Consider the following 72,089-nt stretch of genomic DNA (forward strand, 5'->3'; position numbering starts at 1 on the left):
GGTGGCGAGCTCGGGAGCTTGCGGAAACGGTGACTAGAGGACGTGCAAGGCCGGGGCGAGAGAGGGGTTTCGTTCGTGAGCTCACCACAGTTCGAGTGGAGTCGAAGAAGAGGCCGGGGAAGCGCTGTGGCCGACGAATCGACGACGGCGGGGACGAAGCAGAGGCGGTGATGGGGACGATGGGGGCGACGTTCTGCTGCTCCCTACCTTGCGTGCGTCGACGAGAGAGGGTAGCGCAAGACGGTGGAGCTCTGGGAAGGGCGATGGCGCTTGGGGACGACGGCGGCCATGCGAGCGAAGCACGGCGGCGACGCGTTCAGTGAGGTGGGGAACGGCGCTGGAGAGAGCAGGGGGAGAGTGAGAGAGGTCGGGCGGATTGGGACGACACCGGGGCATTCATCCACGCGTCCAGGGGCTCGGCGGCAAGCAGGAGGTGGCGAGGCGTGTGCTCACGCGCGGCGGCCACACGCGCTGTCCTCCTGGCGGGAGGTAAGTGATGACTTGCAGAGGCCAGTGGGCTGGGCCTCTGCTGGGCCGCCAGGTAAGTGCCCAGTTCTTTCTCTCCCTCTCTTTTATTTTCTGTTTTCTAATTATTTTGATTTGTTTTGAATTAGTAGAAATACTAACTCATTTTGTAAAATCCTGAAAATAATTGTGGGCACTATTAGAATTATTTCCAACTGCCCCCAATTGCTTTCATAAGTATTGAAGCATTTAAAATATTTATAGGCATTAAATGCTTCAATTCAAATACAATATGATTTAACTAAAAATCCATAAGTGGCCAAGAAATATTCTCATCATTTTTGGCAGAGGTTTTCACCTTTATCAGAAATGATGAACATTTTCAAAGGCATTTTGGGTTCTTTGAAAAAGATTATATTTGAACCTATTTGAGTTCTTTTTGGTGCTAGTGTTTGATCAATCTCCATTTCAGCTTTAAATAAAATTTAAACATGTTGCAACAGACATGTGCTAGCCTAGTGCAGGGTAAAGCTAGGGATGTGACAACTCACCCCCACTAAACAAGAATCTCGTCCCGAGATTCAAGACGTGAGGTAAGAAGACAGAGGGGGTACAAGCTAACATGATCTTCACGATCCAAGTTGCACTTCATAAAGAACGTTGATTCGATCACCATCTTTGTCTCGATGTCTTGCTTTGAGAACTCCATCCAACAAGACAACAAGTGGAAAGGGAAAACTCTAGAAGGATCGATCTTCTTGAGGTTCGAGCAGCTTAGGATCATCTTAATGATCGCAAGATCAACTCACGGAATGAGACGTAGGAACATCTCTGGAGCTGAGAGGCAAAACATGCATCAGGAGGGGCGGAAGAAACAATTTGACGAGGGTTTCAAAGCAGCGAGGAAAATTGCCAAGATTCCATAACGGGGCACCTTGGGGAAGGTGACTCGTAGAATTATTACCTTAAGTGGCAAAAAGAATTACTTTTGATATAGAGATCATTGAAACTCTTTATACCAGCTTAAGGCAAATCACAGCAATCGTTTGGCGGAGTTCGAAGGAATGGCATACTCGGACTAGAATGGATGATGTGAACTACCTTGTTGAAGACAACGCAAGGGATGACTTTGCTTGCGCGTGCTCTCAAGAACTTGAGCATTTCTATATTCATCAAGGTTTTACCAACATCCGCGGCAAGGATCCCGGCAACACGACATACTACCATGATGACTAGTGATGGATGATGCGGATACAAAGGAAGATAACACCTTTCTCGGACTTCGGGAGCAGAAGAATCCATAAGGAATAACTACGGAAGTAGAATCCTACGAAATCCTTATGGGAAGGTGGCCAACTTCCTTAGTCAAGATACTACAATAATAGGTCTCTGGCTGGGTGTGTTGGCCACGACATCCACCCTACCGGTTATCGAGAGACCAATATTATAATTCTTGGAAAATGTTCCAACCATCATATCTGCCCGAGATTCAGATCTGGTTGGTGTCAGAATATTCCAGACTCATCAAGTCTAGAAGGAAAATTAAAGTTTGCAACACAAATCGACGAGAAGACGTTGCAAGATTCTCGGGAGATGGACTACGGTAGTAAGCTCCAAAACATGAGCTGGTTCTGCTACAAACATGTGAACACGTTGTCCCAGACAAGCATGACCACATAGTAGTCTTACAACAAAACACTACCCGAGTTCTGGTTGGGAACCATCAACGAGGATATCGAGGTTCTTTCATAAGTCCGGATTAGCTCTTATGAAGGAACTCCTTCTCCTTGAACAAATCAGTCAGTGGCTTAGTGTGCTAGAGAATTCATATGGAATGAAGATGATCAGTCTAACAGACCACGGAATACTTCGCACGTGCATAACTAACTTGGGATGATTCCAAAAGAAGCAACATTGACTTTCTCAAATCCACGACGGCAACTTGCATCTAATGCACATGAATTAGAGTAAGTCACTTCTTTCATCCAACATATGCTTCATGAACGGAACACGAAGATAATGCTTATAAAGTTTCCAATACTAGCTGGATGTTCAACACGAGTCATGGAGAAGGTAGCAGTGTTGCTGATGGGCTCAACAACAATTCATCCAGGTTTCCATGGAGATGGAATTCCATAATTATGTGAACAAGTGATAGCATTTGTCAGACCCAAAAGATATAATGGTGTATGCTCGAGGTATCAACCACGAGTATGACAACATTGTGAACATCGTTGGTTCTGATTTGATTTGATGATAGCCCATACTCAAATCAAAGTCTTGATATGACAATAGGTCCAACAACTGATCACAGGGACCAATCGATGAAGATATCATCTATCTTCAACACACGCAAATATATCCCTTGAAATGAACTAAGCTGGCAAGCTTTTATCTTCCAACTCTCCAAGTTGTTGTTTAGCTTGACCAACTAGCTCAGGGGTATCCAACACGGATTCTTGGAGAAGGGGTGGTTTATTGGAAAACCAACTTGTTCACGAACTCAACATATCGGTCAGGGACAACCAAGTGGTACTTCCAAGAAGATATTTGGAAAATCACGATCCACCGACATGTTATTAAGATCGAGAACAATCTTGCTTTTCAGGGCAAGACGATATGACCGAATAAGCAAGGACTGACACTATCCTAACTCATTGATCGAAAAGTGCACCGGGAATAAGGACTAGGTAGCACGATCAACCATAGAATGATGATTCAATAGCCAACATGCTAAGAATGAGAATATTGTCCATTTACTACCAAGCAACGGAGTTGCTAGGAGTATAAATTTCACACATCATAGTTCACTTGTCGGCATTCCGGTTGCAACAACACGGGACCAAGAAATGAATTATGATGGCGAGGAGTATCACTGTGTCAAGAATGCATAAGAGTTGGTGCAATTTTCATGACATTCCTGACATCAAGAGGGCAATACTTCAGGGTAGAACAGAATCAAAAGCTGGATTGGCATTTTGATCCGCGAGATACAACTACTTTGACCAGTCCAAGAAATGGATGAGGTACTGGAGTTTGTTTCTCCTAGTCATTCCGGATTAGAACGGCTTGACGGACCACAAGAATAATAAGCATCGATAACATGAATGCACAATTACTCCTGACTATCAATTGATAGACGAAGGCCAGGAAATAACTAAAGAGGGACAACCCAAAGGAACATAAGATTTTCTGAGTTGTGGATGCAAGGTTTAGCATGTCGAACAAGTTCAACATATTTCTTCCGGATAACCCATGCAGAAGAAGGACTGGCAGATTCACAATTTGAATGGAGAACTCGTCAAGAGCACTCTGGTTGTGATCTTTTGGTTCAAGAGAACTTCTGCCATAAGCAGTTCATGGTATTTGGAAGAAGGAGATACCACGGACCTCGAGGACTATCGCAAAGGTTACTAATATCTTAAGGGAGCTAGCAAATACTATCAACAGGAGGTGAGTGCAGTGAATCTCGGGTTCAAACCCAGGAATAGAATACCTACTAACTAAATGGCATCAAGGGATGCTTTCGAGAATAATGGCCAGAATCATCACACTGGGGATGCAAGCATTGCTAGATTACTAAGTGACTCCCTAAAACACCTAGGGTCATAATAATAGCTCCAACATATACGACGAGGTAACGAAGTACCTCAACTTGGTGATTAGTGTGGTTAATCTGGCCCAAAGGAACATCGAGAACGGACGGAAAGGATTTGCAAATGCATCAGACAATTTAGGAACCTGGGATGACTCGGACAGCATAACGGCTGTAAATGCTTAGAAAAGATTCGAGACATCCTGCAAAATGGTGGCATAACCACTCAACATCACAATATCTAGGTTCTAAGGCCAGCTATGAACATACGGAAGTAGTAGAAACTGAACTGAGACTTGAAACTATCAATTCTATAAGTTACTACGGATTAGTAACACGTGATCCTGATAGAAAGATGAGAAGCCTAGTTCTTAATCCCCGTAGAAGAGAAGAGGGTGACTCAGATCAGAAGGGCATAAGGTAAAGGAGTAAAAAGAGCCTTATGTTCCCTTCCGCAATCAATTCCCTTATATAACTAAAGAATTTCTAGACTCAACTTCGACTAGTTTGGCTTGGTAATCCTACAGGCAGTCAGGCTCTGATACCAACGCTGTCAGGACCCCGATTCTAAGTCACACCGATCTAGCCTGTAACACCTCATATCACTTTGCGGCCTCACGCACGGTATTCCCACGGGTGTCGCCTTACCATGGCCCGGGACCGTTTGCGCCTTTTCGCTCACGTATATGATAATGTCGGTAGCATCCATATGACAGAGAACCCGGGCCGACATGACTAGTCGTAAACCCAAAGTGGCACTAACTTATGGGGACAGGCATACGTGAATCAACATCGAGCATGTCGGTCAGCAGCGTGCGAATCCGGGCTGTAGCACTGGGCTAACAGGACTCCGGGAACCCGGGCAGTAGCAGGCTAGGCAGGACTCCGGATGTCAGCGCGTGACATTTCCCCGAAGGGACAGACACAGGAGCGAAGTGAAACACATGCCGGCCAGTCAAGTGTTCCGGAGCAGTAGTGCTGGGCTAGCAGGACTCCGGTGAACCAGGCTGTAGCGGACTACTAAGGCTCATGGAAGCACAAGACTACATTCCCCCATAAAAGAGGCTACCAAGGACAAACAACTAGGTTGTCGGATCCCACACATACCAAGCATTTCAATCATACACGCAATATGCTCGATATGTGTAAATACAACATGGCATCACAACATAGCTCTACGACTCAAGTACTTATTCATTAGGCTCCGAAGAGCCAGATATTACAAACATAGGTCTCATGACCCAACATTCAGAGCATACAAGTCAAACACATGCGGAAGCTTAACATGTCTGAGTACAGACATCTACAAATGAAAAAGGCAGAGAAGCCTGACTATTTACTAGATCCTGCCGAGGGCACAAGATCGTAGCTGAGGTAACAAGCTAAACGTCGAAGTCCAAGCGGTACTACTAGCGAGACTGAAGTCTCTCTGCAAAACATGAAATAGGCAAACGTGAGTACAAATGTACCCAACAAGACTTACATCAGAACTAGCTACATATGCATCGGTGTCAACAAAGGGGTGGTGGAGTTTGGCTGCAGCAAGCCAGCTTTGACTCGGTGGCTATCCTAACTACGACTGCAAGTAACTCTTTTGAGGTGGCGCACACAAGTCCACATATTCACCATATCAATACTCCACTATGGATCCGCTCCCGTCTCCCTACGAGAACGCCATCCATAGCACTCACGCTTATCTTGCGCATTTTAGAATATCCACTTTCACTTGTCTATGAACTGTTATAGGCAACCCAGAAGTCCTTTACCGCGAACACGGCTATTCGAATAGATCATATTAACCCTGCAGGGGTGTACTTCGACACACACGCTGTCACCACTTACCGCCGTTTACACGACATGTACTCGGCAACCTTCAAGCGGAAGCCCAGCGAGGCTGTCGGCCACAGCCTACCTAAACACTCAAGTCTCTAGTCCAGGTTTATCGCCTATTCAGGTTCCATCCGTAGGGAGTCCGGCCGAGGTTTCCACATACGGCCCCGAACGATGTGTGCAGGGTTCCCGAGACACCAAACGGGCGACTCGGTACACCGGGCCACGAGCCTACCGCATCACAGCCCACCCCTCGGGTCAGCATGACGTCACTATGATGTCAGCGGTCAACAGGGCCGGTCCAGGTCAAACCTGACGAGTGGGGTCCACACGTCAGTGACTAACTAACTAATCTAAGTTAATTAGTGTTAAACTACTACTAACTAAAAATGTCAGTGGAGTTAATTAAACTTAATTAAAAACTAAACTAGGATTAGCTGGGGCTGGGGCCCACTTGTCAGCGACCCAGGGGAGGTCAAACCCCTGGTCAACAAGGTCAAACAGGCCGGCGGCTTGACGCCGGCGATGTCATACGCGGCGGTGGCGCTCGGGATTCTTTCTCCGGCGACCAAAACGATGGCCGAGGCCATATGCGGGACGAGGGGACCCATCCGCATCGATTGGTGGACGAGGCCGGGCCTGAGGGGCCCGGAGGCGACGACGGCGAGCACAACGGTGGTGCCCGGAGTACGGCGCGCTCGGGAATGGCGTTGTGGTGTACGGGAGGAAGAGCTGGTGGTGGTGTTCGTCTCCTGGGAGGGTGCAAAGCTCGTTGGCGGGCCCGGACGCAGGTTGCAGCAGCTCTAGCCGCGGTGGCGCCATGGCCAGCGGTGGCGTGCTTGGGAGCTTGCGGAAACAACGACTAGAGGACGTGCGAGGCCGGGGCGAGAGAGGGGTTTCGTTCGCGAGCTCACCACACCATGATAGGTCACCGCCATGAACTTGGCCAGGGCTGGATATCCAAGGATGGCATTGTACGGAAGGCGGATGTGGGCGACGTCGAAGTCGATGAGCTCCGTGCACTAGTTGTCGCGTTGGCTGAAGGTGACAGGGAGGCGGATCTGCCCTATCGGGGTGGTGGAGCCGTCGGTCACTCCTGAGAAAGGCTTGGTGGGCTGTAGCTAATCATATGGCACTTGGAGGCGGTCGAATGTCTCGATGGAAAGAACATTGAGCCCCGCACCGCCATCGATGAGGGTCTTGGTGACAAGGACATTGCTGATGACGGGCAAGCAAAGCATTGGGAGGGCGCCGGCAGTTGCTGCGCACTTGAGCTGGTCGGACGAGCTGAAGCTGATGGTGCACTTGGACCACCTGAGCGGACGTGTGCCTCGAGCCTAGGGAGGGCCACATTCATCTCGCGAGCGAACTGCTTGAAGATGCGTTGAGAGGGTGGGGCCTGGGCGCCGCCCAAGAAGCAGGCGACAGCGTGTGGCTCCTGGAAGCCCCCAGCCCCCTCGTCCTGGTGGTGGTCGTCATTCCTTCTTGGTGGTGGTGGCAGTGGAGGGAGGCCGGTGTTGCCCTGAGGACGGTCCTCAGGAGGCTCAGGCGCCCTTCCGAGGCTGGCCCTGTCAGTGGTCCTCACGAGGCTGATCCCGCCACTCCTGGCGGGGGCCGCGGTTGTCCTAGCGTCCTCCACTTCTGCCTCCTTCACGGCCGTAGCCCTGATCGTTGTGCTCGGGGCGTCGACTGAGGCAGCCGTCACATATGGCCCTGAGCTCCTGACAGTCATTGGTGTTGTGGCTGTGTACGTTGTGGAAGACGCAGAACGAACGGCTGCCCTTGGACGACTCCGGGTGGTCACAGGCGCACTTCATCAATGGTTCAGCCGCGAGGACGGCCGCCCCCTTGCGCTTCACGTCATTGGCCTTGGCCTTCTTGTCTTCTGGGTCGGCCGCTGGGAGCTCGAGGAGGGAGAGGCGCCCTTCCTCAGCTCTCGCGCACTGGGTTGCCATGTTGAACATCTCCAGAGCCGTGCACAGGTCCTCATGGATGGCGAGCACCTCCTTCATCTTGACATCGCGGACGCCATCAGAGAACGCCGACATGATGAACTCGTCCGAAACCTTGGGGATCTTGAGGCTAACGCTGTTGAAGCACTGGATGTACTTCTGCAGGGTTTCCCCTAGCTGCTGCTTGATGCATCGCAGGTCACCCGCGGTAGGCGGGCGGTCGCGAGTGCCTTGGAAGTTGGCGACGAGACGCTCATGCATCTCGCCCCAGGAGGAGATCGATCCCACGGGAAGGTTCAGGAGCCACGACTCGCGCCATCCTTTAGAGCCATGGGAAACTAGTTCGCCATGACCTTCTCATCGCTGTTGGCCGCCTTGATGCTTAGCTCTTAGAGCTGCAGGAACTCCGCAGGGTCAGGGGTGCCGTCATAGCATGGACGCAGGTCGGGCTTGAACTTGCTCGGCCAGAAAACGCTGCGTAGCTTGGGAGTGAAGGCTCGGCAGCCCGAAGTGGTCACGGGGGCCCGTTGTGGAGGTGGAGCCTGGTCTTGGATCTCACGTGCCGCCACCACAGGCGGCGCACGGTCCTGACGCGGTGGTGCAGGGAGCGCTAGAGCACCTTCTTGCGGCCGCAAGACCTCCTGGCAGCTTTCTTTTTCGCGCGCGGGCGCCATGTGCCGCGGGTCACACCTTGGGGCCGCGCATCTTGGACCGAGGGCGACGTCCTGACGGGGAGGTGGCGGAGGTGCTCAATGGGCTACGTCCCTGTCGCCGGGGCATCGCATTCGGCGTGCTGTAGCCACAGCTCGAGCGGACCCCTCACCGGCATCTCGACAGAGAAGAACTGCGGGAAACAAATCCAAGTGCGCAGAGGCATCGCCGCCCACATCACGAGTTCGCACGAGGAGCCCTCGGCGTGGGTTCCTAGGGAGACGGCGCGCGCCACCATGGCGCGGCGACCACGGCCGCGACGTGGATGGCGCTGTTCGCCACCTCTACCTCCGGAGCCCTCGGCCTGGGCATACAAGGGCAGCGGATATCTGGGGGGAAGCTGCTCACACCAAGGCCTCGACACCTCCGGCCTCACGACTACGTACGGCGGGCCAGCCTCTTCTTCGGCGGAAGCGGTCCCGGCTCATCGCGGGGTTTTTTCCCTTCTCTGCGGTCGAGAACCTCCGTATAGGCACCATTGGTGTCGCGGCAACGCGATGGAGCAAGGAGGAATAGGAAGGAGCATGCGGCGAGAAAGAAGGAGATGAGCAACGGGGATCCGCCCCCCTCTTCATTTATAGTCAGCTGGAGGCCAACCGCCGGCCTCCATGATCACAGGTAATGATGGTTTTCTCTGCATGCATCAGGGACTCGTCAAGTCGGGCGGTTGCCGAGGCAGCGTGGGGAAGCGGAGACGCCCACGTCCCATCAATCGCCATGCGTCAACCGAGGCCGCAGGCTGTTGGGGCCCGCGGCGCTGCGCACTTGCCCCTTGGCCTCGCCTCAAAGCCAAGTCCGAGCGCGCCTTGGGCCCGGGGGCTACTATCGGTGTTCTGGGAACGGGGGTCCCCAGACTTGCGTGCCTGCGGCCCATGGCGTGGCTCCACCAGCGGCCCTATACGGCCCATCTTCACCAGCAAACACTCAAGACCCTCGCGAGGGGCCAAGCCTCACGAGGCGGATGACACAAGACCTCCTTAGGGGCAGCCTCACTTGACTGGCTCGCGAGGGGCGGAGAGATCAAGGCGAGGGGCACCTCGCGAGGTTCCTGTGACGCAAGCCATGACGACCAAGGCCAGGCAGGAGCCAGCGCGCGGTGTACTCGTTTCCTCTTTGGTGCTAAAGAGGCAAGCGCAGGCGAGGAGTCCCGAGGCATCAGGCAAAGGTTTCCATATCAGTGCAACGAGACCAAGACCGGCAGGATGGCAGGACAGAGGTCACCGTGGAGCCCAGGACGGCGTCACCACCAGAGCCTTTGGCAGGCGAAGACCACCTTTAGTCAGCATAACTTGTACTGGTTGTCTCCCTTCAAATTTGGCCGTTGTTGGATCCCTTCCCGCCTACATTTGGGAAGAGGACCAGGGCCTCTATAAATAGGACTAGCCACCACAGTAGGGGGCAACTGATTCGGGCCCAACTCATGTTGGATCGGATCCATTCCATCCTCACACACACAAGCCTTCCGAGCACAAGAACACCTCTCCTCGGGAGGCTGTTCTTCCCTTGTACTTGTTCATCCTTAGCCCAAGAGGCAATCCACCAGACCACACTAGAGTAGGGTATTACACCACATCGGTGGCCCAAACTAGTATAAACCCTGTGTCCCTTGTTCTTTGGGTTCGACGTGCTGAGTTTTGAGATCGTGGTGAGTGAGCGAGTTAGGGGGAGGGAGAGATCTTCGTGCGCAACCCAGTGTTCGAACCTTAAGGGTTTTGCCGGAACCCAAAATCCGACATCAGCGAGGGGGTGGCGGTGCGTCCATCTCGACGCACGGAGGGGTGCAGCGACGAAGCTTGTTGCTCGTGCCCTGCCGGGCCGGCGGCGGCGTTGGCGGCAGGTGATGGAGAATGACGGACAGGCCCACCGACGAGCGCCGTCTGGGCGACGCGAGCAGCGAGAGCGGCTCGACGCTCGGCACGGGCTCGACAAGCATCAGCCATGGAGGCGGCGGAGCGGCGGCGGGTCGACTGACAGAATAGAGGCTTCGACGCACCCCTACCTGGTGTGCCAAATGTCAGATTCAGGGTTCCGCAGACCCTTGAGAGGTTCGAACTCTGGGGTGCGTGCCCATTTTGAGAGAAGGCACACTCGAATAACAGCCAACAAAGGCATTTTGAAAAAATAGCTGCCAGTTTAATATCTCAAACCTTTGTATAATTCAAACCGTGGCATTCTGTTAACCATTCACATGACACCACGTGTATTGGTTTTAATGGCTATAGGAGCTGTCGTGCGGATAGCTGCTTGACCTTGACTGAATGGGAGGCATGCAAGCACAGTCCGGTGCGCTGGCTGACCAAGAGGCGTGCAAGCTGTCCTCCAATGCGTAGGCTCACTGGGAAGACTGCGAGTTGTATGCTACGTAGGCTCACTGGGAAGTGAGCCCTTTGACTTCCATGGCCGCCCGCCTTCCTCTCCATTAATGGTGCCCGAGCCGCTACTTAATACGGGTGGCCTTACAGTTCGCCTCCCATTCCCCTCCCCCCCCCCCCCCCGCAGACCTCCACCAACGCCATGGCGCAGAAGGATCATCTGCCACTAGTCTTCAAGTTTGGTGAAGTTCACAGCAAGCCAGAGGAGATGGAAAATAAGGAGGAATGGGGCCTCATGGACATGGCCCAGAACGAGCTGGCCGCAGCGGTTGCTGCCCCCGCTCCCATCCCAGCTCCCATCCCCGCGCCCGCGCCAGCGACCATCCTCGTAGCATCGATGGGCTGGTTGCCAAGCACTATCGCAGAGCTAGAAGCCGCGGGCGTTAGCGAGGTCTCCGCAGACCCGCGCGAGCTCGTGTACATGCCAGTGCCCGTGCCCGTGCCCGTGCGCCCCCGTCCACCCACCGCAACGCCGGTCCCTGTGCGTTTGGCTGCACCCCCCGCGCACGTGCCCGTGCGCGCACCCCCCTGAGCGGCATGGGACGCCGCCGTCGACCGGTACCTCTCAGCGCCGCCAGCTTCCGTCCTCCCGCGCCCGCCTGTCGATCGCGCGACGACATGATGTTTGCTTTACAAGTGAAGAACATTATGTGCTGCATTGAAGACTTCAACAACGGCATCCCGGAGGACGACAACGACAATGACGGCGCGGCACGCCGCCTCCGCCGCCGCCAGAAATAGTTTTTTTCTTGGGTTTAATACTGTATCTTGATCATATGAATATAAATTCACAGTATGACTGAATGAAAGATATGGTTTGAGAAAACTTGCATTTTTCTCTCTTAATGTACAGACTTATCAAACGATTTTCTTTTGAAAAAAAGTTAATGGTTTTTAAATATAAAACACTCATCGTGAACGTTTTAGTTAGAACACCCGTATGCAAACCAACAGCTTCCCCAGGAAGCCAGGGGAAAATGCGCCTAGCTGGATTTGTGCAGTACTTGATCGCAAACGTTTTAGATAAAACACTCGTATGCAAAGTGAGAGTAGGATTTGTGCATCTCTTCAACGCAAACGGTTCTTTTGGATGACCCGTGTGCAACCACTTACAAACAATTTGGTAAGATTTGCATCTGTCATATTGGGTATGTTGCCATTTGTCAAACTGGAAAGATTGACATTTGTTGATCTAGTAACATTGCCATTTTTCAACCTTGTAACACTGCGATTTGTAAAAATCACTAGCAGTATCTAATTTTTGCGACTAAAATTCAGTAATTAAGCATAGATTTCATCCGTAGATTAAGAAGTCGTTCTTAATTTATACAAACAATTCAAATTGACAACTGAACCGACCAAACTTTTCCCTAATTGTTGCCAGCCACGTACTGAAATAGTTAGTTCAACTATATATACTAGCTAATTTTAAGTACGTTGTACAGTTCCACCACATCTATAGTCAGATGAACTGAACAAAATAGCCCCTAAATACTACTACTACGGAGGGGCTTTGTAATACTTCCGGCTGCCTCTCCTCTATCGAGCGCACTCAGTAAGAGGCAGAGGAGGAGGAGCCTACCAACGAGCTGAGCAACTACAATACGGTGCCTGCCGCTGCTGCAGCTTCAGCGATGCTCACCTCGAACGCCCTCTGCAGCTCCAGACGACCCCTCTCGAAGCGGTGGTTCTCCTCGTAGATCTCCTGATTCGTCGCCTCTGAGGCGGCGTATGCCGCGGCCACATCGGCGGTAAGGCTCTTTGCGTGCTCGACGAGGCGCTCCTCCTCCTCACGCAGGAAATCGATGTAGCGCGCAAGGTTGCTGATGCACGTGCGGGCATCCACCTCCGCCTCCCGCCTTCGGGCGGCTAGGGCGGAGCGGGTGATGACTGTCGGTGTCAAAACCGGCGGATCTCGGGTAGGGGTTCACGAACTATGCGTCTAAGGTCGATGGTAACAGGAGACAGGTGGCACAATGTTTACCCAGGTTCGGGCCCTCTCTATGGAGGTAATACCCTACTTCCTGCTTGATTGATCTTGATGAATATGAGTATTACAAGAATTGATCTACCACGAGATCGTAATGGCTAAAACCCTAGAAGTCTAGCCTGTATGACTGTATATGTTTCCGGACTAAGCCCTCCGGTTTATATAGACACCGGAGGGGACTAGGGTTGTACAAAGTTGGTTACAGAGAAAGGAATCTTCATATTTAGTCGCCAACCTTGCCTTCCACGCCAAGGAGAGCCCCATCCGGACACGCGACAGAGTCTTCGGTCTTGTATCTTCACAGCCCATTAGTCCAGCCCATGTCCAAGAGGCCGGACGCCCGAGGACCCCTTAGTCCAGGACTCCCTCAGTAGCCCCTGAACTAGGCTTCAATGACGAGGTGTCCGGCACGCAGATTGTCTTCGGCATCGCAAGGCGGGTTCCCCTTTCCGAATACTCCAGGATAGTCTTCGGATGCAACGAACGTGTCTGGATCTGCAACAGAAGTACCACACACACAACCGTAGAGAGTATAATATCTCACGAGTCCCATCTACTGACAACTTTTCGTAACGTGATATCATGCTTGCCCGGTCATTATTTCAAACCGTTTCATGTCCTGCCGTTCCACGTTACGAGGCGCGGCTTTTATTGGCACATCTTGTCGAAGCAGAGATCGTGTCCCCTTATTGCGGGATTCTCATCAATAGAAGCGTGGGTAACCCAACCGTTCCACTGGGAAGATTCCTTAGGAATAGGCTGGTTTTTAGGCTTAGGAGGAAGCGTTCGATACCCGTTGCCTTTATAAAGGAGCCAAGGGCCATCTCTGTTTACGCCAAACCTCTCCTCAGCCTTTCCAACCTCAAGTTCTAGCACCCAAGGTTCGACTTCATTGCTTCAAGCTTCCCAATCATGTCCGGACCCAGCCCACAGGGCCGATGGGTGGCTTCCTCTGTTACAGAGGAGGACATTACGAAGCTTTGGGCGGCCAGATACCTGACCGCGAAGATCCCCCACAGGCTTCCTGCTCAAGGACAGGTTATTCCGACTCCCAGATCTGGCGAGAGGGTCGTATTCATCTCTCACTTCCTCCGAGGGCTAGGGTTCGCTCTTCACCCCTTCGTCCGGGGGCTCATTTTATTACGGACTAGATTTTCATGATCTAGCCCCAGATTCTTTCCTCCACGTCTCGGCGTTCATCATCACGTGTGAGGCCTTCCTCCGAATTCCCCCACACTTCCGCTTATGGCTCAAGACCTTTAGTGTGAGACCGAAGGTGGTCGACGGGAAACAGGCGGAGTGCGGCGGTGTTGTAGTGAGAAAACTTACCAATACTCTCTGGCCAAAAGGCTCTTTCACCGAAACTTCCAACCAATGGCAGCGAGAGTGGTTTTATGTCACGGAACCCCGTGGTACCAAGTGGGCGGCTATACCTGCATTCCGTTCTGGCCCTCCGTTACAGCTTGCATCATGGATTAATAAGGGGTTGGACTGGGGATCAGTTGATGAAGTGCAGACTCTACAGAGCCGCATCCGAACCCTCCTTGAGAAGGACATCGATCTTGTCAACGTGATTCAAGTAATGCTAGTCCATCGAGCCCTGCCATGCCAGCATGTGGGAGTTTAATCCGGAAGGACCACGGACCCTCCAACACTTCTTCGACACTACGCACAAAGGGAGGTGGAAGTTCTTTTTCGGGAAACGAAAACAGTGCCCAGACACCACCGAGGACATCTGCCTCGACTCCCGAACACTTTGTAGTTAACTATGCCATAATATGTTACTGAGCAAACTATCTTCTTCCAAGGCTGGATAAAGAAAGCGGAGCGAATTAGGTGTTCGGCCCCCCTCCCCGAAGACTCAGCGGATCCCGTACTAACAAGGATGCTGGCCCCGGCACCATACCAGATTCATGTGGAGGAGGACAAGGCGGAAAGCGGGAGGACCAAAGGCGGCCCCCATCCCGAAGGTATATCAGACATTGTGTCCGGGGGAATCAAAATTCCAGTGTCTGAAGACAAAAGTGAAGGAGAAGTCGATGTCTCTTCACCCCATGGTAAGAAAAGGGCTGCCTCCTAAGATTGTGAGGAAAGGGCTCCTAAGAGAGGCAAGATGCCCCAGTCGGGCAGCTCGAGCTTGGGGGATGGCGTCTTCGAATAGTCCCATGACGAGGACAAGCCTCTAGCCGAATCGTAAGTGAACAAGGATGTTTTTAAACATGTTCTGTTCCTTTCCTGTTACCAAGGTAACATCTAGAATATATGTTTTTGCAGCTCGGCAAATAGTCTTCTTCACCAATCCTCCTCCTCGGGAGATCTTCTTCCGGAGATGATGGAAAGCGAGACACCTCCACCGGTCTCCTCGCCCAATAAGTCGGACGACTTTGAGGTGTCGTCCCGGAGGGTCTCTCCTGATCAACAAGTGGTGCGAGGGGTGATGAAGACACTACCCGAAGGTGATACTTCGGTAGCCCAGGATCCGAGGGGCAACAATAAAGGCCTCGGACTATCTGGTTTACAGCCGGAGACGGCTCTGGGGACAGATAAACGGATCCCTTCGAAGGGAGGCCATACTCCTACAGCAGCTTCCGGAGGTCCAGAAGCACTGGATATATTGACGAACATGCTGTGACAGGCGTCCGTCTCGGAGGAACATCATACCTTGATGGGTACGGTGGTTGAAAAGGTTCTGTCCGCGAAAAGCGGATTGAATGAAGCCTGCGCGAGCCTATTAAGAGGCTTCGAGGTTTGTACTGAAAAATCTTTGAATGTGTTTTATTCACAAACTACACCTGGGTATAGGTAGTTGCCCCTGAGACTCTGATTGGCTTCCCAAGGGAGGCGATCAGAGGATCAAAAAGATATGCCCAGGGAATAATCTGATTAATTGGAACACAAGCTATTACCTCCCTAGCGACTGCCCAGACTATGGAGGTTGCAGATCTGCAGCGGAAGCTTGATGTAGCGGATGATGACATTACGCTTATCAACAGGCGGCTTGACGAGGTGCAAGGTATGTCTCGGCGGTAGTCATTACATGCATGTGCTTGTAATTGATCATGACGCTAAGAATTATATCCTGAAATATGCATGACTGCAGATGGTGCCGCCGTGGTCGAGATCCTTCGGGCTGAGCTCGCCCGGGCCAAGGAGCAGGCCGGGATTGATAATGCGGCTGCCGAGAAGGCATCTGCCGAGTTAAAGGCCGAACAGGCTGCTCGGCGCCAATGCGAGGAGAGAATATCCATGATGATGCGTGAGCTAAAGGATGCCACTAGCCGCTGTCAATTCCTCGAGAAGGATAATAAAGCCAAAACGGCTGATCTTGACAAGGCCTTACGAGAGGCGAAAGAAGCGCGGTCCGAATCTAGAGCGGCCCGGGAGGAGACCCGACAAGCTGGGGAGATCGCGGCTGGTAAGCCCTTTTTATTGCAAACTAAGTTCGGCGTTCCGAATTATGCTCCGCTTAATCAAGTGTGGAGTTCTCCAGACGCGTTATTGGACTTGCCGAAGAGTGCTTCCGATGCGGCGCAGTTTCACCAAGCGCAAGAAGGGTATGCAACAGAGAAGCTTTTCTGGTCACAGTTCGGTGCGTCAAAACGCCCATTGTTGCTGAACAAACAAATGACCCAATGGGCCGAGCTCCATAGACTATCCAGTTCTGCCATGAAGGACGCCGTGATCGGGCTGTGGCCGAACAAGCCAATTCCGGATAGTTATTTTGGTTTGGTCCGGCGACTTGCTGATGCGGTGACGCGTATCGACGTCATTAAGCGGTCAGCGTGCATTGAAGGTGCACGGATGGCCTTTGCCCGTGTCAAGACATACTGGGCGAAGATGAAGGCCACTTATGTTGCAGCGAGGGGTCCACCCAAGGGCAAGGACCATCACGCACTAGAGCATTATTTCGAGGATGTCCTGGAGGGTGCCCGCTTGATAGATGGTCAATGCTCGAAAAACATGATATTCGAGTGAGATGTATGGAAATTTGTAAAAGACAATATTATAATAAGGCTATTTTTTGTAGTTTCGCCTAAAACTTTTGTTCCTCTTGTGCGGCCGTTTTTGTATTAATCAGAAAGTTTTCCAGTCGTCGGCTTCAGCCCCCTCGTATAAAGTACGGGGGTGTTCGGAAAAGCATTTGATCACTCTTAACCCAACGTCTTGGTCCATTAAGGAGGTGTCAATGCGGTGAACTAGGCAATCAGACTATAGGGCATTAACACTTTCACTTAGCCATAGGAGTTTTATGGGGGGCTACAATATAGCCCCTGGTTTGTACACGGCTTATTCCAATACGGTGCGTTTCATGTATGACCTGAAGAAAAAGGTCCTTCGTATAATACGGAGGGAATCCCGAAAGATTTCGATAAGTCATCGAGTGGTTGACCAGCTCTCGCTGCATCATGACAGTCAGTTTTCGGCTTTCTCTACTGAGGTGCTTGACCAGGTGAATCGGAAGCACAATCGCAGTAGTTCTCCGTTTACTACCCTAGCCGATAGAGCGGAACGTAAGGTAGCAAGCACAGGAGCCGGGCAACCCAACTATTGACCCAAGACATGATTCGGAGCTGATGCATATAAGGCCAAACTCGCGACGCCGAAGTATGCTATAAAGTTGTTTGGACTTGTCGACAACTCATTTGTTCCCATACAGAGCCCCTGGAAAGTTATGCCGAGGTGTATGTGTGAAGCAACCACAGGAGCCGAATTCAGTTCTTTTAGGAAAAAGCGAATGCTGGATGCAGATTATGTTTACTGGGACCTGAGTGATATGCCAATCATTATTTTGTAGATAAAAAAGCCGCAACCCCGGCTATTTGACATGCCCGGGGTCGAAGACGGAGGAAAAAGGCACTTTATAGGCTCGAAATAAAGAGTGCAGTCTACAAAAAGTTATTTTGGACCTCCTGTCGCACGTCTGCGCCGCCTGTCCTCGGTGAGGGGACTCCTTGATGGAAATAGCCCTTAGGTGAGTGTACTAACCCGAACTCCGATGGAGTACATGAGATGACCAGCCTTTGTGTCACCTGTGGTAAATGATAATGAAAAAGAAAGAGTAGTCAGAAAAGAAACAGATGTTATGGGAGTACTTGCAGGCTCGTCCGTATTGTGCTTCCACTGATTCCCAGGGTATCTTGAGTGCATAGTTATGTATGCGCGGTACAGATTTCGCAGGTATATGAGGTGGACGGCGGAAGCCGAACTTCTAGTCCCGCTCCGGAATTGGTCGATCCTGTTGAATGGAGATCGGTGGCTTAATGGCCGACAAGGTATGCGGTTTAATAAGACCGCTTTGTACTTCGGCCGAGGTTGCTATAGTATGATCCTCAGTCCGGAGGGAGTGCTTCTCCTGCTCCCTTGTAGGGTTGTGTGTCACGTATACCATGTTCACTGTTTTTACTTCGGGGGGAAATTGCTTCTGACCCCCGGTATTTGGTTGGTGAGGCTCTTCGTCATCGCTATCACAGGGCGGCCTCCTCCCCTTGTGTTCGGCGTTGAGCTTGCCGGCCTGCTTGAAGACCCAACAGTTTCTGTTGGTATGATTAGCTGGTTTATCGGGGTGGCCATGAATCTGGCAGGGCCGATCCAATATCTTGTCTAAATTGGATGGTCCGTCTCTGTTTGCCTTGAATGGTTTTTTCCGTTGGCCGGGTTTGGGACCGCTGAATCCGGCGTTGACCGCTGTGTCGTGCGTTCTTTTGTTATCATTGCGACATTTGTGTTTGCTGCGTCGTGGCCTGCCATTGCCTTCTCGGACTTCGGAAGTGCCCGGATCGCTGGCGCTGCTGCTTCTACGAGCGAGCCAGTTGTCTTCTCCCGCGCAAAAGCGGGTCATCAGAGTGGTAAGGGCTGACATGGATTTTGGTTTTTCCTGACCAAGGTGGCGGGCGAGCCACTCGTCCCGGATGCTGTGTTTGAAGGCCGCTAGGGCTTCTGCGTCCGGACAGTCGACGATTTGGATCTTTTTAACTAAAAACCTAGTCCAGAGCTTCCTGGCTGACTCTCCGGGCTGCTGGAAAATGTGACTTAAGTCATCGGCATCTGGTGGCCGGACATATGTACCTTGGAAGTTGTCGCAGAAGGCGTCTTCCAAGTCCTCCCAGCTGCCAATAGAGTTTTTCGGCAAACTGTTTAACCAGTACCGAGCTGGTCCTTTGAGTTTTAACGGGAGGTATTTGATGGCGTGGAGGTCATCTCCGCGGGCCATATGGATATGGAGAAGAAAATCCTCGATCCACACTGCGGGATCAGTTGTTCCATCGTATGATTTGATATTCAGGGGTTTAAACCCTTCTGGGAATTCATGCTCCATTACTTCGTCAGTGAAGCAGAGTGGGTGTGCGGCGCCTCTATATTGGGCCACGTCGTGACGTAGCTCAGATGGAGTCCGTCTGCGGTCTTCGGCCCGGGCGTGACTAGACTTGTCACGTCCGAATAGGTAGCCGACGTTGCATGTCGAGGCACGTCCTCGCGATCCGTAGATCGATCTGGTATGTCCTGCTCTACTGTCCAGCTCCTCCCGAGGGTCGTATGTATAACCCCAAGCTGGTTTATCTCTGTTTTTTTATTGGGGTGAGGCGGGCTGCTGTTCGGCTTGAGCTGCCGCTTTATCCCGACCGCGTGGTGCAGGTTCAGTCGCCTTCTCATCGAACAGAGGTAGCAATCTGCGCTTCGGGTAACCCTTGGTTGGGTGCTTGAGGCCGTATTCTTCGGCTGCTAGGATATCTGTCCATCCATCATTGAGCAGGTCTTGGTCAGCTTGAAGCTGCTGCTGTTTCTTTTTCAGGCTCCTTGCAGTGGCTATTAGCCGGCGTTTAAAGCGCTCCTGCTCGAGAGGTTCCTCAGGCATGATGAAATCCTCGTTGCCGAGGCTCTCCTCGTCCTCGAAGAGCGGAAGATAATTACATTTCTCCGAGTCTTCGTGTATGGCATGTTCATCAGGGCTAACGTGCCCGTCTCCCATTCATCTTGTCCGGAGGTTGCCCCAACAGGGTCTTCATTGTAACGCCCTGAGACCGACGCTTCAGAAGACTTCCTTATTTTCGTGATCGCCGTGTGTTTCTTTTGTGCTTGCCCTTTATTTTTCATTGCATCATGTCATTAATTTTTAAGAAAAAACTCAACTAAGTAAATTGCATGGATCTTCGATCCATTTAAATCGAGGGAAATGCACATGGTGATTTCTCTTTATAACATATATCCTCCCAATATTATTAGGGAACTATATTAAAATATTCCATTCGTTGGAGTTCACCATAACACACTTGCAAATATCCCAATGCCTTTGTTATCTTAATTCTTGGTCTCCAACCTCGCATTATATTTTTTTCATCTTATTCCGGAGCTCCGCCAAAAATCCGAACATTTTTGGACCTTCCCAACCCTCACTTCCTATTCAAATCATTTGAATTAAATTCAAATGCATTTGAATTTATATCGTCCAATCAGGCCACTTCTATTTTTCCTGGATCAAGCGCATTTTTGTGAGTCCGGGAAAATAATCCCCATTTCCAACTTCTTTCCCTAACCCTCTCTTTCTTTTCTTCTCTCTAATTCTTTTCTGTTAAAGAAAGAGAGAGAGAGAGAAGAGAGAGCCCAGCCGCCAGGCCTCTGGCCACTTCCCTCTCTACTGGGCCGGCCTCTAAGGCCCATCCTTCCTCCTAGTAACCCTAGCCTCACCCCGATCCATCTCCTCCTCCTATTTCCCACGCGTGCCGCCATCCCTCTCTCGCCCACGCCTTGCCTCCTACGGCGCCCGAAGCCATGCCCCGTCGCCAATCCGGCCGGCGAGTCCAGGCCGCCCAGCTCGCCCCGCCTCGTTCCCGGAGGGAACCGATGCTCCCGCGCCTCCTCCTCACCCAGTCCCCGTCGTCCGAGCGCTCGAGGAGAGGAGCTCCTCGAGCACCTGCGTCCGCGTCCGTCGTCCTCGCGTCTCCCTTCCTCGTCCCGCACCCGAGCTCCTAGAGACCGAGCCGTCCCCGAGCTCCTCCTCCTTACTGCTTCGTCTGTCGCCGAGCAGGAGCTCCGCCGCCTCGACTACTGGTCCGGCCGCCATCGGCCGCTCCCTCCCGCTCGCCTCCTTCTTCTCTTCCTCGCGCGACCGCGACCATGGCTGCCTCGTCATCAAGCTCGCCTTCGTCTCCCTAGTGACCGACTGCGTCGACCTCCTCTGCAAGGACAAGCCACTGCTGCTGCCACCACCACCACCTTGCTCCATAGCTCGCCTCCCCCACGACCTCGCGTCGCCCCGCTGCCCGAGCCGTCCTCTCAGCCCTCCTCCTGCGCTACACACACACGCCCCGCGCCTCACCTCCATGGCCTTCTGCCCGAACCACCACGACCACGTGCGCCTCCTTCATGGTTGTCGTGCTGTCGGTTTTTCATGCCTCGTCCTGCTGCTGTGGGTGCCTCACGAGCCGCCGATGTCCTCGCGAGCTGCTCTGTCTGATAGGGCTCCCTTCCAAGACGAGCATGGCTGCCCTGTTGGCCCTGCTGCCTTTGTCGTGGCCAAGTCAACCAAGACGCCCGGAGTACATCTTTGGTTGCACACCAAGTCAGCCATGCCTTGCTGCCTCCCGTACACTGTTGGTCAACAGTTGATGCACGCCAAGTACTTCGACTACAGCCGATGCCCCGAGGACACCGAGTACGACTACTCACGGGACACGTCAAGTTCATCTACGTGCGTGTACGACTACACATCCGGGATGCGTCTAGTACCTCTACGGAAGACACGAACGTCTATGAACCGTGTACGATGAACATTGCCAAAGACCGTCGAGTGAACCACTACCGTCGCCGTGGATTCGACAAGACAATGTGTACCACTACTTCCACGACGACCGTGTACCACTACCGTCGCGAGAACGACTACTTCCACGATGACCCCATGAACAACTACTTCCTCTACATCGCACCGACTCGATCCGCCCCGAAAACGCACGCTTCGAAGGTATAACCCCGAGGCGACGCTCATGAACGAATGGATGTGTTGTATGAGTTGCTCGTGTGTGCACCGTGTCCGAGAGAGCTCTTTGCACGTTCCTCGATTGCCATGCCGCCGTACCGTGGGAACACGGTAACCGGGAGCACCCCACCATCTCTTGCGTGTTTCACACATCCACACAATTCTCTTTTGCGCCAGTATCTCCATGAGCTACCGGAACCGATATGTTGTCGTGGCATCATTTTCGTTATCATTGTCGTGGCACCCTTTTTCATTCCACCACGGTAACAAATGCTTCATAACATGCTCTTGTCCACGTTTAATAAAATTGCTTAAAAACTTGCATATGTCATTCGCATCATGATAACAACATTTAAATGTTTACAATTGATGTTTGCATTAAAGTTGCTAAATGACATGAGGATTTTCCAGAATTATTGTTTGTTGTTCCGGCCTCATTTAAATTGCCTAGATAGTTAGTTTACTTATGCTTCACCTCTTGCCATGTTAATCAACATTTAATATTGTTGGGTATATAACCGAGAGAACTAAACTTGTGGTGTTTCGTCAATATGCAACTCGTTGCATATTGAGCTCCACTTAACTGGTAGTTCCGTTTGTGCACTTTGCCATGCCATGCCTCTTTAAACCGGACATGCATCGTACTTGTTTGTGCATCATGCCATGTGTATGTGGTGGTTGTTTATTTTGTTGTTTGTTTCTTTCCGGGTTGCTTCTCTCGTTAGCTTCGGTTTCTTTCCGGAGTTGTGAGGATTCGTTCGACACCGTCTGTTTGTCCTCTTCATGGACTCGTTCTTCTTCCTAGCGGGATCTCAGGCAAGATGACCATACCCTCGAAATCACTTCTATCTTTGCAGTTGTTCGCTCTATTGCTATGCTGCCCTACCTACCACGTGCTATTTCATGCCTCCCATATTGCCATGAACATCTAACCTTTGTCACCCTTCCTAGCAAACCGTTGTTTGGCTATGTTACCGCTTTTGCTCAGCCCCTCTTATAGCGTTGCTAGTTGCAGGTGAAGATGAAGATTGCTCCATGTTGGATTATGTTTATGTTGGGATATCACCATATCTCTTATATTATTAATGCATCTATATACTTGGTAAAGGGTGGAAGGCTCGGCCTTATGCCTGGTGTTTTGTTCCACTCTTGCCGCCCTAGTTCCGTCATACCGGTGTTATGTTCCTTGATTTTGCGTTCCTAACGCGGTTGGGTGATTTATGGGACCCCCTTGACAGTTCGCTTTGAATAAAACTCTTCCAGCAAGGCCCAACCTTGGTTTTACATTTGCCTTACCTAGCCTTTTTCCCTTGGGAGTCGCGCATCCCGAGGGTCATCTTATTTTACCCCCTCGGGCCAGTGCTCCTCGGAGTGTTGGTCCAAACTAGAGCCACTTGCAGCGCCACCTCAGGGAAACTTGAGGACTGGTTTTAGTTGTACGTAGTGTTCATCCGGTGTGTCCTGAGAACGAGGTACGTGCGACTCCTATCGGGATTGTCGACACATCGGGCGGCTTTGCTGGTTTTGTTTTACCATTGTCGAAATGTCTTGTAACCGGGATTCTGAGACTGATCGGGTCTTCCTGGGAGAAGGAATATCCTTCGTTGACCGTGAGAGCTTATAATGGGCTAAGTTGGGACACCCCTGCAGGGTATTATCTTTCGAAAGCCGTGCCCGCGGTTATGTGGCAGATGGGAATTTGTTAATATCCGGTTGTAGAGAACTTGACACTTGACCCTAATTAAAACTCATCAACCGCATGTGTAGCCGTGATGGTCTCTTTCCGGCGGAGTCGTTGAAGTGAACACAGTTTCTGGGTTATGTTTGACGTAAGTAGGAGTTCAGGATCACTTCTTGATCATTACTAGTTGACGACCGTTCCGTTGCTCCTCTTCTCGCTCTTATTTGCGTATGTTAGCCACCATACATGCTAGTGCTTGCTGCAGCTCCACCTCACTACCCTTTCCTTCCTATAAGCTTAAATAGTCTTGATCTCGCGGGTGTGAGATTGTTGAGTCCTCGTGACTCACAGATACTTCCAAAACAGTTGCAGGTGCCGACGAAACCAGTGCAGGTGATGCAACCGAGCTCAAGTGGGAGTTCGATGAAGCTCTTGTTCGTTGTGTTGTTTCGTTTGCTATTGATCAGTAGTGGAGCCCAGTTGGGACGATCAGGGATCTAACATTTGGGGTTGTCTTCTTTTATTTTGGTTCCGTAGTCGGACCGATGTGTGTACTCTGATTGATGTATGATTTATTTATGTATTGTCTGAAGTGGTGATTCTAAGCCAACTCTTTATCCCATTCTTGTTCATTACATGGGATTGTGTGAAGATGACCCTTCTTGCGACAAAACCACAATGCGGTTATGCCTCTAAGTCGTGCCTCGACACGTGGGAGATATAGCCGCATCGTGGGTGTTACAAGTTGGTAATCAGAGCCATCCCCGACTTAGGAGCCCCCTGCTTGATCGAATCACTGGCGTTGTTGAGTCTAGAACAAAAATGTTTTGAGTCTTAGGATTATATATATCGGAGAGTAGGATTCTTTTTACTCCTCAGTCCCTTCCTCGCTCTGGTGAGGCCTCCTGACGTAGAAGTTTTGACTTTTCTCTCCTAAAATTTCACTAAAAAAAATTTAGGATCACGCGGGTATCTTGGAATCGTTGCGATGGTTTTGTGACGAGAACATTGTTCTTGGTGCCTCCTGACATTTAGGGGTTGTGGCAGTGTCCCGGGGAGTTGAGCTCCGAGGTGTTGTCGTCACAATTTTATCGTTGCAGTTCTGGAATACCTGAGTTTCGCCGACATCAAAAATCTCTTTTATGCAGTTGTTGGTGAGATCACCTCGACGCCACCCAGTACTGAGGCGGGAGTTCGGGAGTATTGCCATAACTCGTATAACGGATGCTTTTCGAAGGTTGAGGTAAATGATTTCCGAAGGTTTCTTGGTTATGTGTTGAAGGATGGATACAGCTGGATCTAGGTGTTGTTAGTTTGGGTGATATATTTTGTGTCCCCTGTATCCCCAACACCTGATTGCATAACCAGAAAGTTTCGGGAGTGTATAAGTGGGAATTCAAGTAGCTCCTAGGATATCTTTCCGACAGATGCATGATATGAGGTTGGGGTTCGACGTCTAGTGGTCCGCCTTTCCATCGTTGGTTTTACAGTGGTCTCGTAGTGTCTTAAAGAGTCCTTGTCTATGCCGACTCGGGGACGCTTCGTATGTCATGTGCACTGCCTTGTACATGATGGTGCAGTACAATCGAGCCCGTGTGGGCCCCACCACGAAAACTTCAGACGAAATCTCTATCATATGTTTGTTCCGGCTTATTCCGCAAGCCAAATCCTTTGTTTTGTTTTGTTTTGTGGTATTCGAGTTGCTTCGAAGTCAAATGTTGAATCCATACCTTCCCTAAACGGTGTTCTCATATTGCTATGTGAATACTAATCCTTCTTGATCATCGAGATCGTCATGTTAATTCTTTTCCAACCGGCGTGTTTCTCTTCAAGTGCATCCAGTCATTCCAACGTTTGCAAGATCAATTGTAAGCTTTTCTCAATGGTGTTCGTTTCATCCGACCCAAGTTGTCTTTGTTTTCCCACCCTTCCACCCTTTTTCTTTAAGGACTCAGATTTCTTAATCAAGTATCCTTTTCATTGATGCGAAGTCCCTTCATTCTTTTCAATCAATGTTCTTACCCGGTGGTTCTCATGAAGATGTTCTTCAAGTTTTTCATTCTTCATTCTTTTTCTTCTCCGGTGGACTAAATTCAAGCCTTCAATGTTGGTCACATTCCTTTCCCTGTTTCAAATGTTTTCTCATGCCGGTGTATCTCTTAATCATCCACCTCTTGCTATTCATGTTATTTGGAGTGCTGAAGATATCTCAGGAGACTCGCATTTCCATTCCCAATCCGTTCAAGCTATCTCGAGGTTGTTATCTCTTTTGAGCCATTTAATTCAACCGGTGCAATTTCCTTTTCAAGTAATCATTTCAACGGTGTTTCTTTTGAGTGGGCCCTAACCCACAGGTTATTTTCCCAGGATCTTACCTGACTCTACTAATTTTTCTGGAGTTATTCTCAAATTCATTTCAAAGTTTGACGTAAGAATGAGTTATCATCAGTCATATTTCTTCTCCAAGATTGCTTTCAAATTCTTTTCATCGTTGGTTCAACCTTTCTAATTTTTCATTCCCGAGTGCCTCAATAATTCTTGGTGGTGTTTCGCATCATCATTCTCAACATTTGAAGACCGAAGAAGAATTTCTCCTAAATCTTGGTCCGTTCTCTTGAAGATTCATAGTTCTAGCTTATGCCATCCTCTCATAATTGTTTTCGATTGTGAGAATTATTTTCACCCACTCGGAGCATTTCACAAGTCTCTTCAGTTTGATTCTTCGGAGCCCATCATCTCAGAATTATTCATTCAAGCTTTCAGCTCTCGTTCTCCAAATCATACCGGTGCATCACTCAAATATCCTCTAATCAGTTCATGATCTCTTCGTTCTCGTGTATCTAAATTCTGTCAAGTATCTTCATTCATTTTCTAATTCTTTCCGTTGAATCATGCCTTTGCTACTTTCATTTTCAATTCTCGCGGTGGTTTGTTCAAGATTTCTCTTCCCTCGTTATCATATCAATTTATTCGTTGTTTCAATCCTACCGGTGTTTCGATGAAGACCTTCACTAGTTTGCGCAATATCTATCTTAATCCTTTCTACGAGAATAAGTAGTATGCAAGATCCGTTGCTTGTCATCATTCTAAATTGGTGAAGGATACGCGTAATGTAATTCTTATTCTTGTTTCCTCCAAGTGATTAATTCCTTCTTCCGGAGTTCGTTCATGATATCAAATTCTCGGTTCCAAGTTGTTCACCTTTTGTTTCCGGAGTTCCAATCTCTCTCAGTTAACTCGCGCGAAGCCCCATCTAAATCATTGCAAGGATTTTTTTCATTCTTCAATTGTTCTTCAAGATTTCTCTCGGAGTCAAGATCCGTCAAGCTATACTCTAAAATAAACGTGGTGCTCAACACATGTGTTGTTTTGAGGAGTTCAAGCATTCTTCATCTTACATTCCGAAGTGCAATTCTCTCTATCAATATCTTTTGAGGTGGTGTTATGTCATTCTCGATAATTTTCCTTCGGGTTTCATGATTCACAAAGTTTTCAAGAGTGACATATTTAAATCCATCATTTTATCTTCGTTCAAGAGATCTTTTCATCCAATCAATCTTTTTGTTGGAGTTGTATTGGGTTATATTTCACCTATAGCCTTCCCTAAGGAATGTAGCTATTTGGGGAGTTTATCAATGATCAAGTTTTCTCTTTCTCCTTTTGGTGGAAGAAGTTTTCATCTCTTCGTTGATCTCAAGCAAGCAATTGTTTCCGTTAGTGGCGGGTTGTCACCTCATAATGTTGAGATGTTTCCATAAGCCCACTACAAGCTTATTCTTTTCGTTGTTGGTTTTACAACAACTCTGTTCAATCCTATTTCATATGGATGCTCCTTAAAATTCATTTATGGTAGGAGATGTTGGTTTCATTCTTCGTTCTATTCACTCCAACTATCTAACTATCATGCATTGTTTCCAGAAGCTTTTTGATGTTGCTCTCTTCGACCAATCATCTTGTTTTGTCAAGATCATGTAATTTTTCCTTTCTTATCCGTTTAGCCGGAGTGTCGTGTTTTCATTCGAGTTCTCTCATCTTATCAAGTTTTGTCTCCTTCCTCAACCGGAGTGCGGCCTGAAATCTTTCTTACCCCTTGTGCCATTCTTTCATCAGTTCCGGAGGCAGTGTGTTGTTAAATTCATCGAGTATCCTCTCATCTTGTCAAGATCATGTTCAATTCCTTCCATTTACAGTTGGAGTGCTGCCCAAATTATATCATTCTTATTCCTTCCCTATCTTGTTTTAACCGGAGTGGTTTAAATATCTATCGTGTCAATTAACCTCAAGGTTCACATGGTGTTCCTTGTTTCTCTTTTCTACCGGTGTGCTTTCATATTCCTTTTGATCCGTTAAGCTCTTGTTTCATATTCTTCAACCTACAAAGGTTCTCGCAATGTTCCTTGTTCCTCTTGCTGAACGGAGTGTTTTAAATTTTGTTCATCTCCGTTGTGTCATTTCCTCAAGCTTTGCGACCTCTCAAGGTTCTTTGGTTTCACTCATTTGTCAAAGAAGCAACTAGTTTTACCTCTTCTCTTCCCCTTCCGTTTATCTCCGGTGCCATCCTAGATCTCGGTACGAGATCCTCTTGTAGTGGTGGAGTGTTGTAACGCCCCGAGACCGACGATTCAGAAGACTTCCTTATTTTCGTGATCGCCGTGTGTTTCTTTTGTGCTTGCTCTTTATTTTTCATTGCATCATGTCATCATGCCATCATGTCATTAATTTAAAAAAAACTCAACTAAGTAAATTGCATGGATCTTCGATCCATTTAAATCGAGGGAAATGCACATGGTGATTTCTCTTTATAACATATATCCTCCCAATATTATTAGGGAACTATATAAAAATATTCCATTCGTTGGAGTTCACCATAACACACTTGCAAATATCCCAATGCCTTTGTTATCTTAATTCTTGGTCTCCAACCTCGCATTATATTTTTTCATCTTATTCCGGAGCTCCACCAAAAATCCGAACATTTTTGGACCTTCCCAACCCTCACTTCCTATTCAAATCATTTGAATTAAATTCAAATGCATTTGAATTTATATCGTCCAATCAGGCCACTTCTATTTTTCCTGGATCAAGCGCATTTTTGTAAGTCCGGGAAAATAATCCCCATGTCCAACTTCTTTCCCTAACCCTCTCTTTCTTTTCTTCTCTCTAATTCTTTTCTGTTAAAGAAAAAATGAGAGAGAGAGAGAGAGAAGAGAGAGCCCAGCCGCCAGGCCTCTGGCCACTTCCCTCTCTACTGGGCCGGCCTCTAAGGCCCATCCTTCCTCCCAGTAACCCTAGCCTCACCCCGATCCATCTCCTCCTCCTCCTCTTTCCCACGCGTGCCGCCATCCCTCTCTCGCCCACGCCTTGCCTCCTACGGCGCCCGAAGCCATGCCCCGTTGCCAATCCGGTCGGCGAGTCCAGGCCGCCCAGGTCGCCCCGCCTTGTTCCCGGAGGGAACCGATGCTCCCGCGCCTCCTCCTCACCCAGTCCCCGTCGTCCGAGCGCTCGAGGATAGGAGCTCCTCGACCACCTGCGTCCGCGTCCGTCGTCCTCGCGTCTCCCTTCCTCGTCCCGCACCCGAGCTCCTAGAGCCCGAGCCGTCCCCGAGCTCCTCCTCCTTGCTGCTTCGTCTGTCGCCGAGCAGGAGCTCCGCCGCCTTGACTACTGGTCCGGCCGCCATCGGCCGCTCCCTCCCGCTCGCCTCCTTCTTCTCTTCCTCGCGCGCCCGCGACCATGGCTGCCTCGTCATCAAGCTCGCCTTCGTCTCCCTAGTGACCGACTGCGTCGACCTCCTCTCAAGGACAAGCCACTGCTGCTGCCACCACCACCACCTTGCTCCGTCGCTCGCCTCCCCCACGACCTTGCGTCGCCCCGCTGCCCGAGCCGTCCTCTCCGCCCTCCTCCTGCGCCGCACACACACGCCCCGCGCCTCACCTCCATGGCCTTCTGCCCGAACCACCACGACCACGTGCGCCTCCTTCATGGTTGTCGTGCTGTCGGTTTCACATGCCTCGTCCTTCTGCTGTGGGTTCCTCGCGAGCTGCTCTATCCGAGAGGGCTCCCTTCCAAGACGAGCATGGCTGCCCCGTTGGCCCTGCTGCCTTTGTCGTGGCCAAGTCAACCAAGACGCCCGGAGTACATCTTTGGTTGCACACCAAGTTGGCCATGCCTTGCTGCCTCCCATACACTGTTGGTCAACAGTTGATGCACGCCAAGTACTTCGACTACAGCCGATGCCCCGAGGACACCAAGTACGACTACTCACGGGACCCGTCAAGTTCATCTACGTGCGTGTACGACTACACATCCGGGATGCGTCCAGTACCTCTACGGAAGACACGAACGTCTATAAACCGTGTACGACGAACATTGCCAAAGACCGTCGAGTGAACCACTACCGTCGTCGTGGATTCGACAAGACAATGTGTACCACTACTTCCACGACGACCGTGTACCACTACCATCGCGAGAACGACTACTTCCACGATGACCCCGTGAACAACTACTTCCTCTACATCGCACCGACTCGATCCGCCCCGAAAACTCACGCTTCGAAGGTATAACCCCGAGGCGACGCTCGTGTACGAATGCATGTGTTGTATGAGTTGCTCGTGTGTGCACCGTGTCCGAGAGAGGTCTTTGCACGTTCCTCGATTGCCATGCCGCCGTACCATGGGAACCCGGTAACCGGGAGCACCCCACCATCTCTTGCGTGTTTCACACATCCGCACAATTCTCTTTTGCGCCGGTATCTCCATGAGCTACCGGAACCGATATGTTGTCGTGGCATCATTTTTGTTATCGTTGCCGTGGCACCCTTTTTCGTTCCACCACGGTAACAAATGCTTCATAACATGCTCTTGTCCACGTTTTATAAAATTGCTTAAAAACTTGCATATGTCATCCGCATCATGATAACAACATTTAAATGTTTACAATTGATGTTTGCATCAAAATTGCTAAATGACATGAGGATTTTCCAGAATTATTGTTTGTTGTTCCGGCCTCATTTAAATTGCCTAGATAGTTAGTTTACTTATGCTTCACCTCTTGCCATGTTAATCAACATTTAATATTGTTGGGTATATAACCGAGAGAACTAAACAATTGTTGTGGTGTTTCGTCAATATGCAACTCGTTGCATATTGAGCTCCACTTAACTGGTAGTTCCGTTTCTGCACTTTGCCATGCCATGCCTCTTTAAACCGGATGTGCATCATACTTGTTTGTGCATCATGCCATGTGTATGTGGTGGTTTTTTACTTTGTTGTTTGTTTCTTTCCGGGTTGCTTCTCTCGTTAGCTTCGGTTTCTTTCCGGAGTTGTGAGGATTCGTTCGACTCCGTCTGTTTGTCTTCTTCATGGACTCGTTCTTCTTCCTAGCGGGATCTCAGGCAAGATGACCATACCCTCGAAATCACTTCTATCTTTGCAGTTGTTCGCTCTATTGCTATGCAGCGCTACCTACCACTTGCTATTTCATGCCTCCCATATTGCCATGAACCTCTAACCTTTGTCACACTTCCTAGCAAACCGTTGTTTGGCTATGTTACCGCTTTTGCTCAGCCCCTCTTATAGCGTTGCTAGTTGCAGGTGAAGATGAAGATTGCTCCATGTTGGATTATGTTTATGTTGGGATATCACCATATCTCTTATATTATTAATGCATCTATATACTTGGTAAAGGGTGGAAGGCTCGGCCTTATGCCTGGTGTTTTGTTCCACTCTTGCCGCCCTAGTTCCGTCATACCGGTGTTATGTTCCTTGATTTTGCATTCCTAACGCGGTTGGGTGATTTATGGGACCCCCTTGACAGTTCGCTTTGAATAAAACTCTTCCAGCAAGGCCCAACCTTGGTTTTACATTTGCCTTACCTAGCCTTTTTCCCTTGGGAGTCACGCATCCCGAGGGTCATCTTATTTTACCCCCCGGGGCCAGTGCTCCTCGGAGTGTTGGTCCAAACTAGAGCCACTTGCAGCGCCACCTCGGGGAAACTTGAGGACTGGTTTTAGTTGTACGTAGTGTTCATCCGGTGTGTCCTGAGAACGAGGTACGTGCGACTCCTATCGGGATTGTCGACACATCGGGCGGCTTTGCTGGTTTTGTTTTACCATTGTCGAAATGTCTTGTAACCGAGATTCTGAGACTGATCGGGTCTTCCCGGGAGAAGGAATATCCTTCGTTGACCGTGAGAGCTTATAATGGGCTAAGTTGGGACACCCCTGCAGGGTATTATCTTTCGAAAGCCGTGCCCGCGGTTATGTGGCAGATGGGAATTTGTTAATATCCGGTTGTAGAGAACTTGACACTTGACCCTAATTAAAACTCATCAACCACGTGTGTAGCCGTGATGGTCTCTTTCCGGCGGAGTCGGGGAAGTGAACACGGTTTCTGGGTTATGTTTGACGTAAGTAGGAGTTCAGGATCACTTCTTGATCATTACTAGTTGACGACCGTTCCGTTGCTCCTCTTCTCGCTCTTATTTGCGTATGTTAGCCACCATACATGCTAGTGCTTGCTGCAGCTCCACCTCACTACCCTTTCCTTCCTATAAGCTTAAATAGTCTTGATCTCGCGGGTGTGAGATTGTTGAGTCCTCGTGACTCACAGATACTTCCAAAACAGTTGCAGGTGCCGACGAAACCAGTGCAGGTGATGCAACCGAGCTCAAGTGGGAGTTCGATGAAGCTCTTGTTCGTTGTGTTGTTTCGTTTCCTATTGATCAGTAGTGGAGCCCAGTTGGGACGATCAGGGATCTAACATTTGGGGTTGTCTTCTTTTATTTTGGTTCCGTAGTCGGACCTATGTGTGTACTCTGATTGATGTATGATTTATTTATGTATTGTGTGAAGTGGCGATTCTAAGCCAACTCTTTATCCCATTCTTTTTCATTACATGGGATTGTGTGAAGATGACCCTTCTTGCGACAAAACCACAATGCGGTTATGCCTCTAAGTCGTGCCTCGACATGTGGGAGATATAGCCGCATCGTGGGTGTTACATTCATTGTCTTCGGCATCGTCCGGAGTATTGTTTTCTCCGGTGCTGGTATTGCTGTTTTTTGCACGACGTGACTTAGAGCCGCGCCGCTGACGTCGGCGTCTGGGCTGTGTCTCAGGATGTTTATCCTCGACTAGATCTTCTTGGTCGTCGTCATTAGGTTCTTTAGGTGTATCCACCATGTACACGTCGTACGAAGAAGTGGTCGTCCAGCGTCCGATAAACGGCGGGTTTTGGCCAAGCTCCTCATCTGCATCGTCGTCCATACCGTCGATGTCTTCGGAGCCGTAATCGAGCATGTCGGTTAAGTCCTCGACGGTGGCTATGTAGTGGGTGGCGGGTGGGAAGCGAAATTCCCCGTCATCAGCCTCCAGTTCGAACTGGATATAGTTCGGCTGTGAGTCCCCCGCTAAGGATAGATTTTATAATGAGTTCAGTGCATCGCCTAAAGGCGAGTGCCGAAAGATGTCCGCGGCGCTGAATTCGGCGATCGATGACCGATCCAGCTCGACATACGCAGACGCACATGGTTTGGAACTTATCCCGGAAACGAGTCCGAGGTTCCGATGACACAGACATCACTCGAGGTTAGGTCTGTGTGCGGCTCCAATGCCGCGGAATCTGCGGCTTCCGTGGCGGGGTTGAGCTTCCCGTCCTCGGATGGCGCGATCTACTCTGGATCTAAGGCCAGAGCGGTTACCGGTGCAATTTCCTGGGTATGGCCCGATGACAGATTTAAATCATGTTCATCATGGTGAAGGGGAGCTACTGCCGTGGTCTCAAATCCGTCAAAGATCAAGTGTCCGCGGATGTCCGCGACGTAGTTCAAGCTCCCGAATTTGACCTGCCGGCCAGGGGCGTAGCTATCGATCTGCTCCAGATGGCCAAGCGAGTTGGCCCGCAGTGCAAAGCCGCCGAACACGAAGATCTGTCCAGGGAGGAAGACCTCTCCTTGGACAGCATTGTTGTAGATGATTGAAGGAGCCATCAAACCTTTTAAGGACGGCACAGTGGAACTCTCAATGAAAGCACCAATGTAGGTGTCAAAACCGGCGGATCTCGGGTAGGGGGTCCTGAACTGTGCGTCTAAGGTCGATGGTAACAAGAGACAGGGGACACAATGTTTACCCAGGTTCGGGCCCTCTCTATGTAGGTAATACCCTACTTCCTGCTTGATTGATCTTGATGAATATGAGTATTACAAGAGTTGATCTACCACGAGATCGTAATGGCTAAAACCCTAGAAGTCTAGCCTGTATGACTGTATATGTTTCCGGACTAAGCCCTCCGATTTATATAGACACCGGAGGGGACTAGGGTTGTACAAAGTCGGTTACAGAGAAAGGAATCTTAATATTTGGTCGCCAACCTTGCCTTCCACGCCAAGGAGAGCCCCATCCGGACACGGGAGAGAGTCTTCGGTCTTGTATCTTCACATCCCATTAGTCCGGCCCATGTCCAACAGGTTGGACGCCCGAGAACCCCTTAGTCCAGGACTCCCTCAATGACCCCAGCGGTCGATGGTGGACTGGCGGCCACGGCAGCCGACGATGGGGTGGCGGCCACGACCACCACCTCCCGCCTTTGGGCCGCGGTGGTGGAGTGGGTGATGGCCACGATGGCCGATAGTGGGGTGGTGTCCACGACGGCCACCTCCCGCATTCGGGTAGCGGCGGCGGAGCGGGCGATTGCCCCTGGCTTTCAATGGTGGTGTTGCGGCAACGGCGTCCGGCAACAGCTGCCGACGGGTAGAGGCGGCGGAGCGTGTGGTGGATGTTCCGTGCACACCCAACAGGGACGCCACTACAATACGCCGGGGACTGTGCCACCGCCTTGGTGTAGCCTCCCAGTTGGAGCTGTCCTCCGATGACGGCGGAGTGACTGAGCGACGACGACGGACCGGGGCCATTGGGGATTGTGGGAGAAGCAGACGAGATAAGCTACAGGGAGGGAGCAGAAAATGCGACGCGGGACTCGCTGGCCATGAGGGTTTATATAGCAGGCCGGTAAGCATTGGGCTTTTGGGGGATTTCACCGAGTCGGGCGGGAAGCTTGCGCGGGAAACTGCGAGGTTGTGCGGGAACAGGCTCACCGACGATTCATTGGCGCCACCGTTTGGCCAAAAGAATGACCCCGCGCGCTGCGCAAGCTTGCACTGTAAGCCTTCTGCGGCAGCGGGGTGACAAGACGTGCGAGAGGAGGACGAAAGGCCATGTACACATACGGTTGATAAAAAAACGTTTGCGGTTTAATTAGCTACTATAACCTGTCCTGGTTTATATGATTTAACAAATAAAATATGAATGCATGTCGCCAAAGATTATATAGTTGGATACGTATTTGAACATAGTTTCCAATTATATAATTTCTATAACATGCATTAACATTTTGTTGGTTAAATTTGAGGGCAAAGTATGACACAGAATATAAAGGGGACTATAGACTAGACGGAGGTAGTAGCACACGGCCGCTCTCTACGCACCGACGCAACTGTCGGCCAGCTTATAGGCGACCATTTCCTGCGTGTTCAACTGCTCTATGTGTGTGGTTGCTTGCGGTTCAGGCGGCCACGGCGCGCTCTGCTCGCGTCCCACCGGGTGCTCTGCCCTCGTCCCTCCATGCGCGCTGCCAGTGTTTGGTGCCGGTGCACGATCACGCATGTTCGTGTGCATGCTGTTGCGCCGGGCACGGCGCGACATTGCAGTTACCCACTTCAAAAACTGCCATGCGGACGTGTAGAGAATCCAGGCCATTTACCTTCATCTCTCGCGTCACAACACACAATAAGCACGTCCACGATGACACATACAGAAAGGACGTCAAGAGGTTCCGATGGTGCTCCCCGTGGCTCCAATGGCGCTCCCAGCGGCCGACGACGACAACAGCGGGCAGTTCACCACGCATCACATAGTGGACACCCAGTTGAGGGGGAAGTCCTTCCCGATGGTGTACACGAATGATCCGGTCTCGGTGGAGAGCTCCATCCAAACTATGGAGTAGTTCCTTACCGAGGACTATTACCAACTGGTCGGCTTTGACCTCGAGTACACCATTGGTCGTGCCGGGCACGATTAAAAGGTTGCCATCGCCCAGTTGTGCGTGCGACATGACGTCCTCGTCTACCACTACCACCTTGCACGAAGGCCTTGCGAGCGTTTCTCCAGGTTTATCAACAGCTCTGACTACAGTTTCGCTATGGTCGACACCACCAACGATCTATAAGCGCTCATGGTTTCGGGCTTGAAATGCCCGAATCTTGTCAACATCCAACACCACTACAAGGTTTGGGGCAGCGACAAAAACAAATTGACCTCCCTGGTTGACCTCGCCTCGGCCATCATCGACCCCTACTACATGAAGATGAAGAACGAGAGCAAGAAGGATAAGAACGCCTGGCACAGTGTGTGGCACGAGAGACTAGATGAACAACATGTCAAGTACGCGGCCAAGGACGCGTACACAAGCTACGAGATGTACAGGAGGATCGTTGACATGAGGAAGTGTCTTCTTCCTGCCCCAGAGGAGGGATCAAGCCACAGAGCAGTGGCGGGAGCGTCACAAGAAGTTGATGACTAGACGATCATTTCTCCTACTTTAGAATGCATGCAATTGTATATTGAGGTGTGTGCAAATGATCTGTATAGTCACTTATGTAATTGGATGTTTATTTAAGTTATATATATATATATACATGTTATTCTTCTGTAGACAGAGCAAATCACACGGCTTATTAGCAGCAATCGTCTGTGTTATTATTGGTCTTCGCACACATTTATGATTACGAACATGTTTGCTGCATATCACACACATCTTGTTCAGTTGAACTGTTTCCATTGTGTTGCCTAATCACACACAGTTCATCCTAGTGAACCGTATGATCTATATCGCACACACCTTCATCTGGCTGCCCGTTTCTTTTGTTCCTCCTCATCCCAAATAGTTAATTGAACTGAACCGTATGCCCTGCATCGCACACGCAACTAAAATCTGAACCGTGTTTGAAGCATCCGTCATCGCAAAAGTTTTGCACCTTTTTGACGGGTATTTTACACCACCGTTTGCGATTATGGCATCGCACACAGTTTCGTCGAAGGGTCTCTTATCGTAGTGTCGCATTTGGACCAACCTGCAGTAGTGTGTGTTGTCATTTGATGAACAAGATCACATCATTAGGAGAATGATGTGATGGACATGACCCATCCGTTAGCTTAGCATATTGATCGTTCAGTTTTATTGCTATAGCTTTCTTCATGTCATATACATATTCCTTTGACTATGAGATTATGCAACTCCCGGATAGCGTAGGAATACCTTGTGTGCTATCAAACGTCACAATGTAACTGGGTGATTATAAAGATGCTCTATAAGTATCTCCGAAGGTGTTTGTTGGGTTGGCATAGATCAAGATTAGGATTTCTCATTCCGAATATCGGAGAGGTGTCTCTGGGCCCTCTCGGTAATACATACCATAAGAAGCCTTCCAAGTAATGTGACTAATGAGTTAGTTGCGGGATGATGTATTACGGAACGAGTAAAGAGACTTGCCGGTAATGAAATTGAACTAGGTATGAAGATATGGACGATCAAATCTCGGGCAAGTAACATACCGATGACAAAGGGAATAACGTATGTTGTCATTACAGTACGACCGATAAAGACATTCAGAGAATATGTGGGAACCAATATGAGCATCCAGGTTCTGCTGTTGGTTATTGACCAGAGAGGTGTCTCGGTCATGTCTGCATAGTTCTCAAACCCGTAGGGTCCGCACGCTTAACGTTCGATGATGATTTTGTATTATATGAGTTATGTGATTTGTTGACCGAATGTTGTTCGGAGTCCCGGATGAGATCACGGACATGATGAGGAGTCTCGAAATGGTCGAGAGGTTAAGATTCATATATAGGATGATAGTATTTGGACACCGGAAGTGTTTCGGGGGTATCGGGTACATATCGGGTCACCAGAAGGGGTTCTGGGCAACCCCCAGCAAGCTATATTGGCTTAATGGGCCTAGGGAGGGACAGACCAGCCCACAGGGGGCTAGTGTGCCCCTCCACCAGGCCGTCCAGCCCTAGGGAAGGCAAGGGAGGAGGGCTAGCCCGTCTTTCCTTCCCCTTCTCAAGGGAGAAAGGAAAGGGGGCCGCCACCTCCTCTTTCCTTCTCCTAGTGCCAAAACAAGGAAGGGGGGCGAATTGGGGTGGCACCCCAAGTAGGATTCGGCCTACTTGGGCGCCCCCTGGCTGCCTCTTCCCCCTCCAACCTATATATATGTGGGAAGGGGGCGCCTAGAGGACACACAAACATCTGTTAGCCGTGTGCGATGCCCCCCTCCACAGTTTACGCCTCCGATCATATTGTCGTAGTGCTTAGGAAAAGCCCTGCGCGGACCACTTCACCATCACCGTCACCACGCCCTCATGCTGACGAAACTCTCCCTCGACACTTTGCTGGATCGAGAGTTCAAGGGACGTCATCGAGCTGAACGTGTGCAGAACTCGGAGGTGCCGTACGTTCGGTGCTTGATCGGTCGGAATGAGAAGAAGTTCGACTACATCAACCGCGTTGTCAAACGCTTCCGCTTTCGGTCCACGAGGGTACGTGGACACACTCTCCCCCTCTCATTGCTATGCATCTCCTAGATAGATCTTGCGTGAGCGTAGGAATTTTTTGTAATTACATGCTACGTTTCTGAACAGTGGCATCTGAGCCAGGTCTATGCGTAGATGATATGCACGAGTAGAACACAAAGAGTTGTGGGTGGTGATCGTGATACTTCTTACCACCAATGTCTTATTTTAATTCGGCGGTATTGTTGGATGAAGCGGCCCGTACCAACCTTACATGACCACGTTCATGAGACCATTTCCACCGACAGACATGCAACTAGTTTTGCATAAAGGTGGCTGGCGGGTGTCTGTTTCTCCAACTTTAGTTGAATCGAATTTGACTGCGGCCGGTCCTTGTTGAAGGTTAAAATAGCAAACTTGATAAATCACCGTTGTGGTTTTGATGCGTAGGTAAGAACGGTTCTTACTAGAAGCCCGTAGCAGCCACGTAAAATTTGCAACAACAAATTAGAGGACGTCTAACTTGTTTTTGCAGGGCATGTTGTGATGTGATATGGTCAATACATGATGTGATATACGTTGTTGTATGAGATGATCATGTTTTGTAAAAGTTATCGGCAACTGGCAGGAGGCTTATGGTTGTCGCTTTATTGTATGAAATGCAAACCTCATGTAATTGCTTTACTTTATCACTATGCATTAGCGATAGTTGTAGAAGCAATAGTTGGTGAGACGACCACGACGCCACGATGGAGATCAAGGTGTCAAGCCAGTGATGATGGAGATCATGCCGGTGCTTTGGAGATGGAGATCAAAGGCACAAGATGATGATGGCCATATCATGTCACATATTTTGATTGCATGTGATGTTTATCTTTTATGCATCTTATTTTGCTTAGTACGACAATAGCATTATAAGATGATCCCTTACTAAAATTTCAAGGTATAAGTGTTCTCCCTGAGTATGCACCGTTGTGACAGTTCGTCGTGCTGAGACACCACGTGATGATCGGGTGTGATAGGCTCTATGTTCACATACAACGGGTGCAAGACAGTTTTGCATATGCGGAATACTCGGGTTAAACTTGATGAGCCTAGCATGTACAGACATGGCCTCGGAACACTGGAGACCGAAAGGTCGAATGTGAATCATATAGTAGATATGATCAACATAGAGATGTTCACCATTGAAAACTACTCCATCTCATGTGATGATCAGACATGGTTTAGTTGATATGGATCACGTGATCATTTAGATGACTCGAGGGATGTCTATCTAAGTGGGAGTTCTTAAGTAATATGATTAATTGAACTTAATTTATCATGAACTTAGTCCCGATAGTATTTGCATATCTATGTTGTAGATCAATAGCTCGCGTATAGCTCACCTATTTTATTTTTGATATGTTCCTAGAGAAAACTAAATTGAAAGATGATAGTAGCAATGATGCGGGCCGGGTCCGTGATCTGAGGATTATCCTCATTTTTGCAAAGAAGAATTATGTCCTTGATGCATCGCTAGGTGATGGACCTATTGCAGGAGTGGATACAGACGTTATGAACGTTTGGCAAGCTCAGTATGATGACTACTTGATAGTTTGGTGTGCCATACTTTACCGCTTAGAATCAGGGCTGCAAAGACATTTTTGAATGCCACGGAGCATATGAGATGTTCCAAGAGCTGAAATTGGTATTCCAGACTGATGCCCATGTCGAGAGGTATGAGACCTCTGACAAGTACTTTGCCTACAAGATGGAGGAGAATAGCTCAGCTAGTGAGCATGTTCTCAGAATTTATGGGTACTACAATCGCTTGATTCAAGTGGGAGTTAATCTTTTCCGGATAAGATAGTGATTGACAGAGTTCTCTAGTCACTATCACTAAGTTACTAGAACTTTGTCATGAACTATAATATGCAAGGGATGACAAAAACGATTCCCAAGCTCTTTGCGAAGCTGAAATCAGCGAAGGTAGAAATCAAGAAATAGCATCAAGTGTTGATGGTTAACAAGACCACTAGCTTCAAGAAAAAGGGCAAGGGAAACAAAAGGAAACTTCTAAAAGAATGGAAAGAAAGTTGCCACTCCCATGAAGAAGACCAAAGCTATACCCAAGCCTGAAACTAAGTGCTTCTACAGCAAAGGAAATGGTCACTGGAAGTGGAACAGCCCTAGATACTTGGCGGATAAGAAGGATTGCAAAGTGAACAAAGGTATATTTGATATACATGTTATTGATGTGTACTTTACTAGTGTTTATAGCAACCCTCGGTATTTAATACTGGTTCAGTTGCTAAGAGTAGTAACTTGAAATAGGAGTTGCAAAATAAACAGAGACTAATTAAGGGCAAGGTGACGATGTGTGTTGGAAGTCATTCCAAGGTTGATAAGATCCCCATCGCACACTCCCTTTACCTTCGGGATTAGTGTTAAACCTAAAATAAATGTTATTTGGTGTTTGCGTTAAGCATGAATATGATTGGATCATGTTTATTGCAATATGGTTATTAGTGTAAGTCAAAGAATAATTGTTGTTCTGTTTACATGAATAAAACCTTATACGGTCATACACTCAATATAAATGGGTTATTGAATCTCGATCGTGGTGATACACATATTCGTAATATTGATGCCAAAATATGCAAAGTTGATAATGATAGTGCAACATATTTGTGGCACTGCCGTTTAGGTCATATTGGTGTAAAGCGCATGAAGAAACTCCATACGGATGGACTTTTGGAATCACTTGATTATGAACCATTTGATGCTTGCAAACCATGCCTCATGGGCAAGATGACTAAAACTCCGTTCTCCGATACAATGGAGCGAGCCAATGACTTATTGGAAATAATACATACCGATGTATGCGGTCCGATGAGTATCGAGGCATGCGGCGGGTATCGTTATTTTCTGACCTTCACAGATGATTTGAGTGGATATGGGTATATCTGCTTGATGAAACACAAGTCTGAAACATTTGAAAAGTTCAAAGAATTTTAGAGTTAAGTGGAGAATCGTCGTAACAAGAAAATAAAGTTTCGAGGATCTGATCACGGAGGCGAATATTTGAGTTACAAGTTTGGCCTTCATTTAAAACAATGTGGAATGGTTTCACAACTCACGCCAGCTGGAACACCACAGCATAATGGTGTGTCCAAACATCGTAACCGTACTTTATTAGATAATATGGTGCGATCTATGATGTCTCTTACCCATTTACCAATATTGTTTTGGGGTTATGCATTAGAGACGGCTGCATTCACGTCAAATATGGCACCGTCTAAATCCGTTGAGACGACACCGTATGAACTGTGGTTTGGCAAGAAACCTAAGCTATCATTTCTTAAAGTTTGGGGTTGCGATGCTTATGTGTAAAAGCTTCAGCCTAATAAGCTCGAACCCAAATCGGAGAAGTGCATCTTCATAGGATACCCAAAAAGAAACTGTTGGGTACACCTTCTATCACTGATGGATCCTTTCTAGAGAAGGAGTTTCTCTCGAAAGAAGTGAGTGGGAGGACAGCAGAACTTGATGAGGTAATTGTACCATCTCTCGAATTGGAAAGTAGCTGATCACAGAAAACCGTTACCGTGATGACTACACCAACAAGAGAGGAAGCTAATGATAGTGATCATGAAACTACAAATCAAGTTACTATCAAACCTCGTAGGTCAACCAGAGCACGTTCCGCACCAGAGTGGTACGGTAATCCTGTTCTGGAAGTCATATTACTAGACCAAGATGAACCTACGAACTATGAGGAAACGATAATGAGCCCAGATTCCGCAAAATGGCTTGAGGCCATGAAATATGAGATAGCATCCATGTATGAGAACAAAGTATGGACTTTGGTTTACTTGCCCGATGATCGGCAAGCCATAGAGAATAAATGGATCTTCAAGAGGAAGACGGACGCTGATAGTAGTGTTACTATCTACAAAGCTAGACTTGTCGAAAAAGGTTTTTGACAAGTTCAAGGTGTTTACTACGGTGAGATTTTCTCACTCGTAGCGATGCTTAAGTCTGTCCGAATCATGTTAGCAATTGCCACATTTTATGAAATCTCGCAAATGGATGTCAAAACTGCATTCCTTAATGGATTTCTTAAAGAAGAGTTGTATATGATGCAACCAAAAGGTTTTGTCGATCCTAAAGGTGCTAACAAAGTATGCAAACTCCAGCGATCCATCTATGGACTGGTGCAAGCATCTCGGAGTTGGAATATACGATTTGATAAGGTGATCAAAGCATATGGTTTTATGCAGAATTGTCGTGAAGCCTGTATTTACAAGAAAGTGAGTGGGAGCACTACAACTTTTCTAATAAGTATATGTGAATGACATATTGTTGACCGGAAATCATGTAGAATTTCCTGGAAAGCATAAAGGAGTTTTTCAAAGAAATACCTCGGTGAAGCTTCTTACATATTGGGCATCAAGATCTATAGAGATAGATCAGACGCTTGATAAGACTTTAGATGAGTACATACGTTGATAAGATTTTGAAGGAGTTCAAAATGAATCAGTCAAAGAAGGAGTTCTTGTCTGAGTTGTAAGGTATGAAGTTGAGTAAGACTCAAAACCCGACCACGGCAGAAGATAGAGAGAGAATGAAAGTCATTCCCTATGCCTCAACCATAGGTTCTATAAAGTATGTCATGCTGTATACCATACCTATTGTGTACCTTACCATGAGTTTGGCGAAGGGGTACAATAGTGATCCAGGAGTAGATCATTGGACAGCGGTCAAAATTATCCTTAGAAGACTAAGGAAATATTTCTCGGTTATGGAGGTGATAAAGAGTTCACCGTAAAGAGTTACGTCGATGCAAGCTTTGACACCGATCTAGATGACTCCGAGTCTCAATCTGGATACATATTGAAAGTGGGAGCAATTAGCTAGAGTATCTCTGTGCAGAGCATTGTAGACATAGAAATTTGCAAAATACATACGGGTCTGAATGTGGCAGACCCGTTGACTAAACTTCTCTCACAAGCAAAACGTGATCACACCTTAGTACTCTTTGGGTGTTAATCACATAGCAATGTGAACTAGATTATTGACTCTAGTAAAATCTTTGGGTGTTGATCACATGGCGATGTGAACTATGGATGTTAATCACATAAAGATGTGAACTATTAGTGTTAAATCACATGGCGATGTGAACTAGATTATTGACTCTACTGCAAGTGGGAGACTGAAGGAAATATGCCCTAGAGGCAATATTAAAGTTGTTATTTTATATTTCCTTATATCGTGATAAATGTTTATTATTCATGCTAGAATTGTATTAACCGGAAACTTGATACATGTGTGGATACATAGACAAAACACGGTGTCCCTAGTAAGCCTCTACTAGACTAGCTCGTTAATCAAAGATGGTTAAGTTCCGTAACCATAGACATGTGTTGTCATTTGATGAACAGGATCACATCATTAGGAGAATGATGTGATGGACATGACCATCCGTTAGCTTAGCATATTGATCGTTTAGTTTTATTGCTATAGCTTTCTCCATGGCATATACATATTCCTTTCAACTATGAGATTATGCAACCCCCGGATACCAGAGGAATACCTTGTGTGCTATCAAACGTCACAATGTAATTGGGTGATTATAAAGATGCCCTATAGGTATCTTTGAAGGTGTTTGTTGGGTTGAAATAGATCGAGATTAGGATTTGTCACTTCGAGTATCGGAGAGGTATCTCTGGGCCCTCTCGGTAATACACATCATAAGAAGCCTTGCAAGAAATGTGACTAATAAGTTAGTTGTGGGATGATGTATTACCGAACGAGTAAAGAGACTTGCCGGTAACGAGATTGAACTAGGTATGAAGATACCGACGATCGAATCTCGAGCAAGTAACATACCGATGACAAAGGGAATAACGTATGTAGTCATTACAGTACAACCGATAAAGATCTTCGCAGAATATGTAGGAACCAATATGAGCATCTAGGTTCCGCTGTTGGTTATTGACCGGAGAGGTGTCTCGGTCATGTCCGCATAGTTCTCGAACCTGTAGGGTCCGCACGCTTAACGTTCGATGACGATTTTGTATTATATGAGTTGTGTGATTTGGTGACCGAATGTTGTTCAAAGTCCCAGATGAGATCACGGACATGACGAGGAGTCTCGAAATGGTCGAGAGGTAAACATTCATATATAGGACGATAGTATTTGGACACCGGAAGTGTTCAGGGGGTACCGGGTACGTATCTGGTCATCGGAAGGGGTTCCGAGCAACCCCCGGCAAGCTATATGGGCTTAATGGGCCTAGGGAGGGACAGACTAGCCCTAGGGAAGGCAAGGGAGGAGAGCTAGCCCCTCTTTCCTTCCCCTTCTCAAGGGAGAAAGGAAAGGGGGGAGCCACCTCCTCCTTCCTTCTAGTGCCAAAACAAGGAAGGGGGGCCGAATTGGGGTGGCAACCCAATTAGGATTCGGCCTACTTGGGCGCCCCCCTGGCTGCCTCTTCCCCCCTCCAACCTATATATATGTGGGGAGGGGGCGCCTAGAGGACACACAAACATCTGTTAGCCATGTGCGGCACCCCCCTCCACAGTTTACGCCTCCAGTCATATTGTCGTAGTGCTTAGGCAAAGCCCTGCGCGGATCACTTCACCATCACCGTCACCATGCCGTCGTGCTGACAAAACTCTCCCTCAACACTTTGCTAGATCAAGAGTTCGATGGATGTCATCGAGCTAAACGTGTGCAGAAATCGGAGGTGCCATACGTTAGGTGCTTGATCGGCCAGAACGAGAAGAAGTTCGACTACATCAACCGCGTTTTCAAACGCTTCCGCTTTCGGTCTATGAGGGTACGTGGACACACTTTCCCCCTCTCGTTGCTATGCATCTCCTAGATAGATCTTGCATGAGCGTAAGAAATTTTTTGTAATTGCATGCTACGTTTCCCAACAAAATCATCCTCCTCAACCCTAGCACCATCATCAACAGCCTACAAAAAATCGTATAGAACACAATGTCTAATTAGCAGAAGTTCACATTACATAATTAAAGAAGGTCAGCTATGGCCACACCACATAGAGGAAGTCCAAAGACAGTAAACATAGATGTTCAGATGTCAAACTACTATCATACAAAAGGGAACAAAAGGGCAAGTTATGGAAAGCTCAGAAGTTCAGATATTGTAGCCCTTGAAGTTCAGATACTGAAAACGGAGAAGGTGACCTACGAAACACTAATACTAAAAATAAGAAGTATAGAACACATGAAATCAATAAGGGTCACCTATGACAAAAAACAGTAATAACTGAAAGCTAACAATGAACATTAATGCAATGACCTATCAAAAGCCAACATAAACAAACCTCTTCGGTATGCTCCTCATGGCCTCCTTCACGACCCAAACGAACATAATCTTGCCTCTGAATCTGTCTGAAAACAGCACTAACCTCATCTTCAAAAGGCTTGGAACGAGCATCCTACATCTCCTTGAACATGCCAAAGCTTGTCTGAAGGTGGGAAGTGCTCTGACGAAGCTCAGGAAGAAATCTAGCTTCAATTGACAAAACCTCCTTCGAAGACTCAGCATCAAAACCATGGCCGGGAGGAAGAATCCCATCGACGCGACTAAGATGCTCACCAGTTGTCAGAACACGGGTCATCTCCCCACAAACAGTTTCCAGAAGACCATCAATCCTAACAAGGCAAAGATTGGCAGCATCAAACAAACCGTCAAAAGACACGCCACCTGCAGCACTCACACGGGCAAAAGAACCTCCTGGATCTACAGGGGGCACCAGTATTGACATCCCGGGAGAATTCAAATCTTGGGGAAGTTCCACTCCCTAGGCTGGTGGCACGAGGCATACGGAGAACAGGACATTTGATACGCCTAAAGAACACAACCTCAGCCTGTTTCTTCCACTGCATACAAAACAAAAGTCAACGCGTCAAAAAACAAATGAAGGAACATGGAACAAAATATTGAAGACAGTATCAGAAGTTCAAGTTAAACTACACAGGAAAGAATGATGCAGAGAAACACTCACAGGCAGTTTCCCAAACACCCAGTTGGCTGGGTCATCATCACCCTTCTTAACCAAGTCAGTCGCAGCAAGCTCAAAAAGCTTGGCCTGATCCATGAAATTTATGCGAGGAGTCCTCAAGTCAGGATTAGGCGTCTTGCCTGTCGGCGTTCTGGGAACGGGGGTCCCCAGACTTGCCTGCCTGCGGCCCACGGTGTGGCTGACCTAGCAGGCCTGTATGGCCCATCTTCATCGACAAGGCATTCAAGACCCTCGGGAGGGGCCAAGCCTCGTGAGGCGGACAACGCAAGGCCTCCTCAGGAGCGGCCTCACCAGGCAGGATCACGAGGGGCGAAGAGATCAAGGCAAGGAAAACCTCGCGAGGTCCTCGTGACATGAGCAATGACGATCGGGGCCAGGCGGGCGCCAGCGCACGCAACGTCCTTGCTTCCTCTTTGGTTCTAAGGGGGCAAGCGCAGGCGCGGAGTACCGAGGCATCAAGCAAAGGTTTCCATATCGGTGCAACGAGGCCAAGACCACCAGGACGGCAAGACGGAGGTCACCATGGGGCCCAAGACGACGTCACCGCCAGAGCCTTTTGCAGGCGAAGACTACTTTTGTCAGGATAAGCTGTACTAGCTGTCCCCTTTCAAATTGGCCGTTGTTGGCTCCCTTCCCGCTCAATATTTGGGGAGAGGACCAGGGCCTATATAAGTAGAGTGAGCGACCATCGTAGGGGATAACTCATTCAGAGGCATCTCACCCACACAAGTTCGTCAAGCACAAGAACACCTCAACCTCAGGAGGCTGTTCTTCCCCTTGTACTGTTCATCATCAGCCCAAGAGGCAATCCACCTCCATCACACTGGAGTAGGTATTAGGCCACAACGGTGGCCCGAACCAGTATAAATCATGCGTCTTTCTGTTGTGAGTTCGTCGAGTTCGTCCGCGAGATCTTAGCGAGCTAGGGCGTGGATCGGTAGGGAGGAAATCTTCGCGCGCACCCCAGTGTTCGAACCTTGAGGGTTTTGCCGGAACCCGAGATCCGACATTTGGTGCGCTAGGTAGGGGTGTGCCGTAGCTTCCCTTCCGTCGATCTGCGCTCCGTCGCCACCGCGCTCCGTCCTCATGGCAGGCGCCCCGCTACCGGCTCCGACAGCCGGCATTGACGACGGGGCCAGGGGGCTCCGAGCCTTGGCCCCCGCCTTGCGGCAGGTGCGGTGGCCACCCAAGTTCAAGCCGGAGATGCCGCCGCACTACGACAGCGCGGCGGACCCGTCGGCTTTCCTACTGGCATACGAGGATGCCGTCCTCGAGGTCGGGGGTGACAACAAGGTCATGGCCAACTGGCTTCCCATGGCCCTCGCTGGCGAGCCGCGTGCCTGGCTGCTCAACCTCCCCGATCCACGGTGGCGTCTTGGGAGGAGCTACGCGACCTCTTCACTGCGCGCTACGCGGCACCGGTGCACCATGCGGTCGCGGCCCTGCTAGGCGGCTCTCAGGCGCCGCCTTCAGATCGCCACATCAAGCCGTTCCTCCGCCAGATCGGTGCCGCTACCAAGCGCTCGGGGGGCTCCGCCGGGCTGGGCTGCGCCTGAGGCCGACCTCACCTTCAGCTCAGAAGACCATCCCGTCACCACCGCCGGCTCGGGCATGCTTCCGATGCTCTGCACGCCCACCATCTGCAACGTGGCTGTCACCAAGACCCTCATCGACTGCGGCGCCAGCCTCAACTTGCTCTCCATGGAGGCCTTCAGCCTTCTTCACGTACCGCTCGAGCGGCTCAGCCTCAGCAAGCCTTTCTCAGGAGTTGGTGGCGGTGCTGCCCGCTCCCTGGGGTAGATCCGCCTCCCCGTCACCTTCGGCATGCACGACAACTACCGCACCAAGCTGGTCGACTTCGACATCGCCCACATCGGCCTCCGTACAACGCCATTCTCGGGTACCCAGCTTTGGCCCAGTTCATGGCGGCGACTCATCCGTCCTACAACCTCATGAAGATGCCTAGAAGCAAAGGTGTCCTCACCGTCAAGGGGGACACCAAGGAGGCTGTGAAAGCGCTCAAACTTGCCTTCAAGACCCTGCGGTGGCGCAGCCCGTCGGCGCCGGTGCCCCGAAGCCAAGGAGGCCGCACCAACCAAGAAGAAGCAGTTGTTCACCCAAGACAAGGCGGAAACCAAGCAGTTGCCGGTCGACGAGGACGGGTCCTTAGGAGCCACCTTCACCATAGGTGCCGGCCTCGACCCGAGCCAAGAGGAAGCGTTGGTGAAATTCTTGTGCGCAAACAAGGATATATTCGCATGGGAGCCCAATCAGCTGGTGGGGGTCCCGAGAGAGGTAATCCAGCATCACTTAAGGGTATGCCCCAATGTGCGCCCTGTCAAACAACGGGCGAGACGGCAGTCCACGGAGAAGCAGGCCTTCATCATCCAGGAGACCCGCAAGTTGGAGGCAGCGGGTGCCATTCGCGAGGTTCGGTACCCCGAATGGCTGGCGAACCCTGTCGTAGTGCCGAAGAAAGGCGGGAAGGAGCGAATGTGTGTTGACTTCACCAACCTCAACAAGGCGTGTCCTCAAGACCCATTCCTCCTCTCACGCATCGACCAGATCATCGACTCCACCGCCGAGTGCGACCTGTTGTGCTTCCTGGATGCGTTCTCGGGGTATCACCAAATCAAGATGGCGGTAGAAGATGTGGAGAAGACAGCCTTCCTGACCCCGTGTGGGGTGTACTGCTACACCTGCATGCCCTTCGGACTGCGTAACGCGGGTGCGACCTTTCAGCGGTTGATGCACATCGCCTTGGGGTGGCAGCTCGGGAGAAACACGGAAGCCTACGTCGACGACATCGTGGTAAAGTCTCGGGAGGCAAGAACCTTGATCCAAGATCTGGAGGAGACCTTCGCGAGCTTGCGCCAGGTGAACTTGCGGCTCAACCCGGAGAAGTGTGTGTTCGGTGTCCCTTCTGGCAAGCTGCTGGGATTCCTCGTGTCTCACAGAGGGATCGAGGCGAACCCGGAGAAGATCAAGGCCATTGAGGATATGAGCCCACCGCAGACCCTCAAGGAAATGCAGAAGCTGGCTGGTCTGGTGACTGCGTTGGGGCGCTTCATCTCCAAGTTGGGAGAGCGCGCCTTACCCTTCTTCAAGCTGATGAAGAAGAAAGGCCCATTCGAGTGGACCCCGGAGGCCGACCGAGCTTTTCAAGACCTCAAAAGTACCTGACCAGCCCTCTGGTGATGGTGGCGCCACGGCCTCTCGAGCCCCTAGTACTCCATCTTGCCGCCACTCCGTACTCCGCCAGCGCGGCGTTGGTGGCGGTTCGGGAAGAGCACCAAGCCAAGGGTGCGCCATGCCAAGCTACATCGCCAGCCGAGATGACGCAAGATCAGGAAGGCGCAGCAAGAGCCGTAGCGGCACCAACAGAAGACCAAGCTCGGCAGGACAACATCATAGATATTCCCACAAGTGAGCAGGCGCCAGGAGTCCCACCACCTCAGGAGGCACCCCAACTTTCGCACGACGCGAGCCTCACCAACATGCTTGTCCTCGTTGAGCACCCGGTGTATTTTGTCAGCACGGTGTTGCGGGACGCGAGGGCACGATATCCCATGCCTCAGAAGCTCCTGCTCGCGCTCCTGGTGGCCTCGCGCAAGTTGCGGCACTACTTCCAGGGCCACCCCATCAAGGTCATCTCAGCCTACCCATTAGAGAGGGTGCACAGGAGCCCCAACTCTGCTGGGAGGGTCGCTGAGTGGAACATCGAGCTGCAGGCATTCCAGTTGGAGTTCAGCACTACCAGGGTCATCAAGGGAGCCACGCTCGCTGATTTTGTGGCGGAATGGACGGATGCCCCGACACTTGAAGTAGGCGAAGACCGGTCCACCTCACCAGGAAGCGAGGCGCCAGACGGTTGGGTCATGTATTTCGATGGCGTCTTCGCGCATCAGGGCGCGGGGGCTGGAGTAGTACTCATCTCGCCCACTCAGGACAAGCTCTACTACGCTGTGCAGCTTTGCTTTCAGCAGGGCGAGAAGGTCTCCAACAACATCGCAGAATACAAAGGCCTCATAGCTGGCCTAAAGGCCGCGGCAGCTCTGGGGGTGAAGCGCCTCACCGTTAGGGGCGACTCACAGCTCCTCGTCAACTTCTCCAACAAAGTGTACGAGCCAAAGGACGAGCACATGGAGGCATACCTCGCGGAAGTGCGTAAGATGGAAAAGTAGTTCCTGGGCCTGGAGGTGCAGCATGTGCCCTGTGGCACCAACAAGGAAGCCGAGGACATCGCCAGGAGGGCACCCAAGCGGCAGCCCCAAGAGCCTAGCGTCTTCGAGGAGCGGCTCTTCAAACTGTCAGCGACGCCACCACTTTCAAGCACAACTCAGCCGTGGGAGGAGCTCCCACAGCCGCCTGCCACGGGAGCCCCAGCCTGTGGCCCGACCTCAGGAGCTCGCCTGCTCTTGGCGCTCGAGCCCCAGGAGGATGCTGGACCAAGGAATTCAAGGAATACCCGATGCAAGGGACGCTACCGGAGAAGGAGGAGGACGCGGAGCGCGTGGCCCGGCAGGCCACAGCATACTGCGTCCGGGACGGTGAGTTACACAGGAAGCGACCAAATGATGTTTCACTACGTTGCATTTCCAGAGACCAGGGGAAGGAGTTGCTATCTGCCATACACGGTGGGGACTGCGGGCACCACTCGTCGTCACGGACCCTCGTCGGCAAGGCATTCCGCAGCGGATTCTACTAGCCCACAACGCTCAATGACGCAGCCGAGCTGGTGAAGTCTTGTAAAGCCTGCCAGTTCCACGCCAAGCAGATCCATCAACCAGCTCAGGGCCTCCAGACAATACCACTCACATGGCCGTTCGTGGTCTAGGGGCTGGATATCTTGGGCCCATTTCCTCGAGCGCCAGGGGGCTACCGCTACCTCTACGTCACCATCGACAAGTTCACCAAGTGGGCGGAAGTAGAAGCCGTCCGCACCATCCCAGCTGGTTCTGCGGTCAAGTTCATCAAGGGCCTCGTGAGCCGTTTCGGGGTCCCCAACCGCATCATCACCGACAACGGCTCGCAGTTCACCAGTAACCTCTTCAAAACATAATGTGCTAACCTTGGAACACAGATCTGCTATGCTTCGGTGGCGCATCCCAGGAGCAATGGCCAGGCCGAATGTCGGTGTGGAACGACACCTATGGGATCACAAGAATCCCTATTATGGTTGTCGGGACGCGGGGTTGCGAGAAGAGCAGGGCTAGTAGACAGCACAAGGATCGTTTACCCAGGTTCGGGCCGCGGGGATGCGTAAAACCCTAGTCCTGCTTTTGGTGGGTGTATTTCAGAGAGTTCTTGAGCTCTCGAACTAGCTGTGGTCAGTGCGTGGTTCGAAAGAGCCGAATCCTCCTCCAGTATGGCATGGGCCTCCTTTTATAGTCGGAAGGGGCTGCCATAGTGGCACACAGGAGGTGGAAAGGCGTACAGTGCCCTGAGCTTATCGCTCGTATTACAGGACAAGACGCATTTAATGCGTAGCTTAGGTGTCCCTTTGCTTTATTGGGGACGGGGGCGAGGCCCGTCCCGTCCGTCGCCGCTCCTCCTCGCCTTGACACGCGCCCTGGCCAGTGAGGTGCGTGGTGCCATGTAGGTAGGCAGGCAGCTGAGGTGGCGCAGTGGCAGAGCCTTCACGAAGATCTACATGCCGCCACGCAGGCGCTCGATGAGTTGGCCTGGGAGCTGCATGTTGCCACGCAGGTGCCTGCCCAGCTGGTTGGGCTGGCAGCTGCATGTGAACGGCGGTGGAAGCTTGGTTGGCGTAGGCTTGGCGGTGGCCCCGCTGGCATCCTTGGCGAGGGCCTTGCCGGGTGGCCCGGCAAGGGTCTTGCCGTGTGGCTCGGCAAGGGTCTTGCCGCAATGCGTTGTCGTCCCCGGGAAGGACCTTGCCGGGGGTCTGGTGGCCTTCCTCGGCAAGGATCTTGCCGAGGATCGTCGTCTTCTAATCCTCATCTGATCTTGAATATGTCTTCACAAAGATCTGCATGCCACCACAGAGGTGCCTTCCCGAGCCCTGGCCCCATGTGGACGATGGCATTGGGAACCGTGGGATCAAGGGTGTCTCGCTCTGTTGGTGTGGGGTGAGCTGCCCCGGCAAGGGTCTTGCCGGGGGAACCTGCTTCGTCCCTCTGCTCTTTGTGGTCTTGGTCTTGGCGTTGCTCTTGTTATCTTGGGCTTCGGTCTTACCTTGACTCACCTCCCCTGTTCTGCTTGGCGTGACCGTAGGCGCGGCTCTGACTGCCCGTGCATAGTATAGGGGTACAAAAACGCACACCTCTTTTTGTACACTAACAGGAGCCCCCGGGCCTGCGCCACACATAAGCGCGACATGTTGTTGGGCCAGGCCCAAAATGTGCGCAGGCAGGCGGGGCAGTTTTTACCGTGGTAAGACTTTTCGCACGCGCGCTTCCCATGACCTGCACGCGCGGCGCGGCATGGAGGGGTGTGCGTGACGTGGGCGGCATGCGTGGGGCAGTTTCCACACGCATGCGTCACATCGCAGTAAATGGGTAGTGCGCCCCGCGGCTTCCCCATAAAAAGGGATAACCGCGGGCGCACTATTCCTTTTACCCTTCGCGCAACCCCAATCTCGGAAACCTCCATCTGTCTTCCTCTTCTTCTCCAAGCTTCGTCCCTGCTCGCCGCCGTTGTGCTTCCGCCGCCCTCTGTCCTGCCCTCCTCCCCCAGCCGCCATGGCGCCAAAATCCACCAAGGGCAAGGGAGTGGCCAAGGACGCCGAAGCCGCCGGAGAGTGCGCTGGCGGTACAGCGGACGCAGTCCACCTTCTTCCCCTCGACAGTCGACGTGTTCGAGCTTCGGGACTCCTTCAGGCCCCTGTGGGGAGTGAAGACGGGGGGGGAGAATTCGGGGCATCCAGCCACGCGTGTCATCCCCGCTGACTGCGCCGAGGCTTGCCCAAATCGGTACCCCTTCTTTGTTGATTATTTTTCCTGCGGGCTCTGTCCTCCCTAATCCGATTTCTTCAGCGACGTCATGCATACCTTTGACTTCCGCCTCCTGGGTTTTACTCTGAATGCGGTGGCGTGCATGGCCCTTTTCGTGCATCTCTGCGAGGGCTTTTCCGGGGTGCACCCCAACACGGCGCTCTTCCGCCATTACTTCTCCCCTCGGATCCAACCAGGGGGCGCCATCTCCGGTTGCATCGCCTGAGTCTCAAGATCCAAGGGAGCATATCCGGAGGGCGCCATGAAGGAGAGGTGGGAAGAATGGCAGGGCCGGTGGTGCTGGATCAAGGAGAAAGACCCGCCGGCGTTCTGCGAAGTTCGCTGGGCGCCGCCGGTCCGCAGAAGCGATTGCAGCGACGTCGATGCTGACGATGAGAAGCTCACGGTCGCCACCACCAGGATCCTCCGGCTCACCGAGGCCGGCCTCAACCTTGAGATGATCGGCGCGGACTTCATCCGCCGCCGGATCGCTCCACTGCATAACAAGGGGAGGCCAGCCTGGGTCTTCACGAACCCCGCCGACATGATGCGGCTTCGTCCCGGCCTCGACCACAATTTCACGGTGATGGGGCACGCCCATTTCTGCCAGCGGCTCATCCAGCTTGACGTGGGCCGCGACGGCGAGGTCAAGCGGACCGGCAAGGTCGCGAGGGCCGCCGCGAAGGCCGGCAAGGTCCTCAAGGGGCCTCTGTTCAAGCTGCCGACGGGGGTGGTCCCGTTGTGCGACAACTCGCGCTAGTCCGATATCATTGCCATGATGCCGGACTGCAACGCGCATGGCCCCGACCCGAGCTGGAAGTAGCCGGAGGACGCTGAGGTGCAGTAGTTCTTTGACACCCTGCACGAGGGGTACGTCAACGCCGATGCCGAGCGGCTGCTTGTCCAGGACACCACCCAGGCAGAGCTGGACTACATCGCCACCAGGGCGAGGGAGGCACATCTTGCCAAGGAGGCCGACGGCACCGGCGGTGTGGAGGACAAGGCCGCGATGGCCGCGGAGGAGGAGGAGCTCGCCCGGTGGGCGGCGGCCGCCGGGGGAGCCAGCAGCGCCGGCACCGAGTCTCCTCTGGTCGAAGATGTGACTGGCGAGTCGTCGGAGGAGGAGGCCGAGAGCACAAGCCCGACGCCGGCTGTGGGGAGAGGGTGAGTCCTGCGGCGGGCCAGTTCCGGCGAGCCGGTCCGGCCCAGCAGGGCTGCACGGCCACAGCTGACCTTGGAGGTGTTCGGGCGCCGCACGAGGGCCGAAGCGGCAAAGAAGCCGGCGAAGGCCGCGGTGAACAAGAAGACAGCCGCCCCTTCTTCGTCTACGCGTGTCCAGGCACCACCTCCTTCTCCTCCTCCGGCGGACGTCGATACGGAGGTCACTTTTGATTATGGATCCCTCAGCCCGAGGAGGAAGAGGAAAACAGCAGAGGAGGAGGCGGACGACGAGTAAGTATCTGGTTCCTTTTCATTATCTCTGCCTCCTCAATCTGTGTTGCTCGTCTTGACTTGTCTTCATCTTTGTAGGGACGTGGAGATGCTGGCCCAGAGAGTGAAGAGGGCCAAGGTTTCGACGGGTGGCCAGCCCCTAGTTGGCACTTCGGGGGCGCCACTGGTAGTGTTGAGCAGCCCGGACAGCAGCCCCCGGCATAGCCCCCAGCGTAAGTTCATCACTCTTCCCCCATTGACATGTGTCTGGGGCACGACACTTTGGTGCTGACCTTGCCAGGTATGCAGGAGGAGAGCAGCAACAGGAGGAGCCATAGAGGGCTACTCCCAACACGCCGCCCCCATCGACCACGCCGCCCCGAGGGGCGTCCCCGGCAAGGGCGCCAGGCACCGGGCCCACGCACAAGGAGGAGGAGGAGGAGAACTTGGGCGCCGGCGGCTTTGCCTCGATGCCAAATGTTGGCGGGGAGGGGACTTCCGTTTCCCAGCCTGGTACTGGCACAGGTAAGTCGTTCGCCGTTCGTCCCTGCTTCTTTTTCTTTCTAGCTCTTGGTCCTGGCCTTGCCTCACCCCCTTCTTCGGCGTCCAGATTCCTCCTTGGTGAACCCAGAGGACATGGACGTCATCATCGAGGACGTCGCCAAGGCCGCCGAGGCGGACGCCGAGAAGATCGCCGCCGAGGAGGCCGCCAGGGGTGCTGCCGAGGACGCCGCCAAGGGGCCTGCCGGGGAGGCCGGCAAGGCTGCCGCTGAGGAGGCCGGCAAGGGGCCTGCCGGAGAGGCCGGTGGGGCCGCTGCCGAGGAGGAGGAGGAGGTGGCTGGTGACCAGCCTTTCTCATCTGCTGCTTTCGGCTCCGGCAAGTACTTGAGGGTGAGCGATGACTTGTTCATCCACCTTCGAGGCGCGTCGAGCACCAGGACACCCGTTGAGGGAGAGGTGTTCGACGACGAAGTGCTTGCCGCTGCCGGGCTTGAAGTCGTCGACGAGCCGATCGTTGGCGGTGACGGTTCACAGGAAGAGCGGCTCTTCCACACCATGGGCGCCAGCTTCCGGAAGCTCCAGGCGCTCCACCGCGCCCGCCTGGACAAGGCTAAGTCCAGGACGGCGGTGGTGGAGAAGGCGGAGGTGGACCTCCAGAAGCGCGTTGCCGAGACGCTGGACCGGTTCCGCAAGGCCCACAAGGAGCTCAAGGCTGCCTAGAGCGAGCTGGCCAAGCGCGACGTGGAGCTCACCATGAAGCTCGCCGACGTCGAGAAGGCTCAAGAGACGGCGAGGAACTTGGCCGCGGCCGCCGAAGCCTCCCGGACCCAACACGAGGCCGCGCTGAACTCCCAGGAGGAGGACCTCGCTGCACGCGAGGCGAAGCTTGCCGCCATGCTTCACGGCAAGGACGCAGAGGTGGAGAAGCTTGTCTTGCAGCGGACCAGTGAGCTGGAGCAGAGCACAAAGAGGCACTCAATGCCCAGGCCCAGGATCACGCCGGCAAGGTGGAGGAGTTGGAGGCGGAGCGCGACGGGCTGAAGGAGTAGGCCCTGAAGCTGTCCGAGGAGGAGACGCTTAACAGTGCCCTGACAGAGGCGCAGGGCGCGGTCGTCGGCAAGGCTGGGGAGCTCTCCGAGGCCAACAACTCCATTAAAGACCTCAAGCTGAAGCTGGAGGGTCTCGAGAAGGTGCTGTCGGAGGCCAAAACCCGAGAGAGGACCCTGGCCAAGGAGCTGGAGGCCGGGAAGTAGTTGTGGGAGAACGAGGGCCTCAACTTCGCGGATCACGTGGCGGGCGAGAACCGTTGGCTCGATCACCTCGCCACCGTCGCCAACCAGGCCGCCGCGCAACTGGCCATCATGGAGATGCCGGACGTGAGGTATGTCCCAGAGCGGAGCGTGAGCGCCAATTGCAGCCTGACCATGTTCTTTGAGAAGGTCGTCGGCGCTCAAGAGCGGCTCCACGCCAACCGGGCGGCCTCACTGGCCGACGAGTCCCGGAGGCTTTGCCAGGGTGCCATGACCAAGGTTCTCACCAAGGTGGCGCACTGGTACCCCGACCTCGACTTCGACGCCGCGCTGGAGAGCTTGCCGGAGGGTACTGACCTCGCGCTGCTCAGGGAGCGCATCTAGCCCATCATCAGCCGAGCCGGTGAAATTCAGAGGGTGGAGGGCCAACGCCGGGATTAGGCACCCAGTTCTTTATCGCCGCTGCAGGTTCACAACCAAGACAATCACTACCTCTAGTTAGAACCGCAGCAACAATTCGACGTAATATAACTCTGCAGCACTTTCAGTATTATGCATGTTATTTTCCTGTTCGATTTTCCTTTGTATGTCCTCCCTACGTTACTGGGTAGGCTCGCCGGCGCGTAAACCCAAGGCGGCGTCTTGGGGACGGATCCCCATTGGCCTGGCGGGTGTGCTTGCTGTCGGGCGAACCACCTTGCCGCCCCTAGCGCGGCCGCCCGAACTGTCGAGCTTGACTCGAGTCAGAGTCGGGAGCGTTGCCAAGTGCGGAAGGCTACCCCGCCACTCTCGACGCGGCCGCTTTGAGCTGTTGAGCGGTCTTGAAACAGAACAAGGGTGTTGCCAATTGCGGGAGGGCCCCTTTGCGTGCAGGTTTCTCATACATAGGAGAGATCTCCGAGGACGATAACCTTATGTATAGGAGGAAATAACTCAAGGCTCTGAATGACATAGCTTTTCTGTTGCCGAGTCGGCGTCGTTCCTTCGGCCGCCTTCTTCTTAGGAGCCAAAGGCGATGAAGAACTACAGGCTAACTACTAGACCAGATTCTCACAATTGCGCCATTCCCCTACCTGGCGCGCCAAAGATGTCGGTGTGGAACAACACCTATGGGATCACAAGAATCCCTACTACGGTTGCCAGGGCACGGGGTTGCGAGAAGAGCAGGGCTAGTAGACAGCACAAGGATTGTTTACCCAGGTTCGGGCCGCAGGGATGCGTACAACCCTAGTCCTATTTTGGTGGGTGTATTTCAGAGAGTTCTTGAGCTCTCGAACTAGCTGTGGTCAGTGCGTGGTTCAAAAGAGCCGAATCCTCCTCCAGTATGCCATGGGCCTCCTTATATAGTTGGAAGGGGCTGCCACAGTGGCACACAGGAGGTGGAAAGGCGTACAGTGCCCTGAGCTTATCGCTCGTATTACAGGACAAGACGCATTTAATGCGTAGCTTAGGTGTCCCCTTGCTTTATTGGGGACGGGGGCGAGGCCCGTCCAATCCGTTGTCGCTCCTCCTCGCCTTGACACGCGCCCTGGCTAGTGAGGTGCGTGGTGCCATGTAGGCAGGTAGGCAGCTGAGGTGGCGCAGCGGTGGAGCCTTCACGAAGATCTGCATGCCGCCACGCAGGCGCTCGATGAGTTGGCCTGGGAACTGCAGGTGCCTGCCCAGCTGGTTGGGCTGGCAGCTGCATGTGAACGGCGGTGGAAGCTTGGTTGGCGCGGGCTTGGTAGTGGCCCCGCTGGCGTCCTTGGCGAGGGCCTTGTCGGGTGGCCCGGCAAGGGTCATGCCGTGTGGCTCGGCAAGGGTCTTGCCGCGGCGCGTTGTCGTCCCCGGGAAGGACCTTGCCGGGGGTCTGGTGGCCTTCCTCGGCAAGGATCTTGCCGATGATCATCGTCTTCTAATCCTCATCTGATCTTGAATATGTCTTCACAAAGATCTGCATGCCACCACAGAGGTGCCTTCCCGAGCCCTGGCCCCACGTGGACGATGGTGTTGGGGACCGTGGGCTCAAGGGTGTCTTGCTCTGTTGGTGTGGGGCGAGCTGCCCCGGCAAGGGTCTTGCCGGGGCTGCTGAGGCTGCCCCGGAAAGGGTCTTGCCGGGGGAACCTGCTTCGTCCCTCAGCTCTTTGTGGTCTTGGCGTTGCTCTTGTTATCTTGGGCTTCGGTCTTACCTTGGCTCACCTCCCCTGTTCTTATTGGCGTGACTGTAGGCGCTGCTCCGACTGCCCGTGCACAGGTATAGGGGTATAAAAATGCACCCCTCTTTTTGTACACCGACACCGAACGCGCCACCGCAGAGGTCCTGAGGGGCCTCAAGACCAGGACCTTCAAGAAGAAGCTCGAGGCCTGCGGCAGGGACCGCCACCAAGTCGATGGGTGAGACCCCGTTCTTCCTCGTCTACGGAGCTGAAGCGGTCCTCCCTCACGAGGTCAAGCATCGCTCCGCACGGGTCTTGGCGTTTGATGAAACGCAGCAGGACGCCACGCGGGGGATGGACCTCGTGTTGGGGGAGGAACGTTGCCGTGAAGCTGCACTGAGGGCGGCAAGGTACCAGCAGGCGCTACGGCGATACCACTGCCGCAACATCCGCTCCAGGATGCTCGAGACGGGTGACCTCGTCCTCAGGCGGGTCCTCTCCGGGGAAGGGCTGCATAAGCTCTCACCCATGTGGGAGGGCCCGTTCAATGTCGTCCATGTCTCCAGGCCTGGCGCCGCGCGCCTAGAGACACAGGACGGGGTGCCCATCCAGAACGCCTGGAACATCCAGCACCTCCAGAAGTTCTACGCATGAAGCAAGGCCCAGTGCCTATGAAGAAAGGCCCAGTGCCTCTGAAGAAGGCCCGGTGCCTGTGAAGAATCGCCGCCCGTGACACGCTCACGTAATAATGAGTGGGTTGTACACGCCCCGGAGTCTCAGGAGTGCCGCCCTCGGGCCTCGGGGGCTCCCTCCCACGCCTAGTGGCAGAACTTATGATGCGGAGCATCCCTCGACTACACGCACCGACACTCCATCACCACCGCAAGCACCAAGTGGGCCAATGATAAGAGCACGTGCACGCAACATCGAGAACGAGGTCACTTCTTTCCTCTCCGAGTTTCGTTCGGTTTCACATGAGAATGGGATTCTACCTCAAAGAGATACGCTATGCATTCTTAGGTACATCGAAGATGATCGTGGGAAGGAGAAGACGGAGATGCGAGCATCCATGGAGCAAGAGAATGAAGGAGACACCAAGGAGAAGGAAGGGAAGAAGCCCCTGGACACCCCGCGTGCCCGGACGGAAGGACCCCGGGTGCCCGGATTCGAAGACAAGGGGAGGCCGAACCCCCTGGACACCCCGGGTGCCCGGCCAACTCGGCCCCGGGTGCCCGGCCTCTGCCCAGGCAGTGCCCCAGCCGGCCCCGGGTCCCCGGCCCCAAAGCCCCGGGTGCCCGGCCCAACACGCCCAGCCGGTCCCGGGTGCCCGGCCCTCGACTTGGCCCGTGCCCAGCCGGCCCCGGGTGCCCGGACCACACCGCCCAGGCCGCCCTCTGCCACCTCGGGTGCCCGGGCCTTGGACCGCGGGTGCCCGCTCCTCCCTCCTCCGGTGCCCCTGCCCGGCCGGTTCCACCCCTGGTGCCCGGACCCTTTCCCCGTGGCTACACATTTTAGGGACATTTTAGTCCTTTGTACCCCTCTTTCCCTAAGTTTCGTCCCTAGCCTTTATATACTCATCTCCTAGGTCATTTGTAGGGTTAGCAAAGTATTAGATAAAACATTGTGAGCTTTGCTCCTTGTATCCCCTCCTCTTGGAGATCAAGACCCCTCTTGGGAAGAATCCTTGTGGATTACAAGACCTCCCAAGGGAGTAGATCATCATCAAGACCACCTCCTCTAGGAGTGGGAAGAACTTTACCTTTGTGCTTGTTTCCTTGGATTGATCTTGTAATCTTGTGGATCTCATGTATGCTACTCTAGTGGATGTGATATTTGGGTTTGTTTGAGTGATTTGTGCTTTGTGTTCTTGAGTGTTCTTCCTCTTTTCCCCCTCCAAGTGTGAAAAGATCCCCTCTAGGGTTTCACCCTACAACATCTTGGTACCATGAGCAAGGTTGATTCACATCTTGGAGTCCCATCCCCCCATTTGCTGCCTTGATTTTGTTGTTTTTCGTCCAAATTCAAAAATTCCCCACAAAAATAGCCCAAAAAAATTTCTTGCAATTTGTTGGATCTTGTGAGATTTGGTTGTTTTGGTCCATGGATTTGATGTTTGGCAAGTGGATCTAGCCCCTCCCCAACAATCCCCACCCTTCCCACCACGAAATCCTCCGAATTTTGCTTTTCCCCCAAATTTTCTGCCCAAATCGGAGACCACCGGGTGCCCGCACCTCGAACCACCGGGCACCCGCACCCCCGGGCCACTTTCCCCTGACCACCCCGGGTACCCGCACCCTCCAGCCCCGGGTGCCCGCACCCCCCCGAATCAGCCCAACTACAACACCAAATTGACCATAACTTCCACCTCCCAAGTCCGTTTTTTGTGTTCTTTAGCTCGTTTGGAAGCTCTTGACACCCCCATACGCATATATCATTACCACCACCTTTAGCCTCCATCCAAAAATCAACACAAAAACACACCCACCTTCCGCATTTGACCGATCTTGAGTTGCGATTTGCGTTTCCTAAGGTGTTTCGGCTACTTAGGAGCGTGTGACATCGACATCATAGCCTCAGAGTCATCTTCACCGCTAACCGTAAGAAAGGACGGTAACCTCGACGACACTTACCTTTGCTTTTGCTTTGATAGCCCAAGCCTTTTGCGTTGCTTACCCATCGAGACTAGCGAGTAGAGAATTGCCGGGCCACGCTATTGTGCACCGTAGTGATCTTGTTATCATCTTAGTGCCATAAGTCTCTCCCGTGCATATCTTACATACTTGTCTCATATCATACTTGGCTCGAGCATCAAGCATAAGGGAAAAAGAGAAAGAAAGAAAAGCTTTTAAGCAAAAGAGGAGAAACAAAGAGCTTATAGGCAATAGCATTGAGCCATTTTGCATATCATCTTGGACACCTCATACATAGCATACTTGGGATTGAAGACGGCACATTTCTCTCATAGGTTGGTGCACAAGCGTATCTTGCCCATTTGAGCAATCGAGCTAGCGTCTCTCTAGCATTCGCACAACGAGAGCATTTTTCGTGGTCACACATTTTGAGCTCACCCCTTGGTTGTGCGGATCCCATCTATCTTCCGTGTGTGTGTTCCTAGTGATACTCTTGGCTTTGATCTATTTGCTTTACTTGCAATTTTGTGAACCATCTCAACCTTATCAATATCTTGACTAACATTTGCTTGAAATTTTTGCCACCATCCTAACCAAGCTCCTCCATAAGCCTTTTACTTGTAGGTGTGAGAAACAAACCCGGCTCCAATTCTACTATTGTGGCATTACATTGAGTGACACTTGTTACATCCTCAATCCTCGGAAAAGGTAACTTCGGTATTGTTCTCTCATTTTCCTACTCACCCACTTGGTTATGATGGATAGGCCAAGTTCGTCGGCGAACCCACTTTTCGAGGAGCAAGGTGATGATAACGGCTACGTCACCAAGAACCACTTCTTCCTCGCACAACGAGCGTTACATCAAGAAAGCGTAGCATTGGGTGAACGCTTGGAGCAACTCGCCTCCAACCTTCATAAATCGATCGACGACAAGTTCACTACACAAATGGAAGAACTTTCCAACATGATCGTGCGACGCCCGTCTTCCTCATCATCGCCAACAAGACGGTGCCCCTCAAGCCACCGCTCAAGTCGACACTCTTCGGACTACTCCGCCTATGATACAAGTCCTCCACGAGCTCCAGTCCCTCGACATCAAGCACCTCAAGATCGCCAAGCTCAAGAAAATCCATTCTATGGTAATGGCTTACAAGACCGAGTCCGAGCACGTGAAAGGGTGCGACAACACGCGCAAGAACCAAGGGAGCAAGAGCAAATGCCTCCACAATGGCCACGGCAACAACCTCAAGACGAAGACGCCATCCGTCAAGAACAAGAGGAACGAGCGCGACTACACCAAGAGGAGCAAGATGCCGAAGCACTTCGACAACAACAACTACGGCAAGAAGTCCAAGCTCAAGTGGCCCTAGATGCACTCCGTGATTCCACACGTGCCGTTGCCAAACGCGGTCGGGAAGCACGAGAAGAAGAGGAAGCTCTTCGTCGAGAGATACAAGAAGAAGCCGCGAGACGCGAAGAGCAACAAGAAAGGCGCAACCAAGCGCATATCCCTCGTCCTCCTCCATGGCAAGAACGACATCAAGAGAATCAAGTGCTTCAAGACCCTCCTCCATGCCAAGAGCGACATCTCGAGGAACGAGCATTTGAGGATCTTCCTCCACGGCAAGAGCGACATCAAAACCGCTACTTCGATGAAGAACTCCGATACGGCAAGCTCAAGTTCACCATGCCCAAGTTCTCTGGAAGCAATGATCCCGAAGAGTATCTCTCATGGGCCTTGAAGGTGGACAAGATATTCCGTCTTCACAACTACGACGAGGAAAAGAAGATCGCCATGGCCTCCCTCGAGTTCCAAGACTACGTTCTCATTTGGTGGGAACAAGTGATCGAGCGACGACATACAAGAGGCGAACCACCAATCACAACGTGGACGAAAATGAAGGATGTCATGAGAGCTCGCTTCGTGCCTACACACTACACCCGTGATCTCTTCAAGAAGTTGCAACTCCTCAAACAAGGCACGAAGACGGTGGAAGAATACTACCAAGAAATGGAGATTGCCATGATACGAGCCAATGTCAAGGAAGACGACGAGCAAACAATGGCACGCTTCTTGGACGGCCTCAACCACCCAATCAAGCGGATTGCCGACTTCCAACCATACTCAAACCTTCTCGAGCTAGTTTGTCAAGCGACCAAGGCCGAGTGACAAGTCCAAGATGACTTCAAATATGCCAAGTACTCGTCCAAGACCTACGGCTCCTACTCTCAAGCTCCCGCGACTTCGGCAACTCCTTCCTCAACTAGAGCATCACCAAGTGCCGGTGACAAGTCAAGTTCCAAGCAAGCTACGCCTTCCTCGACTCGTTCTCCGGCAAGCAACTACAAATCCAAGACTCCCTCATGTTCGGCACTACCGAAAAACCCCATCAAGACAAGTTCTCTCAAGTGCTTCACATGTGGTGGCCGGGGACACAAGTCCTTCGAGTGCACCAACAAGCGAACTATGATCTTCAACGATGATGGCACTTATGACTCGATGAGTGAAGAAGAAATGGAAGCCCTTGAGCACGTGGCCATGCACCGGCGTCTCAACGAAGATGAAGATGATCAAGTGTTTTGTGACAATGATTCAAGTCCCTCTCTCGTGGTCTCCAAGGCCTTGACGCTCCACACCATCAAGATGAAGACCAACGGTGCCACATCTTCCACACAAAGGCCGGCATCAACGGGCGTTCTGTGAAGGTCATCATCGACGGAGGAAGTTGTCACAACTTGGCAAGCGAGGAGCTATGTTCCAAGCTCCAATTGGTCAAGAAGAAGCACCCTCGTCCCTACAATGTGCAATGGCTAAGCGACTCCAGCACCATTCAAGTGAGCATACGGTGAAAGTTTCTTTCAAGATTGGCGCCTACGAGGACACCTTGGAGTGTGATGTAGTTCCTATGTCGGTGTGCCATCTTCTCTTGGGACGACCTTGGCAATTTGACCGTGGAGTCATCCACAATGGACGAACCAACTACTATAGCTTCAAGATGAAAGGCAAGGAATATGTGCTTCGACCAATGTCACCAAGCCAAGTGATCGCCGATAAGCAAGAATCCACCCATCGTGGAGATCCTAGTGAGAGAGTGATCCACCAAAAAGAAAGTGAGAGCCACAAGCCAAAATTGAGCGCCTCTTCGCCAAGAGAGAAGAACTTAGTCCTCCTAGCCACAAAAAGAGAGATGAGAGAAGTGTGTGAGAACACATCGAGTGTCATCCACTTTGTTCTCCTATGCAAAGATGAGGTGGCAAAAACTAACACTCCTAATCCTCTTCCTCTAGTGTTTTCTAACTTGTTGCAGGAATTCGAGGATGTCTTTCCTAATGAGCTACCTCCCGGTCTTCCTCCTCTACGTGGTATTGAACATAGGATCGAACTCATCCCCGGAGCACCTCTTCCGAACAAGGCTCCCTACCGCGTCAACCCCGAAGAAACTAAGGAGATCCAATGGCAAGTCCAACAACTCATCGACAATGGCCATGTACGTGAAAGCTTAAGCCCTTGTGTCGTTCCGGTTATACTTGTACCCAAGCAAGATGGTAGTTTTTGCATGTGCTCCGATTGTAGACTCATCAATGCTATAACCGTTCGTTATAGGCATCCCATACCTCGACTTGACGATATGCTAGATGAACTTAGCGGTGCTACTATTTTCTCAAAAATTGATCTTAAAAGTGGCTATTATCAAATCCGCATACAAGAAGGTGATGAATGGAAAACCGCTTTCAAAACCAAATTTGGCTTGTACGAGTGGTTAGTTATGCCTATGGGTTTATCGGAAGCTCCCGGTACTTTCATGCGTCTTATGCATTTCGTGCTTCGTCCTTACATTGGGGTTTTTGTTGTGGTCTACTTCGATGACATACTTGTTTTTAGCAAATCCATCAAAGATCATCTAAAACATGTTCGGTATGTTTTGCAAACTCTTCGCAAGGAACATCTCTATGCAAACATGAAAAAGTGCACTTTTGGTGTTGACAAGCTTGTTTTCTTGGGTTTCATTGTTTCCTCAAAGGGTGTTCATGTTGATGAGTCTAAAATTGAAGCAATTAAAACTTGGCCACAACCCACCAATTTGCAACAAGTGCGTAGTTTTCTAGGTCTTGCGGGGTTCTATCGTCGCTTTGTGAAAGATTTTAGCACTATTGCCGCACCTTTGCATGCCTTGAGTAAGAAAAATGCTCCTTTTGTTTGGGGACCTTTGCAATCTACCGCTTTTGATGAGCTCAAATCTTTGCTTACTCATGCTTCAATTCTTGCTTTTACCCAACTTTGACAAAACTTTTGAGGTTCATTGTAATGCAAGTGGTAATGGAATTGGTGGAGTTTTGATGCAAGAAAAACAAGCTATTGCATATTTTAGTGAAAAACTCTCCGTTGCTCAACTTAACTATCCCATCTATGACAAAGAATTGTATGCTTTAGTGCGTGTGTTACATGTTTGGGAACATTACCTTAGACCGCATGAGTTTGTCATACATACCGATCATGCGACACTTAAGTACCTTAAAGGTCAAACCAAGTTGAATAAACGACATGCTAAATGGAGTGAATTTATTGAATCTTTTCCCTATGTGATCAAGTACATTAAGGGCAAAGAGAACGTTGTGGCGGATGCCCTTTCCCGCAAATGCATGTTACTTACTCAACTTGAATTGAATGTTGTTGGATTTGATCACATCAAAGATTTATATGAGCATGATGTGACTTTTGCTACTCCTTATGCTAAGTGTGTGACGCATACTTCTTGGGAACAATACTATATCAAAGATGGTTATCTTATGAGAGCTAACAAACTATGCATTCCTGAGTCTTCTCTTCGTTTGTTACTTTTGCAAGAGGCTCATGGAGGTGGACTCATGGGACACTTTGGACGCAACAAGACTTTTTCCACGCTCTCCAAGAACTATTTTTGGCCCAAGATGTTTCGCGATGTCGCCCGCTTCACCAACCGGTGCTCTACATGTTGCAAAGCTAAGTCAAAATCTCAATCCCATGGTTTACATATGCCTTTACCTATTCCACACCAACCTTGGGAAGACATTAGCATGGATTTTGTGCTTGGATTACCTAGGACTCAAAATGGCAAGGACTCCGTATTTGTTGTTGTGGACCGATTCTCTAAAATGGCTCATTTTATACCATGCAATAAGATAGACGATGCTTCACATGTTGCCAATCTCTTTTGTAGGGAAATCTTGAGGTTGCACGGTGTGCCAAAGACAATTGTGTCGGATCGAGACGTCAAGTTCTTAAGCTACTTTTGGAAGACGCTATGCGCCAAGCTCGGAATCAAGCTACTCTTCTCCACGGCATACCACCCTCAAACCGATGGCCAAACGGAAGTCACCAACCGGACGCTTGCAACTCTCCTACGCGTGTTGATAAAGAAGAACATCAAGGAATGGGAGGAGTGCCTACCCATTGCCGAGTACGCCTACAACCGCGCAAGACATTCTACAACCGGCAAGTCCCCCTTCGAGGTTGTCTACGGCTTCAACCCTTTGTTGCCGTTGGACATCCTCCCTCTACCGCTTCAAGAACGAGCAAACATGGACGCAAGCGCAAGAGCCACCTACCTCAAGAAGATGCATGAAGAAACACGTTCCACGATCGAGCGCCAAGTACAACGACTAGCCTCCAAGCTCAACATCAACAAGTCTCCGATTGTGTTCCAACCGGGTGATCAAGTATGGATACATCTCCGCAAGGACCGCTTCCCCAAGGAACGCAAGTCCAAGCTACTCCCGAGAGCCGACGGACCATTCAAGGTGCTAGCACGCTACAACGACAACGCATACAAGGTCGACATCCCACGTGACAAGTACAACGTAAGTGACATCTTCAACGTCAAAGACTTGCCCAAGTACCATGGTGATGAAGAGCACAATCCGTGGACGGATCTCTCCCAAGGGGGGGAGATGATGCGGAGCATCCCTTGACTACACGCACCGACACTCCATCACCACCGCAAGCACCAAGTGGGCCAATGACAAGAGCACGTGCACGCAACATTGAGAACGAGGTCACTTCTTTCCTCTCCGAGTTTTGTTTGGTTTCACATGAGAATGGGATTCTACCTCACAGAGATAAGCTATGCATTCTTAGGTACATCGAAGATGATCGTGGGAAGGAGAAGACGGGGATGCGAGCATCCATGGAGCAAGAGAATGAAGGAGAGGCCAAGGAGAAGGAAGGGAAGAAGCCCCTGGACACCCCGGGTGCCCGGACGGAAGGACCCCAGGTGCCCGGACTCGAAGACAAGGGGAGGGCCGAACGCCCTGGACACCCCGGGTGCCCGGCCTCTGCCCGGGCAGCGCCCCAGCCGGCCCTGGGTGCCCGGCTCCAAAGCCCCGGGTGCCCGGCCCAACACGCCCAGCCGGTCCCGGGTGCCCGGCCCTCCACTTGGACCGCGCCCAGCCAGCCCCGGGTCCCCGGCCAACCGGCCCCGGGTGCCCGGACCACACCGCCCAGGCTGCCATCTGCCACCCCGGGTGCCCGGGCCTTGGACCCCGGGTGCCCGCTCCTCCCTCCTCCGGTGCCCCTGACCGGTCCGGGTGCCCGACTGGTTCCACCCCGGGTGCCCGGACCCTTTCCCCGTGGCTATGCATTTTAGGGACATTTTAGTCCTTTGTACCCCTCTTTCCCTAAGTTTCGTCCCTAGCCTTTATATACTCATCTCCTAGGTCATTTGTAGGGTTAGCAAAGTATTAGATAAAACATTGTGAGCTTTGCTCCTTGTATCCCCTCCTCTTGGATATCAAGACCCCTCTTGGGAAGAATCCTTGTGGATTACAAGACCTCCCAAGGGAGTAGATCATCATCAAGACCTCACCTCCTCTAGGAGTGGGAATAACTTTACCTTTGTGCTTGTTTCCTTGGATTGATCTTGTAATCTTGTGGATCTCATGTATGCTACTCTAGTGGATGTGATATTTGGGTTTGTTTGAAAGATTTGTGCCTTGTGTTCTTGAGTGTTCTTCCACTTTTCCCCCTCCAAGTGTGAAAAGATCCCCTCTAGGGTTTCACCCTACAACAACTTAGCTCTGTGATGGTGAGAAGACTTAAAGACTAGACTAGGTGCCGGACGCGGCTTTTCATTTGCTTTCCGTAGTTGGCTCGCTTTCTCTTAATCGAAGTTTGCTTCTGGTGTTCCATGCTGATTTGGTTCCATCGCTGTTTGCCACTATTTCGGACTCTAGTTCACCTGTGTTCTCTCTCTCGCACACCTCGCGAGGGGGCTAGGCAGGTGCCCTCGTGAGCGATTTTTCCTTTTGCATTTTTTCCTTCTCTCTGCCTTCCGTCTGCTTTCTCGTGAGGCCCCCTCGTTCGAGCCCACAAGCTGGCGCATCTCTCCTAAATCCGTGCCCCACGGGTACCGCGATAAGAAGCGCTGGGTCAAGGCTCGGGTGAACGGTAAGTCTCCTAGCGAGCCTCCTAACGAATGTTTTGCAGTTCCTAAGCAACCACTAAGTCAAGACGGGCACAAGGAAATAAGTGCCTCGTGAAGAGGAGGCTGCCCCGAACGCGCCAGGCTAAGTTATCTCTGCACAAATAACGACACAGCACTGAAATAACAAGCATAGCATAATGATTGAGGAACCACATTTCGATACACGCCCCTCCAGGCCCATACTGGTTTCATTTTGATGCAAGAAAGAAAAGAAGAACGAAACAAAAGCGGCGCTGCAGCGATCCACGGGGGCAGGCCCCTGGCGATGTCCCGAGCTTAGCCGGATCACTCCTCGCGCTTCACGGAGGCGCGGCGACGAGACGACCCGCTACCACCTTCGAAGCGAGCGCGGCGGCGTGGCGGCTGGTCATAGCCGCCGTTGTTGGAGCTTTCGCCAAGAGAAGAGCCACCGTAGCTGGACAAGGCGCGGCCGGCGGGCACGCCCTCGCCCTCGTCGTGGCCGTCGCCGAGGCCGAGCACCTCCTCGCCGTCATTCGTCTCGGGGCAGCACCCGGCGCGGCGACCATCTTCCCCAAACACCCTCACGTAGAGGGTCGCATCACCGTCGTACTTGAAATGGAGGGTGCACCGCCTGCCCAGGCCGCGCGCGTGGGCGAACGTCTTCCAACCGCGGGCCAGGGCTATGTTTCCTGCGGCGGAGACCTCAACCACGACCCAGGAGGCCCTGCTGCAGCAGCCATCCGCCTGCAGCCAGAGCCCGCCTGGACCAGAGGCCGGCAGCTCATCAACAAAGAAGCGCGGAAGCTGAAGCCAGTTGCCGGCCGGATCATCCGACCAGACAACGAACTCCGGCAGCACCTTTGCCGAGTGGAAGCGCGGCCGGGGAGGCCACGCAACCACGGCACGTCTCCCCTCATCGACGGGGCTACCACGACCAGAGCGACCCCCGCCACGCGCAGTGGCGCCACCCCGGGAGCGGGAGGCCGCGGCGGGTGTCGCGGTGTGCTTACGGGGACTGCCGCGTCCCCGCTTGGGCGCCGGGGAGCCGGGCCCCTCGCGAGGGGACTTTCCTTTCTCTGCGGCGGAGAACCTCTTAATAGCTCCATTGGAGCCGGTGATGGAGCAGAGAAGGAAGAAGCAAGCGGACCGGGAAGAGATGGGCGACGGGGGCTCTGCCCCCCTCCCCATTTATAGCGGAAGAAGGCCAACCGGCACCCCCCACGATCACAGGTAATGATGGTTTTCCTTGCATGTCGCAGGGACTTGTCAAGTCGGGCAAATGCCGAGGCAGCGTGGGGAAGCGGAGACGCCCACGTCCAATCAACCACCACGCGTCAACCGAGGCCGCGGGCTTTTGGGGCCCGCGGCGCTCCGCGCTTGACCTTTGGCTTCGCCTCGAAGCCAAGCCCGAGCGCGCCTTGGGCCCGGGGGCTACTGTCGGCGTTCTGGGAACGGGGGTCCCCAGACTTGCCTGCCTGCGGCCCACGGCGTGGCTGAGCTAGCAAGCCTGCACGGCCCATCTTCATCGACAAGGCATTCAAGACCCTCGCGAGGGGCCAAGCCTCGCGAGGCGGACGACGCAAGGCCTCCTCAGGAGCGGCCTCGCGAGGCAGGCTCACGAGGGGCGGAGAGATCAAGGCAGGGCAAACCTCGCGAGGTCCTCGTGACGTGAGCCATGACGATCGGGACCAGGCGGGCGCCAGTGCGCGGAGCGTCCTTGCTTCCTCTTTGGTGCTAAGGGGGCAAGCGCGGGCGCGGAGTACCGAGGCATCAAGCAAAGGTTTCCATATCGGTGCAACGAGACCAAGACCAGCAGGATGGCAAGACGGAGGTCACCATGGAGCCCAAGACGGCGTCACCGCAAGAGCCTTTTGCAGGCGAAGACTACTTTTGTCAGGATAAGCTGTACTAGATGTCCCCTTTCAAATTGGCCGTTGTTGGCTCCCTTCCCGCTCAATATTTGGGGAGAGGACCAGTGTAGCGACCCGGCCTCAAACGGTCAAGTCTCTGTGCTTCAGTGTCATCCCTGGATCGGTAATGCTGACACACACAGTACTCGAAGGATTTATAACAGAGTAGCAATCACACACTTATTACATCGAATGTCTCAAAAGAGAACTTATTACAATAAATATGGCATAAGGCCATCTAATACGATAACAGCGGAAAACTTGGAAGATAAAGTGAGTCCAGCAACTCCAACGGCATAGCTGAGCTGCACGGCAACGACCTAACGAACCTTACTCCTCGTCTGAAAAGTCTACAACATAAGACGATGCAGCCCGAAAACGGGTCAGCACATGGAATATGCTGGCAATATAACACAGTAGAGCAAGAATAGAATAATGCTATCACTACATGCATATTTGGCTGGTGGAAAGGCTCTATGGTTATAGTTTTGCGAAAAGCCAATTTTTTCCTACAACAAAGGAATAGATTTTATTTAACTATCATGGTAGTTGAAACATCATTGAGAAGGTTCCTCTGACTCAATCCCAATTAAAGTAATTATCAACCCAACATATTAAATTAGAGTGATGAGATACATATGATAATCCAAGTACTAGATACTCAAGATGTCCATAACCGGGGACACGGCTAACCATGATTGGATTGTACACTCTGCAGAGGTTTGCGCACTTTTCCCCACAAGACTCGATCTCCTTCGTTGGATTTCTTGCACTACATGGTGTTTGAGAAACGGATGACCGAGACACAGTCTTTCAGAAGCATTAACTCTAACCCCGGGTAGACAGTACCAACCTACATCCCTCTACATCTGCTAGCCTACCACTGGAAGAGGTCATGCAACTTACTCAACTATGCTAGAGCCCATAATATCTTGTGGCTGCACACGGAAGTTTCTAGCATGAAATATCTCAGTTCCTTTTGAGCCTGGGTGGCAGACCTTAGGATTATCACACGGGTACTCCAGGATATCCTAGGACAACACTGGATTCGCCAGGTGCCCGACAAGCAATCCACCCAGATGTGTATTAAAGTTGCCACAGTAAGTTGAACCATTAATTAACAATCTCACATCTGTCATGGATTCACTCACCGAAACCACGTCTACGAGCATAGCATAGCAATATAAGCAATACGTAGAAGTAACTCCCAGGGGTTTGATAATAACAGGGCAATAGGTTCTACCTCATCAACTACTTCCCAATACCCACAAGTTAATCACATCCTAATCATGCAGTGTTTGAGGATTGGAGCTAATGCATAAAAACTGGGTATGAAAAGAGTATGATCAATGTGTTACTTGCCTTGCTGATGATCCGCAAAACCTAGAGACTTGGAGTAGCATGTTTCGCACTTCGGGAATTCTATCGCAAACAAACAACAGCATACATAAGCAATCAAGAAAAGATGCACGGGTAAAACTCAAATAATAAGATCTAACCAGAAAGTTCAACTTAAGAACTCCAGTTTGCAAAAAAGAATCAAATCAAATGGAGCAACGAAACTCAAACTGCGAAAGAAACAAGATTCGTTTACTAATCTGGACTAAAGTCAAGTTTTACAGTACCAAAATCTTGTTCAAGTTGGTTAAACAGAAATAGGGCTTCGAGACGAAGATCTAGGCGCTT

The sequence above is a fragment of the Aegilops tauschii genome, chromosome 6, assembly GCF_002575655.3.
Source record: "Aegilops tauschii subsp. strangulata cultivar AL8/78 chromosome 6, Aet v6.0, whole genome shotgun sequence".
Taxonomy (NCBI): Eukaryota; Viridiplantae; Streptophyta; class Magnoliopsida; order Poales; family Poaceae; genus Aegilops; species Aegilops tauschii.